Source organism: Aptenodytes patagonicus, chromosome W (genome assembly GCF_965638725.1).
Source record: "Aptenodytes patagonicus chromosome W, bAptPat1.pri.cur, whole genome shotgun sequence".
Lineage (NCBI taxonomy): Eukaryota > Metazoa > Chordata > Aves > Sphenisciformes > Spheniscidae > Aptenodytes > Aptenodytes patagonicus.
Window position 1 is genome coordinate 11027523 of NC_134981.1, and position 72089 is coordinate 11099611.

The 72089-nt window shown below is 43.5% G+C and overlaps 1 protein-coding gene across 2 annotated transcripts; it reads left to right on the forward strand.

Annotated features, from left to right (window-relative positions):
• Nucleotides 1-6571: 6571 nt before the first annotated feature.
• Nucleotides 6572-40875, forward strand: LOC143171975 (ubiquilin-1-like). 2 transcript variants are annotated; one of them, XM_076361158.1, is made up of 11 exons: nucleotides 6572-6835; nucleotides 19882-20033; nucleotides 27347-27462; nucleotides 28659-28921; nucleotides 30088-30246; nucleotides 30923-31163; nucleotides 31732-31874; nucleotides 32944-33027; nucleotides 37231-37346; nucleotides 37703-37871; nucleotides 39713-40875. In XM_076361158.1, the coding sequence occupies exons 1-11, from the start codon at nucleotides 6677-6679 to the stop codon at nucleotides 39866-39868; spliced, it is 1758 nt and encodes a 585-aa protein (XP_076217273.1). In that variant the 5' UTR covers nucleotides 6572-6676; the 3' UTR covers nucleotides 39869-40875. The 2 variants fall into 2 exon arrangements, with proteins under 2 accessions (XP_076217273.1, XP_076217274.1); XM_076361159.1 differs by having other exon boundaries at nucleotides 39716-40875.
• Nucleotides 40876-72089: the final 31214 nt, after the last annotated feature.

The following is a 72089-nucleotide window of genomic DNA, read 5'->3' on the forward strand; positions in this document are numbered from 1 at the left end:
CCTCTACTCTGCTCTGGTGAGACCCCACCTGGAGTACTGTGTCCAGCTCTGGAGCCCTCAGCATAAGAAAGACACGGACCTGTTGGAGCGGGTCCAGAAGAGGGCCACAAAAATGATCAGGGGGATGGAACAGCTCTCCTATGAAGAAAGGCTGAGAGAGTTGGGGTTGTTCAGCCTAGAGAAGAGAAGGCTCCGGGGAGACCTTATTGCAGCCTATCAGTACTTAAAGGGGGCTTATAAAAAAGATGGCAGCAGACTTTTTAGCAGGGCCTGTTGCGACAGGACAAGGGGGAATGGCTTTAAACTAAAGGGGGGTAGATTTAGACTAGATAGAAGGAAGACATTTTTTACGCTGAGGGTGGTGAAGCACTGGCACAGGTTGCCCAGAGAGGTGGTGGATGCCCCATCCCTGGAAACATTCCAGGTCAGGTTGGACAGGGCTCTGAGCAACCTGGTATAGTTGAAGATGTCCCTGCCCACGGCAGGGGGGTTGGACTAGATGACCTTTAGAGGTCCCTTCCAACCCAAACTATTCTATGATCTATGATTCTATAAAATTGCCTTTGCTTTTCAAGTTTTTAATTTAGCTCTTAAATGTAGTTTCTTCTCTGGACTAAATTTTTGAACTAAAAAAGAGCTGAATTTTTGTTGTTTAAAATATGTTTGCAAACAAGCTATGGCTAAGCCAGTCCAAATGTTCACAATGTCATTGAGCACTGCAAATTTTAACTTGTTGGAATTTTATTACTTCAGGTCAATCCCTGAGCCAAGATGAAATATTTTCATCTTGAAAGGAAAGAGGTCAAGTTCTTGCTTAAGGTTGGTTTTTTTTGAGTTGCCCCCTTATGTTTGTGGAATAGTAATGTACTATAAAATAGTAATTCTGTGGTTTTACCAAGTCTAGTCTTCTACAGATTTAAAAGTATTCTCTATTTGGGGGGAAGACAGTTCATGGCAGAACTGAGCCTTGAAAACCCTTAGTTTCTGCATATTGAGAATTTTAAGTTATCCATAGCTATTTCATAGATGTTAACTAAATAAAAAGTTTAAACATCCTTATTTTAGTGAATATTTAATACTAGTATAAGTTTCCATAGCTATGTCTGAACTCATACATGAAGTTTACAGTCCCAAAATTGTGACCCATGGCCAAGATTCAGTTTTCCGATGGATTTTGTTCACAATGGATGTCTCTAAAATCCATGCTGCCTACACGGTTAACTATGGGGAAACTAGAGCAAGGATGGGTGTTGTAGGAATTATGCGGATGCCACTTAGACCATGGTAGGAATTTTGCAGATGCCACCTCAACAGGGCTCGTCCCTAGGTTCCACTTTAATAAAAGAATCAGAGTTCCTTCTTCTACTGTGTTTAATATGCAATAGTAGTTACAGCTCAAGCTGGGTGCCTCTGAAGAGGAACCCCACCTGTCGATTATTACTGGATTTTATAGTCTCTATAGGTCGCTTGATTTCCTGATGGCACTTCTGCTCATCCAATCCTGTTTGTGGAGTCTGGGTCTTTTCTTCTGATTTGCTCTCGCAGCCTCCAGGCACCCTTTTTGTCTGTGTCTTGAAATATTTCCTTATCTTTTGTTACAGAATATCCTGTAGTTAAAATTTTACTTACACTTCCTTACCTACCGGTTACATTTCCATAGATAAAAACCAAGGTTGAAGCCTTAGGCCATATGAATTGTACTTTGTTTACTTTAGTCACTAGTGCTAAACTCTGGCACAAATTAGTCTCTCACTACATTGGGGATTACTCTTCAGAACTTTTCAAGCTGCTACTAATGGCACAGGTAACTAATGGCTGTTTTTTAATTAACATCTACTGTTCTCTCAGTGAAAACGGGTGTTATTTTAAAACAGTGAAATAGAGCAATATCACAGTGCTATTGCAGATGAAGAGCTGTAAATCTAGAAAAATCTTCACACTCAGTTTCTTTCTCTCTCTGTAGTGGAAGACAAAGCAGAAATACTCCTACAGGTTGATGAATCGTAAAGTATCAAAAATGAACTGACCTTACCGGTAAGCAAGGATTTCTTAATATAAATTTTCATGACTGCTTCAAAGATGCAATTTATAGGAGCATACATGGATGGGTTGACTAACAAGCAAAAAATGTTACATTTCATCCTTAGCCAGGCACTATGTGTCAGAGGACGTGTATTATGAAAATTTCCACCACTGTACATTTAGAGCTATTTCTGGAAAGACATACTTCAGCATGCCTGAAAGGATTTTGCCCTCAACATCACTTTAAGAATATCATCATTTGGTAACCCAAGCTTAGGAAGCTCAGAAAGATACTGCAGAAGAAGGTGCTTCTTTCCCTTTTTTTGCTTTCTAGTCTCAAGTTTGAAAATGGCTGGTTTACCAACTTAACTGAGCAGTGAATTATTTATGGACATAACTGTTAATAAGCCACTGTAGTAGAGAACATGTAACGTTTTTGTGTTTAGTTTTGGTTTGCAGTGACTATTAGTTTTAAGTCCTTAACTTGCACAAACCTAGTATTGTAGAACACTACTAATTTTTGAGGGTGATGTAATAAGATCATCTGTATTGCATAATATTATATCAGTTAAGTGCTCTATGGCAGGAATTAATGCAGAGTCCAAAACTTGGAAGAGTTTCTAACTTTGTAGCTTTCATATAACATTATAGAGGTAAACCAATGAATGTTGCTTGGGAAATGTCATTATGCAATATTTTACTTGTACTTTCAGTTCATGCACAATCATAGTGTTAATCTTTCTTGAAGCCAGCATGTATTGCCTGTTTGTCCAACACAATACTAACAGAGAACTATTTTGATTTGGTAAACTTGTGGATGTAAAGCATATTTTATAAATTAACATTCTATATGTTTTTAGGTAACTACGCTTCATGCTGCATTAGAGCAAGAAAGATCCAAAGTGAAACTATTGCAGGCAGAATTAATAAAATATCAGGTATTCTTATTTTCTGTAGATGTAAGTTTATCTGTTTTTCAAGATGGTCTCAGTTACATCAAGTAATGTGCTTTGAACTGACCTGTTAGCTCTATTTTTTTCAGGTTTAAAAAAAAAATCTGTAGTGGTTCATATTGTAGGGAAAAAACAGTAGCAAAACTAAAGCACAGTTTTGGCAAGTAGAACTTTGCCCATTTTGTGCTTTGAAACTTCTTGAAGTACGCTGATAAATAAACAGCAAAAGCAACAAATTCCTTTCATACTCTAACTGTGTGTACCTAGACTAACTTAGACTTCACGTATTTTTTTGCCGCATGTTTTTTCACGTATTCTATATCTTGTTTCTGTATATAGTCAAGTCTTTGTAGGAGATTCAGAGCAAATTCTGTTGAAATGTGAGTGATAAGATCAGTGTCTTGCTGATTGTGCATATGCTGTTTTGTTCAACTTGGCCGCGAATGCATCTCATGTTAGTGAATTTCAGTTAACTTTCATATAAATAGTATGCTGCTTAAACTTCTGAGGACTTAGAGTGTAATTATTTCATTCCATTTCAGCGAAGCCACCGAGGCGAAGGGCTCCGGAGCGGAGGATCGCGCCAGGGGACCCTTCCTAAAGCGGCAAAACCCGCGAAGGCAAAAGCGCAGGGAGTGAGAGGGTGCCCCAGCCCGCCCCCGTGCCGGAGGAGGGAGCTCCTGACGAGCGGCAGCTCTGACTCAGCGTGGGCGGGGACAGGAGGGACAGCGGCCAAACCCCCTCACATACAAGAGCAGCCCCCAGGGAGCGCGAGCGACCTGGAGCGCGGCGTGTTTGCACAGGGAAGGCGAGCGGGCCAAGGCGCAGCCCCCCTCCTGGCTCTAGAGGCCAACTCAACTAGTAGTCGTCGCCCTCCCAGAAGAGGACCTAGCTATGGTTTCCACTCGGCCGAAAGTCATCGCCAGAAGGAATGTGGTGACCCAGACAGAGCCCTCACACAAGCATACAGCTGTCCAGGTCTCTGGCTGCAGGGAGTGCCTGAGCCTGTCACTTGTACTGGGGGGCAGCAGAGGCAACACCTGTGCACAGTGTGACCAGGTGGATGATCTCAGCCTGGTGGCAGAGCTGAAGGAGGAAGTGGAAAGGTTAAGGAGTATCTGGGAGTGTGAGAGGGAGATGATAGATTGGTGGAGCCACACCCTACCATCCCTGAGGCAAAGGCAGCAGATGGAGGCTCCACAAGAAGCAGAGGATCCCCTGCCCTCTTGCCACCAGGCAGAAGGAGGGGACCCAAGCGACGGTGGGGGGAATGGAAACAGGTCCCTGCTCAGGGTGCCAGGCGATGCCCTGCCTGGCCTCCCTCACCTTCCTGGTTGCCATTACAGAACAGATATGGGGCCCTGGAACTTGAGGGCCAGGCAAATGAGGATGTAGAGGAAGGTCTATCCAGGGGGTTGCCTAGGGTGAGGCAGTCAGCCCCAAGCATTATGACTGCCTCTGCTAAGAAAAAAAGGAGGGTAATTGTCGTAGGCGATTCCCTTCTGAGGGGAACAGAGGGCCCAATATGCTGACCGGACCCATCCCACAGGGAAGTCTGCTGCCTCCCTGAGGCCCGGGTCAGAGACATTACTAGGAAACTCCCTGGTCTGGTACGGCCTTCTGACCGCTACCTGCTATTGGTTATACAGGCTGGCAGTGATGAGGTTCCAGAGAGAAGTCCAGAAGCGATCAAAAGGGACTTCAGGGCACTGGGGCGACTGGTTAAAGGATCGGGAGCACAGGCAGTGTTTTCCTCAATCCCTACAGTGGCAGGGAAAGATACTGAAAGGAACAGGAAAACACACCTGATCAACACGTGGCTCAGGGGCTGGTGCCATCGGAGGAATTTTGGCTTTTTTGATCATGGGGAGGTTTACACGGCACCGGGCCTGCTGGTGACAGATGGAGTTCAGCTGTCTCACAGGGGGAAAAGGATTCTCGCCCATGAATTGGCAGGGCTCATTGAGAGGGCTTTAAACTAGGTTCGAAGGGGGAAGGGGATAAAACCAGACTCACTAGAGATGAGCTTAGTGGTGGCATGCCAATGCTGGGGGCGAAATTGATAGCCCAGCTCAAGTGCATCTGCACCAATGCACGCAGCATGGGCAGCAAACAGGAGGAGCTGGAAGCCGTTGTGCAGCGGGATAGCTATGACTTAGTCACCATCACAGAAACACGGTGGGGTGACTCTCACGATTGGAGTGCTGCAATGGATGGCTATAAACTCTTCAGAAGGGACAGGCGAGGAAGGAGAGGCGGTGGGGTGGCTCTGTATGTTAGGGAGTGTTTCGATTGTCTAGAGCTCAACGATTGTGATGATGATGATACGGTTGAGTGTTTATGGCTAAGGATGAGGGGGAAGGCCAACGAGGCAGATATCCTGCTGGGAGTCTGTTATAGACCACGCAACCAGGATGAAGAGGCGGATAAAGCGTTCTACAAGCGGCTGGCACAAGTCTCTCAATCGCTAGCCCTTGTTCTCGTGGGGGACTTCAACTTCCCGGACGTCTGCTGGAAATACAACACGGCAGAGAGGAAGCAGTCTAGGAGGTTCCTGAAGTGTGTGGAAGACAACCTCCTGACGCAGCTGGTAAGTGAGCCTACCAGGGGAGGTGCCTCGCTCGACCTGCTGTTTACAAACAGAGAAGGACTGGTGGGAGATGTGGTGGTCGGAGGCCGTCTTGGGCTTAGCGACCATGAAATGGTGGAATTCTCGATTCTCGGTGAAGTAAGGAGGGGGGCCAGCAAAACCACAACCATGGACTTCCGGAGGGTGGACTTTGGCCTGTTCAGGACGCTGGTTGAGAGAGTCCCTTGGGAGATGGTCCTGAAGGGCAAAGGGGTCCAGGAAGGCTGGACGATCTTCAAGAAGGAAGTCTTAAAGGCACAGGAGCAGGCTGTCCCTGTATGCCGTAAGAAGAACGGGCAGGGAAGACGACCGGCCTGGCTGAACGGGGAGCTCTTGCTGGGACTCAGGAAAAAAAGGAGAGTTTACCACTTGTGGAAGAAGGGGCAGGCGACTCAAGAAGAGCACAGGGATCTTGTTAGGTCGTGCAGAGAGGAAATGAGAAAGGCAAAAGCCCAGCTAGAATACAATCTGGCTGCTGTCGTTAGAGACAACAAAAAATGTTTTTAAAAATATATTAATGACAAGAAGAGAGCCAAGGAGAATCTCCATCCTTTATTGGATGCGGGGGGGAACATTGTCACTGAGGATGAGGAAAAGGCTGAGGTACTTTGCCTCAGTCTTTAACAGGCAGACCAGTTAACCTCAGGGTACTCAGCCCCCTGAGCGGGATGTAATAGTGTAATTATATGTAGGACATCAACACTTTAATATTGTAAAACCCATAATAACATTTTTAATGTATTTACTTGGAACTTCAGAGTACTGAAGTCACCTGACTATATCCGAAAATAAATTTAAAACTTCCATATGCAGTTTAAGGAACTATTTGTCACTGTCTCTTTTTAAGATTTAAAATCTTCAAACTACCGCCCCTAGCGCGCAAGCGCGCCGCAGGCGAACCCACGCCCGGGGAGACAGCTCCCCCTTTCTAGTAACTTCCCCGGTTCGGGGCGTCATCAGTGCGCGTCGCGGGTGAGCTGGGTTTTTTCTGTCCGCCGCTTTGGGAGCGAGGTCGCGGCGCGGAGGACTCGCCTGGAACCGTGCGGTTGGAGTGAGTCAGGCTCCACCCGCTATGTCGGAGGGCGCGGAGAGCTCTGCGGGGGCCCACAGCTCCTCTGAGTCCTCCGCTCAGGGCTTCGCTGCTGCCGAGCCGCGGATCATTAAAATCACGGTGAAGACTCCCAAGGAGAAGGAAGAGTTCGCTGTGCCCGAGACCAGCAGCATCCAGCAGGTGAGGCTGTGGGGGTGGTGGGTGAGGAGCGCAGCCAGGCGGTTTCCGCCTCCCACGCTGGAGGGTGAGGGCCCTTCGCGATGACAAAGCAGCTTCTGCTTATCCGAGCTGTTCTCGGCGCTGTTGGGCGAGTATCGGGGCTGGCCCGGCCTTGTGGAGGGCCGCTGCTAACTGAGGTTATCGGGAGTGGTGAAGAAACCTTCTGCGTCGTCTCCTTCACGGCTCCTCCCTGTTGCGATGCTGAGAGCCGGCCCGGGAGGTGGACGTAGCTTGTTTCGTAATTCTGAGTTGCCCTGCCAAGCTGACTCAGTCTGGCAGTAGGAGGCTCGCTGGCTAACTAGTATAACTGTAGAAAAACATATGCAGTCACCTACGTGGCAGTGCTATAGTACCAATAATTATCTTTATCTAAAACTGGCTTTAGAAACAGCGAGTAGGCTATGGCAAAGATCTCTTAATTTTAGAAAAGCCACGTCTTTAGACCGTATAAAACTTACACTACAAATAAAACACAGCTGCTGTTGTGCTTCAGTGTACTAGTGTCTGATAACTCTGAATTGTTAGGGTCTTTGTTCTAAGTTTTTATGAAAGTTAGTATCTCATTGTGCCTTTTGGTTCAAGAGAGACAGTGGCACCTACTGAATCATTGACGCTGTTTCCTGCAGCACTTCAGTTTTTTGGAGGCCTTCTATGTGAGTATTTACCAGGACTTAATTTGTTTAGATTAGGAGGCTACAAATCATAGGAAAGGTGTGGTCAAAGCATAAGGTAGTCTATAAAGTCAGTCTGTCCTACTTGTGAAGGATGTAGATATTGCTATGCTAAAATACTTAAAAAGGTGAAGTTCCCTGAAGGAGATTCAGAGCTTACTTCACTTTCTATAAAATTTCTCTGAAATTCAATGTATACAACTTGACATCATGTTATTTTTTTGTGCAGTTGGTAACTGCAAACCTCACCAAAAAAACCCGGTTACATATGTAAGAGTGCAACTGATATATAGAAATGGAGCTTTAAATCATTAGTTGCTGATGAGTCAGAAGACACGTGTTGTTTTCAGAGGGGAAATGCAAAATGAGTTAAAAAGCTCTGAGTGATCTTCTAGCTAGGGTGCTGGCTCTATACATTTTACAGACTCTTGCGCCACCTAGTTGTAAAATTCTTTGTAGTTGCGTTTTGTTTTTTATAAAACATGCTGGTTCTAATTTAAGGATCACATTTGTCCTGAAAAGCAGTTTGATTGCAATAATATTGGGGACTTCAGGAATTATAAACAAACTCATTTAAGATGTGAATTTGTAATATATCTAACTTTACAAACATGATTTTAAATGTGAGTCCCAATGGAAATATCAGGTTTTTCTAGTAGACGGGTGTCTTAAAAACTGAAATAGTTATACAAGCTAACAAACCCATAAATTTTTAGTGAAAACAATCATAAAAACTTAGGTTATTAATAGAACATATTGCTTTAAAATGACTTCATCGTCTATAGATATCTTAAACTTTAAATATTGTCTTGGTATCCCTTTGAGGTGATATTAACAGATTAGATTTGCAGTTGAATCTTCCTGTGAAGTAAGACTGCTGCTGCCCCTGTGGGTCTGCCATTTGCTTTGATTCCTGGACAAAGTTACAGCTAGCACAAAAAAAAAAAAATGCAAGACTGTAGTGTGATTAGTATTGGCTGTTTTTCTTAAACTGTCAAAATAAGTTGTCAATAATAAGCATTATATAGTGTAATAACAATATATTAGCATAATAACAATAGATGTGATATTTCTAGAGCCAGCCCTGAAAATAGGTTAGCCTCAAATAAACAAATTGAGCATCTGTTCAAATGCATCTGGGATCAGCAAGTGGGTTGTTCTGTTGGTATAAGCAAGTCAGCAATGTCTGCCCTATTGGGGGGGGAGGCCTAAACTCGTACAACTGAATAGCTTTTAGTTTGCTGTGTGTTCCTGTAGTTAATATTATGACTTAGTGACTTGTTTTTGTTTACAGTCACTTCAGAATACAGCTAAAACAAAACCCTAAGACTTTTAGATAAATATTTTGGGTTATTGGGGCTAAATTTAGGGCTACACAAAGTGTATTTTATGTTGCTCCATTGATGTAAGTCAGGTTTGCAACTGTTCAAAGTTGAGGAAGATTTTCCTATGTTAGAAGACTTCAGTAACATAGGGTTTGTTATTGCTGATCCATATGCCTATGAACAGGCAGTATGTAGGTTAGAATGGAAAATAACCCTCAAGTACCAAACTGCTCTGAGAGGTCAGTTGATTGTAAGTGCCACCCATCTGTCTTTATTTTCCACGGAACTTATTTGATTATGCTGAGCACAGCTTGGCTCAGTATTAGGACAAGGATTATTTGCTTTCTTGACTTGGTATGATACTGAACTTGCAGGCCCATACACTGCTCTGCTCTGTACAAAGACTTCTATTCATGGTAGGTAAAGATGAATACCTATAAGCCTGCTGATTTGAAATCCCAATACACAGGAGACTTTAGCTCAGTTAGCTCTGTTTGTCTTTCATTTTTTTCCCCTTTGTTTTATTTTGTGGATTCTGTGGGCTTGACTTAACAGTGTGTTTTGGTAAAAATATACACAGAGAGAGTGAGCAGTCATGTTACAGACTGCTCATGCATTACTGTCTCTTCTTAGTGAATGACTTGAATTCTTTGAGTGATGAAGTGTTGGAACCGGTTATATTAAAAGCAATTTTACTTTCTTCATTTAGTCTACCCTGTAGGCATTCTTGGAATGCCAACGTAGCAATGTTGGCAAAGTTCAAGATGTTATTGTAATTGATTCAGAGTTACTATCCACCAGCATGCATGCAGACTTTAAGATATCAAATTATGCATTTTGTAAACACTGTAACTCTTAGAGAATAACATAAATTGCTTTATATTTTTAATTATTAGGCTAACAGAGTTTGGATATAGCAAATGTGCGCTATTAATTATAAAAGCCTGCAGTTCTTGCAGATAATTATTGTCAATCCTATGATTATCTGAAAATTTCGGGGTAATGTCTGTTTGAAAAAGTTAGTGAAATCAAGTTTAGTTCATATAACCATAGAAAACAGTTTAAATTATTTTTTCTCTATTTTTATTTAACGTCAACCTTTCTTCAGTGAGGAATAGTTTTTAGTAGTAATGATTATTATTATCAGCATGTAGTATATTTTTAAACTAATTATATACCTGAAAACTGTGCTTTCTCTACTACACAGTTATAAATAAACTCACCTACTGAACTATATGTGTAAATGTATACGTTGTGTTGGGACTCTGTTCATTGACAAGTGGAGATCTGGTTAGAGTTGTATTCTCTGTTTAAAATTTGAATAAATATTATTGTTGAAACTTTAAATCCATAAATCCAGTGTTTCAGATTTGTGCCTGGTTTTTACAATCACAAGTTGGCCATGTTTGGCATATAAAGATCATGTGTACATGTTAAGGGGAGCATTGGGTGATTTGATAGTGGAACATCTTTCCTAACTTCTGTATGCTTTTAATATTTCTTAAAATGTTTTATGAAATAAAGACAGCTTAATTTCAGTTCTTTTAACATAACCAGTTCTGTCTTCCCTGTAGTCCAGGGATTACTGAACAGTATGACCAAAAGAGGTTGGAACTAATATAGTCCAATCTGTTCTTCTTTTTCAGTATTATGATTTAGCTTTCTGTCGGCACTAAAGGAACTTGAGTGCATGAATTGTTTAGCACCAAAGTTAAAGCATTGGTTTTTTTCACTATCTTATGTCTCAGTGCACTGAAGCACATCATTGATACACCTGTGTGACTGTTTATGGAGTCATCCTTGTAATATGCTCTGATTATTCACATTTCTTTGAAATAAAGAAACCCTGTTTGAATAACTATTCAGCACTTAAGTAATTTTATTTTTCTTAGTCTGGAAACTATTAAAAGTGATCTAGAACAATGGTAATTTGCTGTTTGATAGCATAGAAACCTTTAGAAGAAAATATATTGACTTCCCTGATGGTTGACTTAGATGTATCTTGAAAATATCAGTTATCTAACCAAGGTACTTGGCAAATGTTTTCTGACTGGCAGGTATAATAAAATATGAATACCTATTTAAATAATACTCTAAAGTCTCTTCTTCGCAGATGCTTTTTATCCAGAATGAGTTTCATTTTGATGTTTCAGTATAAGGGTAGGTGTGGTGGGTTAACCTTGGCTGGTTGCCGGATGCTCAACAAGCCACTCTATAACTCCCACTCCTCAACTGGACAGGAGAGAGAAAATATAACAAAAGGCTTATGGGTTGAGATAAGGACAGGGAGATCACTCAGCAATTACCATCACAGGCAAAACAGACTCGACTTGGGGAAATTAATTTATTACCAATCAAATTGGAGTAGGATAATGAGAAATAAAATAAAAATCTAAAAACACCTTCCCCCCACCCCTCCCTTCTTCCCAGGCTCAACTTCACTCCCAAATTGTCTACCCCCCCCCCGAGCGGCCCTGGGGAATGGGGGTTGCAGTCAGTTCATCGCACGTTGTCTCTGTCGCTCCTTCCTCCTCATGCTCTTCCCATACTTCAGCGTGGAGTCCCTCCCACAGGAGACAGTCCTTCACAAACTGCTCCAGCATGGGTCCTTTCCACAGGGTGCAGTCCTTCAGGAACAGACTGATCCAGCATGAACACCCCGCAGGGCCACAAGTCTTGCCAGAAGACCTACTCTAGCATGGGCTCATCTCCACAGGGCCACAGGTCCTGCCAGGAGCCTGCTCCAGCGCGGGCTCTCCATGGGGTCACAGCCTCCTTCAGGCACGTCCACCTGCTCCGGTGTGGGGTCCTCCACAGGCTGCAGGGTGGATATCTGCTCCACCGTGGACATTCATGGGCTGTAGGGGGACAACCTGCTTCACCATGGTCTTCTCCATGGGCTGCAGGAGAATCTCTGCTCCAGCCCCTAGTGCACCTCCTCCCCCTCCTTCTTCACTGACCTTGGTGTCTGCAGAGTTGTTTCTCTCACATATTCTTGCTCCTCTCTTCCAGCTGCTGTTGCACAGTGGTTTTTACCCTTTCTTAAGTAGTTATCACAGAGGCGCTACCACTGTTGCTGATTGGCTCAGCTTTGGCCAGCAGCGGGTTTGTCTTGGAGCTGGCTGGAACTGGCTCTGTCGGACATGGGGGAAGCTTCTGGCATCTTCTCACAGCAGCCACCCCTGCAGCCCCCCCCCCCGCTACCAAAACCTTGCCACACAAACCCAATACAGTAGGTTATCAAAACACAGCTCTGCTGCAAGAATCATTATTTACACATAATCCTTTTTATATCCCTTTCCAATCTAAGTGAATTGTTTCAGATCAGACTTGCTCTGTTTCTATCTGTAGTTTGTGAAGTGCTTTTACAGAGAAAGGAAGTGTTGCTAATCCTTCCTCCTAAGTCAAAGTAGAGAGGATTGGAGTGGTTTGTTGAAGGTTGTCTGGAAGGAATAGAACTGGCTAGAACATAAGTCCTCTTTCCGCTAGATAGCACTACCTCAGTTTTCTCTTCTGGACTACTAGCTTTGTAAACTCATCAAGAATTGGAATTTGTTTCTTGAAATAACTTTTTTATAGGTTTGGTTTGATTGTGGAGATCTGAGGAAACAATTTGGTTGCGTAACTAGCATGCATAATTGGCAAGGGCTAACTTCTAGGTACAGGAAGATAGTAACTCTGATAAGTCATGAAAGACTGAAAAGGCTTCTATAGAAGCTTTCTAGCTACGCTTCATCTGCTGTAAACCATAGGCAGTGTCAGAAGTCCTATCCTGTGTTCAAAACAGTTTGGTTTGGGAAGAGTCAGCAATTTTGTTGCTTTTTTTATTGTCATCTAGATAATATTTTCAAAGCAGTCACAGTTTTAGGAGCCTGTTTTACATTGGTTTTCAGTGGGAGTTGGATGTTTAATTCCTTGAGGCCTCTTTAGGACTGTTAATGTAATTATCTTTTTTTTTTTTAAAAAAATGTGTCTTATTAAACCAAGGTTGAGAGGGATTGGGAAAGTGTATCTCATTTTTGTTTTCTTTCACAGCACTTTGTCATGTGAATGGGCATTAATGCTACTGTAGTTGCTGCTTTTGATGGCATACTTTGAGTCAGCAAAAAGCTTTTGAATCATTATATGGCGGTAACATATCAAGAGATGACAATTTGGGTTTTAAGATTTTCTACTTTACCTAGGATAACTTTTTTTGTTTGTTTGTTTTTTAATGGGACCTTCCTGGGCCAACTTATCAGATGTTAATAAGATAATGTTAACTAACTGGAAGGCATGTCCTATGAGGGAGGGGCTAAGGACTCTGGGCTTGTCTAGTTTGGAGAAAAGGAGGCTGAGGGGCAACCTCATTGCGCTCTACAGCTTCCTGAGGAGGGGAAGTGGAGGGGGAGGTGCTGATCTCTTCTCCCTGGTATCCAGTGACAGGACGCACGGGAATGGCTCAAAGCTGCGTCAGGGGAGGTTCAGACTGGACATTAGGAAACACTTCTTTACCGAGAGGGTGGTCAAACACTGGAACAGGCTTCCTAGAGAGGTGGTCGATGCCCCATGCCTGTCAGTGTTTAAGAGGCATTTGGACAATGCCCTTAATAACATGCTTTAACTCTTGGTCATCCCTGAAGTGGTCAGGCAGTTGGACTAGATGATTGTTGTAGGTCCCTTCCAATGAACTATTCTGTTCTAATGTTTAAAATATGGATCTGCTCTGCAAAGTGACTGTACAGAAGTGTCTCCTTTTTAGTCAGCTGTTCTACTTCATGTGTATACTAAGGCATTGGCTTTGTTCAGTGACAAAATGTTTACTAGAATTAGCTCAGCTACGAGTGCAAGTTGGATTCTCTTTGCTTTCCCCCTGAACTGTGCATCAACAGACTGCATCACCTATGCATGTCAAAAACCTTCAGAGACAATCAAGTTGAGCAGGTGTAATAAGTTCTAACTTGACTTGTGGAGCCTGTTCTCTTCTGTTACTGTGGAACAAAAGAGCAGAGTTCTGTTGTTAAGAGTACTGGGTTTTAAGATCATGTGAATTTGAGGATATTTGGTATGGAAGTCATTGAGAGTGTAAACAAGAAGTGGTAGAGTGCTGCTAAAAACATTCTCAGGGTAAAAAAACCTATACTGTTCCTGTCCCTAAAAAAAAAAAAAAAAAACCCAAAACAAAAAAACAACCAACCCCCCCCCCCAAAAAAAAAAAGGGGGGGGGGGAAGAGTTCTTAATAGAAAGAGGTTAACTTAAGGTGAAATGGTAATGCAGGCAAGGCACTTCAAGAGTAGCTTCAGATCTGCTCTAATTCATGTCAAATTGACAAGTTTTTATGCTTTTAGGAGGCTGTGACCTTGAATTAATTCACTGTAGTTAATGCTTTTTTTTTTTTCCCTCTCTTAGGGAAACTAGGCTTCTGTCCATCTACATGATAATCTTGTGTTTCTGTCTTAATGCCCCTGTGTTTTCTTCCCACTGATGCCCCTAATTATTATGTCTAAAATTGATATCGCTTTTTACATTATTATTGTATTCAGTTACTAGAGCAGTACAATCAACTAGTTTCTGTGAACATGTTAGGTGCTAGGTATGGAGAAACATTACTTTTCTACAACTTCAAGCCCTTTTTTATGTCTGGATAAAACTGAACACATTTGATATTGTAATGGCTAGTACTATTGCATTGAAGTCAAGCTTGAATTTTTGAACAGTAAAACAAATTGGCTAAAACTATTGTTTGTAGTATCTACATATTAATAAAAAGGGAAGAGTTAGTGCAGTAGGAGAATTAGATGGAAATGTTCATCATTCCCAGCCAGCTGGCAAGACTTTGAACTTTTCCTGCTTCTGGTTTCCCTAAGTGCCAAACTATTATAAAGCATTATCTCTAATTTACTGATAGTGTTATCTAGTTCAGTTGTACAAATTGAAGATTTAACTACTCCAAAAATTCTTCTATTACAGCTGCCTTAATATGTATGAATTCCCATTGTTGTCTCCTTTCCCTTCCTCCATTTGCTGTCAATTGCATATGTTTAATTTGAGACACTGAGATGATGCATACTGAATTGATGCTTAAAGTTCCGTTTAGGGTAAAGAAAATTGAGCTAGTTGTCTTCGCTGCTCACATTTAACAGTTTCCAGAGTTTATGCTGTTTCCATTACCATGGCACTGAATTACCTCATTCCCTGAACTCTTTGTTGCCAGTAAGAGTGGTGGAGTCCTATGAAAGCTACACAGATAAGACCTGTGGGAATAAGAATACAATTGCTAGTCATTACTCTTGTCCTTTCACTATTTGAATTTAAAGAAAATTTTTTTTTTTTTTTTTTTTTGCCATTTGCTATGGGGGAATGGTCTTGCAGTTTAGTTATGGTTAACAGTGAGAGATGAAGAATAATGAAGAGGAATCTTTGCCCGCAGAGGATGGTAAAAAGTCCTCTCTTCTACCCTCCTCAACTTTATTTTTCAGTACAACCAGTAGCGATTTGTGTCGAACTTCAGCCTAGGGCTAATCTTCTTCCAGTATTGGCAGAGATTGGGTGATGCTGAAGACTGAATTGTATTAATCTTTTGATATTTTCTTTTTTCAGAAGCAACATGAGATATTGACAATTTAAAACAAAAAAACCCACACTTGTATTGAAAATAGTTTTCAGGATTCTTTTGGACAGATACATAAATGGTTCTCTAACCTCTGTTTCAGCAAAAAGTAAAGTGTGCTGTAGATATGCTAATCTGTTATTGATGGTATCTTTGTTAACAGTAATCAGGAGACTAATTTGCAAAATATCTTAGATGGTAACCTAGGTTTTGTATGGTCTTCTGTTGTGAATGAAAAATCAAACAGAAGGGCTGGTTCTGTTCATACCTTCTCATTCAGAAGTCTTGAGGTGGTACTGAATGCAAATGATGCTGATGAAGAGACCTGATGCTTTTTTTGCAGCTCTGTTGGGCTTTTAATATAGATATGCTTCAGTTAGACAAAAGTGTGGCTCGATATTCATAATAGTCATCTTATGCTAGCTGGAAAGAGATCCCTTGCACATGTGGATCATCCATGTTAATTATTGTAGGAGTTCTTTTGTGGTCCTGGTACACAGGCTGTTGTATTCATTTCTTACTGTAGTGCTGTTTTTACAGATCATTTAATTACCATGGCTGCATGTTAGTAGAGAAAGGGAAGCGTATATGCTTTGATACCTGCATACTGGCAATATTAGATATTGCGTGGTTAAGCTCTGTAAGTGTCTTGTTTCCTTAACAGCATGGATAAATAGCTGCCTCTAAAAATGTGTAACAAGGTTTAGGATAAAGTAAACAATGTTGATTATACTACTGCATCAGCATTCTGAAGACAACTAAGTTGTGGAATTCACTGTAACAACATATTGTGGAAAATACATGGTAAATGAGTTTGGATAAATGTCACTACTCTCTGGTCTGGCACAGTATGGTAGTTCTTTATTCTTATGCATTTACTTTGTAACAAATTATGAGGATTTCTGCTGGTTTTATGTTGCAATGGAATGTGTATTTGTACTGGTTTTGGCTGGGATAGAGTTAAATTTCTTCATAGTAGCTTGTATGTGACTATGTTTTGGATTTGTGATGAAAACAGTGTTGATAACACAGGGATGTTTTAGCTGTTGCTGAGCAGTGCTTACACTGTGTCAAGGCCTTTTCTGCTTCTCATACTTCTTCACAAGAAGTTGGGAGGGGACACAGCTGGGACAGCTGACCCCAGCTGACCAAAGGGATATTCCATACCATATGACATGCTCAGCAATAAAAGCTGTGGGGAGGAAGGGGGGGATGTTCGGAGTGATGGCGTTTGTCTTCCCAAGTAACCATTACGCGTGATGAAGCCCTGCTTTCCTAGAGATGGCCGAACACCTGCCTGCCGATGGGAAGGAGTGAATGAATTCCTTATTTTGCTTTGCTTGCATGTGTGGGTTTTGCTTTGCCTATTAAACTGTCTTTATCTCAACCCACGAGTTTTCTCACTTTTACCCTTCCGATTCTCTCTCCCATCCTACTGAGGGGGAGTGAGCGAGTGGCTGTGTGGGGCTTAGCTGCTGGCTGGGATTAAACCATGACAGTATTCTTAAGAATAATTAACCAGAAAAATGCAGAGTGGGAAGCAACTGCCTACATTAGACCCTTTTCTGCAGAGGAATTGAGGTTATAGCTGTTAAATGAGTCAACACTGTTAAACTGATATTTTCCCATATGGATTTTTCTAACTTATAAATGGGAATATAGCTTGCAAGATGTGGAATTTATCCTTTTGTTCTAAGTATGGGTAAGAATTCATATAGAATATTGTGGCTGGTTTTGAGCCCTACACTTACAGAAAGATATGGTTGGATTTGAAAATCCAGAGAGTGGTAGGAATGATTAGATTAGAAAACACAACCCTCAAGGAAAGATTAGCTGTACTGCAACCCTTTATTCTGAGGAGAACAATCTGTTTGCCATGTCCATGGTGGACAGGACAACGAAGAATAGGATAGTGAAGCACTGAAATAGATTTCTTAGAAGAAAGCTATGGAGTCTCTATCACTGGGGACCTCTGAGAACAGGATGGATAAACATATCTGTATTGGGTTTGTGTGGCAAGGTTTTGGTAGCGGGAGGGGGGCTGCAGGGGTGGCTTCTGTGAGAAGATGCCAGAAGCTTCCCACAAGTCCGATAGAGCCAGTGCCAGCCGGCTCCAAGACGGACCCACCGGTGGCCAAAGCTGAGCCAATCACCAACGGTGGTAGTGCCTCTGTGATAACATATTTAAGAAAGGGTAAAAACCGCTGTGCAACAGCAGCTGGAAGAGAGAGGAGTGAGAATACGTGAAACAACTCTGCAGACACCAAGGTCAGTGAAGAAGGAGGGGGAGGAGGTGCTCCAGGTGCTGAAGCAGGGAATCCCCTGCAGCCCATGGAGAAGACCATGGTGAGGCAGATTGTCCCCCTGCAGCCCATGGAGGTTAACGGTGGAGCAGATATCCACCTGCAGGCCGTGGAGGACCCCATGTCAGGGCAGATGGATGTGCCTGAAGGAAGCTGTGACCCTGTGGAGAGCCTGTGCTGGAGCAGGTTTTCTGGCAGGACCTGTGGCCCTGCAGGGGACCCACTCTGGAGCAGTCTGTTCCTGAAGGACTGCACCCCGTGGAAAGGACCCATGCTGGAGCAGTTCGTGAAGAACTGCAGCCTGTGGGAAGGACCCACGTTGGAGCAGTTTGTGAAGGACTGTCTCCTGTGGGAGGGACCCCACGCTGGAGCAGGGGAAGAGTGTGAGGAGGAAGGAGCGACAGAGACAACGTGTGATGAACTGACTGCAACCCACATTCCCCATCCCCCTGTGCCGCTCGGGGGGAGGAGGTAGAAGAGTTGGGAGTGAAATTGAGCCCAGGAAGAAGGGAGGGGTGGGGGGAAGGTGTTTTTTAGATTTGGTTTTATTTCTCATTATCCTACTCTGATTTGATTGGCAATAAATTAAATTAGCCCATGTCGAATCTGTTTTGCCCGTGATGGTAATTGCTGATTGATCTCCCTGTCCTTATCTTGACCCATGAGCCTTTTGTCATATTTTCTCTCTTCCTGTGTCCAGCTGAGGAGGGGGAGTGAGAGAGCGGCTTTGGTGGGTACCTGGTGGCTAGCCAAGGTCAACCCACCACAATGTCTGAATAATTTAGGTAAGTAATCCGCTTCAGGCAGGAACGGATTAAATGGTTTCCTAGAATGCTTGCAAGTCTAAATATTACCAGTATAAAGGTTGACTTAAAAGATGTTTCTCGAAGAACTGGAACCAACTCTGTGTGAGCAGACTTCTAACTGACCAAATGCTACCTGCTACCCAGGCACAGATATTTCTTAGCTCTGTTGTGTCTCAGGCTCGTTTTTTGGGGATCTGTTTTATCTCTTCCTATACTATAAACCTTTTCAATTAGGGACTCGCCTTCAGAGTATAATACAGTGGGGTTTTCATTTTTTTTTAGCCCTGCCTCTTAAAATATAATTATTTAATAATAAGTCATTGCAAGATTAATATTTGGGGTTCCTGTATGAGAGTTCACTAAGATGTTTGGAATAGCATTCTTTTAAAAATCAAGTTGACCGTGCTACTTGAAAAATGTTAAATATTGTGAACTTCTGGAGGGCTTCCGAACTGCCTAAGATCCTTTCAGAAACATTTAGTCTACTGACTAGTCATGTTGAATAAATTGATTTGGTTTTCTTATATTTGCCTTTTTACATTTTGTGAACTAATTGCTTTTTCTGTGAGGGTACTTTTCTATAGAATAATGAATCTCAGTCAGAAGTCAGTCAAAGCATAACGTGGTTGTTATTGGTTAGGAAGGCAGGAAGAAATAGAATTGCTTTTCCAGGTTCAGTTCTTTTAATGAAGGTATGATTTCATGGTCAGCTGAAACATATGGCTATTCACCATGCCCTGGGCTGGAAGCACATTTCATGTAGTTGTCATGAGTTGGATGAGAGAGCAGAGCCACCTAAGAAATAATTTTTGACTGCATGGAAAGGATTGCTGGTTTTGACATGTGAAAGGTAGCAGTAATATGTCCAAGAAGAAAGGATACTGTTCCTTTCAGTGCCTGCACAAATGTGGACTAAATTAATATAACGTGTTGTTGCATCCTCAGCATGTCAGCAATGGATGGTTTCAATGGCATGTGTATTTATTGCGTCATGGGTACGTGCCTGACTGAAATGACAGTATAGTCTTTAAGTGGAAGCCAATTTTTGTTATTGCCAGCTATATAGTTAGTGATCTAGATATGAAACACTTGACTTTAATTGTACAGAAAAAGAATGACTTGATTTCCCATCTTCCTTTGGATAAAAAGAAAGTTGAGAGAACTTAGTGAAGTGTTTCTAGGTTGTATAAAGCAAAACATATTGTGCAAGTGGATTAATATAATGTGAGCAAAATAGTTCTTCCTTAAATTATTAAAAAATTAATAGTTCAGTATTCAATTACATAACTATATAATATTAACTTCTGTTTAGTTCAAGGAAGAAATCTCTAAGCATTTCAAGTCCCACACTGATCAGCTTGTCTTGATATTTGCTGGAAAAATTTTAAAAGATCAAGATACTTTGATTCAGCATGGGATTCACGATGGACTCACTGTTCACTTGGTCATCAAAACGCAAAACAGGTAACCTGACTGATTGAGCAATCTTCTTTTTACCTCTAAGTAGTAAAAATATTCTTAATTCCTAGTGTGATAGCTTTCTGTTGGGCAAACCTAGGTTTGACTAAAATGCATTCAAAAGCAGTACAAATACTCCTGCTATTGAACAAGAGAAGCAACCCAAATTCTGTAAGGTTGTGTCCCTAGATATCATACATACACCTTTTGAAAGTTAATGTTATCTTCTAAACTGAGCCATTACTATTAAATCACTTGAATCAGCTCCTTAGTTACAGTTGGTGCAGAATAACAGTTTGAAGATAATCTGAACAGTCCTTTTCACTGCTTGGTAGCACCCATGCTTATGCCCTTGCAGTAGACAGGTGTGGTGAGCATATGAGTTGGGCAAGCAGCCTTTAGTGCTTGTGCTACTTTATGATGGCATTAACTTTGTGTAACTACATTGTTACCATGCTCTTACAGTCTTAAAGAATATTGAAATTCTGATATTAGTCTTGTGATGAAATAAGACTTTAACTTAATTTGATGTTCAATGGGGCATCCTACTAAAGGTGTGGTATGGAATAAATCCTGTATTATAGATCTTGCTAGCCTTCTCTTCTTTAAGCCCTGGATATGGAATTAGTACTATTTGAGGGGGTAGGAGTACATCAGGGTTCCTAAAGCAAGGTAAGGACTGAGGAAGCAATTCATTGACAGGCATCCCAGGGATAGGATGAAAAGGTGCTAACGGTTGCAGTGATGCCCATCCATTTTCTTAATGTTAGAAACTACTGTTCTGAAGAAGTGATGAGATTATAGATGTCTGAGAATCACAGTATGGTTGAGGTTGGAAGGGACCGCTGGAGGTCCTCTGGTCCAACACCCCTGCTCAAACAGGGCCACCTAGAGCTGGCTGCCCAGGACCATGTCCAGATGGCTTTTGACTATCTCCAAGGAGGGAGACTCCACAACCTCCCTGGGCAACCTGTTCCAGCACTCGGTCACCCTCACAGTAAAAAAGTCTTTCCTTATGATCAGACAAGAACATCCTGTGTTTCAGTTTGTGTCAGTTGTCTCTGGTCCTGTCACTGGGCACCGCTGACAAGAGCCTGGCTCCATCTTCTTTGCACCCTCCCTTCAGGTATTTATATACACTGATGAGATCTCCCCTGAGCCTTCTCTTCTCCAGGCTAAACAGTCCCAGCTCTCTCAGCCTTTCCTCATAGGAGAGATGCTCCAGTCCTTTCATCATCTTTGTGGCCCTTCGTTGGACTCCCTCCAGTATGTCCATGTCTGTCTTGTACTGGGTAGCCCAGAACTAGACACAGGACTCCAGGTGTGGCCCCACCAGGAGGCTGAGTAGAGGGGAAGGATCACCTCCCTTGACCTGCTGGCAACACTCCTCCTATAATGCAGCCCAGGATACCATTAGCCGCCTTTGCTGCAAGGGCGCATTGCTGGCTCATGTTCAACCTGGTGTCCACCAGGACCCCCAGGGCCTTTTCTGCCAAGCTGCTTTCCAGCTGGGTGGCCCCCATCATATACTGGTGCATGGGGATCGTTCCTTCCCAGGTGCAGGACTTTTCACCACTTCCCCTTGTTGAAATGCATGAGGTTCTTGTCAGCCCATTTCTGCAGCCTGTCGAGGTCCCTCTGGATGGCAGCATGACCTTCTGGCATATCAGCTACTCCTCCCAGTTCTGAGTCATCAGCAAGCTTGCTGAGGGTATATTCTGCCCCATCATCCAGATCATTAATGAAGATGTTAAACAGGACTGGACCCAGTATTGACCCCGGGGTACACTGCTAGCTCCTGGCCTCCAACTAGACTTTGTTCCACTGATCACCACCCTCTGGATCTGGCCACTCAGCCAGTTTTCCATTCTCCTCATCCAGCCCCTACCTCATCAGCTTCTCTATGAGGATGCTATGGGAGACACTGTCAAAAGCCTTCCTGAAGTCTAGTTAGACAATATCCACTGCTCTCCCCTCATCTACAGGGCCAGTCATTTTGTCATAGAAGGTTATCAAGTTGGTCAAGCATGACTTCTGTGGGAAAATAATGGAAGATTGGCAAGGAGGATTGTAAACACGCTCAGGTGACTTGCAGCTGGGGTGTCGAAAAACACATATATCATACTAATTGTTGTTTAGCCTTGTGTGTTTGACAAGTAGAACATCTGTGTTTAGGTAACATAGGCCTGTGATAGACTTAGAGGCACCCTATCGCACATGCTTGAGATTCCTGCCCTGCTGTGGGAAAGATCAAAGCACAGTGGTAAACTACGTCTGCGCGAATCCCTGAAATACAGGCAAAAACAGCAGGTTCGGTGATCCTCTAGCATGGACCGAGATCTGCGGTGCCTGCATCCCCGCTTGTGTGCCTCTGCCCGGGTGCTGCTTCGGGGATCCCCCAGTTGGCGAGGTAACGAAAATAAATTTACTCTTTGCATTTCATCTGTGGTTTTGTGGTTGTTCCTGCGTCCTGCCTGTGCCGGCTCACAAAACTTTCCCTTGGTGAATCCATGCTGACTACTCCTGATGGCCGCCTTGTCCTTCATGTGCCTGGAAATGGTTTCCAGGATTAGCTGCTCCATCACCTTTGAAGGGATCGAGGTGAGGCTGGCCGGCCTGTAGTTTCCTGGATCCTCCTCCTTGCCCTTCTTGAAGAGAGGAGTGACATTTGCTTTCCTCCAGTCTTCGGACACTTCTCCCAGTCTCCATGATCGATCAAAGATTATCAAGAGTGGCCTTGCAATGACATAGAATCATAGAATCATTGAGGTTGGAAAAGACCTCTAAGATCATCGAGTCCAACCGTCAACCCAACACCACCAGGCCCACTAAACCATGGCCCTAAGCGCCTCATCTACACGTCTTTTAAATACCTCCAGGGATGGGGACTCCACCACTTCCCTGGGCAGCCTGTTCCAATGTTTCACCACTCTTTCAGTAAAGAAATTTTTCCTTACATCCAATCTAAACCTCCCCTGCCGCAACTTGAGGCCATTTCCTCTCGTCCTATCGCTTGTTACTTCGGAGAAAAGACCAACACCCACCTCGCTACAACCTCCTTTCAGGTAGTTGTAGAGAGCGATGAGGTCTCCCCTCAGCCTCCTTTTCTCCAGGCTGAACAGTCCCAGTTCCCTCAGCCGCTCCTCATAAGACTTGTTCTCCAGACCCCTCACCAGCCTCGTTGCCCTTCTCTGGACACGCTCCAGCACCTCAACGTCCTTCTTGTAGTGAGGGGCCCAAAACTGAACACAGTATTCGAGGTGCGGCCTCACCAGGGCCGAGTACAGGGGCACAATCACTTCCCTACTCCTACTGGCCACACTATTTCTGATACAGGCCAGGATGCCATTGGCCTTCTTGGCCGCCTGGGCACACTGCCGGCTCATGTTCAGCCGGCTGTCGACCAACACCCCCAGGTCCTTTTCCGCCAGGCAGCTTTCCAGCCACTCTTCCCCAAGCCTGTAGCGCTGCATGGGGTTGTTGTGGCCGAAGTGCAGGACCCGGCACTTGGCCTTGTTGAACCTCATCCAGTTGGCCTGGGCCCATCCATCCAGCCTGTCCAGGTCCCTCTGCAGAGCCTTCCTACCCTCGAGCAGATCAACACTCCCACCCAACTTGGTGTCGTCTGCAAACTTACTGAGGGTGCACTCAATCCCCTCATCCAGATCATCAATAAAGATATTAAACAAGACCGGCCCCAGTACTGAGCCCTGGGGAACACCGCTCGTGACCGGCCGCCAACTGGATGTGACTCCATTCACCACAACTCTCTGGGCCCGGCCGTCCAGCCAGTTTTTGACCCAGCGCAGAGTCCACCTGTCTAAGCCGTGAGCCGCCAGCTTCTCAAGGAGAATGCTGTGGGAGACAGTGTCAAAGGCCTTGCTGAAGTCCAGGTAGACCACATCCACAGCCTTTCCCTCATCCACTAGGCGGGTCACCTGGTCATAGAAGGAGATCAGGTTGGTCAAGCAGGACCTGCCTCTCATGAACCCGTGCTGGCTGGGCCGGATCCCCTGGTTGTCCCGCTCATGCCTTGTGAGCGCCCTCAAGATGAGCCGCTCCATAATCTTCCCCGGCACCGAGGTCAGGCTGACAGGCCTGTAGTTCCCCGGATCCTCCTTCCGGCCCTTCTTGTGGATGGGCGTCACATTGGCAAGCCTCCAGTCGTCCGGGACCTCCCCCGTTAACCAGGACTGCTGATAAATGATGGAGAGCGGCTTGGCGAGCACCTCCGCCAGCTCCCTCAGCACTCTCGGGTGGATCCCATCCGGCCCCATAGACTTGTGAGTGTCCAGGTGGCATAGCAGGTCATTGACTGCTTCCTCCTGGATTACGGGGGGTTCATCCTGCTCGCCGTCCCCGTCTTCCAGCTCGGGGGGCCGAGTACCCTGAGGATAACTGGTCTGCCTGTTAAAGACTGAGGCAAAGAAGGCATTGAGTACCTCAGCCTTTTCCTCATCCTCAGTGACAATGTTCCCCCTTGCATCCAATAAAGGATGGAGATTCTCCTTGGCTCTCTTCTTGTCATTAATATATTTGTAAAAACTTTTTTTGTTGTCTTTAACGACAGCGGCCAGATTGCGTTCTAGCTGGGCTTTTGCCTTTCTCATTTCCTCTCTGCACGACCTAACGAGATCCCTGTACTCTTCTTGAGTCGCCTGCCCCTTCTTCCACAAGCGGTAAACTCTCCTTTTTTTCCTGAGTCCCAGCAAGAGCTCCCCGTTCAGCCAGGCCGGTCGTCTTCCCCGCCCATTCTTCTTACGGCGTACAGGGACAGCCTGCTCCTGCGCCTTTAAGACTTCCTTCTTGAAGATCGTCCAGCCTTCCTGGACCCCTTTGCCCTTCAGGACCGTCTCCCACGGGACTCTCTCAACCAGCGTCCTGAACAGGCCAAAGTCCGCCCTCCGGAAGTCCATGGTTGCAGTTTTGCTGCCCCCCCTCCTTACTTCACCAAGAAGCGAGAATTCTATCATTTCATGGTCGCTAAGCCCAAGACGGCCTCCGACCACCACATCTCCCACCAGTCCTTCTCTGTTTGTAAGCAGCAGGTCGAGCGAGGCACCTCCCCTGGTAGGCTCACTCACCAGCTGTGTCAGGAAGTTGTCTTCCACACACTCCAGGAACCTCCTAGACTGCTTCCTCTCTGCCGTGTTGTATTTCCAGCAGACATCCGGGAAGTTGAAGTCCCCCACGAGAACAAGGGCTAGCGATTGAGAGACTTCTGCCAGCCGCTTATAGAACGCTTCATCCGCCCCTTCATCCTGGTTGGGTGGTCTATAACAGACTCCCAGCAGGATATCTGCCTCGTTGGCCTTCCCCCTCATCCTTACCCATAGACACTCAACCGTACCATCATCACAATCGTTGAGCTCTATACAATCAAAACACTCCCTAACATACAGGGCCACCCCACCGCCTCTCCTTCCTCGCCTGTCCCTTCTGAAGAGTCTGTAGCCATCCATTGCAGCACTCCAGTCGTGAGAGTCACCCCACCATGTTTCTGTGAGGGCGACTAAGTCATATCTATCCCGCTGCACAATGGCTTCCAGCTCCTCCTGCTTGCCGCCCATGCTGCGTGCATTGGTGTATATGCACTTGAGCTGGGCTATCGATTTCGCCCCCGGCATCGGCACGCCACCCCTCGGCTCATCTCTAGCGAGCCTGGTTTTATCCCCTTCCCCCTTCGAACCTAGTTTAAAGCCCTCTCAATGAGCCCTGCCAATTCATGAGCCATGATCCTTTTTCCCTTGTGAGACAGCTGGACTCCGTCTGTCACCAGCAGGCCCGGTGCCATGTAAACCTCCCCATGATCAAAAAAGCCAAAATTCCTCCGACGGCACCAGCCCCTGAGCCACGCGTTGATCAGGTGTGTTTTCCTGCTCCTTTCGGTATCCTTCCCTGCCACTGCAGGGATAGAGGAAAACACTACCTGTGCTCCCGATCCTTGAACCAGTCGCCCCAGTGCCCTGAAGTCCCTTTTGATCGCTGCAGGACTTCTCTCCACAACCTCATCACTGCCAGCCTGTATAACCAGCAGCGGGTAGTAATCAGAAGGCCGTACCAAACCAGGGAGCTTCCTAGTGATGTCTCTGACCCGGGCCCCAGGGAGGCAGCAGACATCTGCCAGCTCCCTCAGCACTCGTGGGTGAATTCCATCAGGGCCCACGGACTTATGTATGTACAGTTTGCTTAAGTATTCCCTGACCTGATCCTCTTCCATCAAGTGTATTTGCTAGAGACTTTCCCCCTGGTCTCTGGGACCTGGTATTCCTGAAGGTCAGTCTTGCTAGTAAAGACTGAGGCAAAGGCATTCAGTACCTCAGGCTTTTCCATGTCCTGTGTAACCAGGTCCCCTGTCTCATTGAGCAATGGGCCCACATTTTTCCTAATCTTCCTTTTGTCTCCTATGTACTTATAGAAGCCCTTCTTGTTGTCTTTGACATCCCTTGCCAAATTCAGTTCCATTTGGGCTTTGTCTTATCTAACTCTCTTTAAGAGAGAGAGACTCGGACAACGTCTTTATATTCCTCCCAGGTTACCCGTCCTTACTTCCACCGTCTGTATACTTCCAGTTTGAGTTTGGCCAGGAAGACATCTAGAGATAATGGGGGGGGGGGGGGTTGTTTTGTTTTAGAAATAATAAAAATGTAAATTAAGATTCTCAAGTATGATACTGTTCCTGTATTAAATGTCATTATTACATTATATTAAATGCCAGACCTTGTGTACTGGGTCTGGCTCGGATGGAGTTTTACTTTCTTCATAGCAGCCTGTATGGTGCAGTGTGTTGGATTTTTGACCTAACAGTGTTGATAACACACTGATGTTTTAACTATTGCTGAACAGTGCTCACACAGCTTCAAGGCCTTCTCTCTTTCTTGCTCTGTGCCTGCTTCCCCCCCCTCCAGCGGGTAGACTAGAGTTGGGAAGGGGACACAGCTGGGACAGTTGAACCAAGCTGACCAAAGATATTGCATACCATATAATGTCATGCTAAGCAATAAAACTGGGCGGGAACTTCTCCAAAGTAGCTGTTGCTCAGAGGCTGGCTGGACATTGGTCTGCTGGTGGGAGGTGGTGAGCGATTGCCTTCACATTACTTTTCTGTTTGTTTGTTTGTTTGTTTGTTTTTCTTCGCTTATTAAACTGTCTTTATCTCAACCCATGAGGTTTTTCTCACTTTTGCCCTTCCGATTCTCTCCCCCATCCTGCCTGGGGTGGGGGGAAAATGAGCTTGTGACTGGGTGGGGATTTAACTGGCCGGGGTCAACCTACCACACCTTGTTCAACTTGTAATTTTTTTAACTTGCTTTTTATAGATCACAAGACCATCCAGGTCAACAAACACACACCACTGGCAGTATTGCTACCACATCAATATCAAGCAGTAATACCTCAACACCAACTTCAACAAATAGCAACTCTTTTGGCTTGGGTAAGAATATTTCTTAGGTAACATGGTGATTATCTTAGGTATCTTGGTTTCAGGTAAGTATCCCTGGAGCTTTATTCTAATGTAAACAGAACTTAAAAAAATTTATAAAATTACTGATTAGAAAAGTCTGTGGTATTGGTTGTAATAAGTTTCTGATCAGCAAGTTATCAGAGGTAAGTTGTTTCCTTAATTTTTATGTACAGAACTTAAGGCTTGTGCTGTTTCATCTTCAGTAGTAAGGTGCCACTGATCTCGTGTTCTGGCACTACAGGTAATTAAACTCCTTCCAGTCTCTTCCTCCTCCTTAACAGTGCATTTGAATTGGCCTGAAGAGAGTATTGAAGTTGGACCTATAACATCAAGTTAAGACCTGGAACAGAAGTAACAAAGTTACTCCTATCTTACAAACCAGTATTTCTCAGGTTCTGAGTCTGATTGCATTATCGGTTTTCTCTTTCAGGAATAGAGACAGAAGTCTATTGATTTAAAAATATTATCTCTTTCCATAGTTACTGGGTTTTGTTATTCATGCTCTTTCATGGTTTGCTTTCTTTTAAAAAAAAAAAAAAAACAAAAACAAAAAACCAAACAAAAACAAACACCAAACCCCGGAAAAACTACATTAAGCAATTGCTTTTTTTTTTTAGTTGTAAACAGTTCTCCAGACTGACTGGTACCTTCTAAAAATGTGAAACTTTTGTGTTTGCTGAACTCTGCAAAGGAGGAGAATTTAAAGCATTATTAGTTCTTGTTGCATCAGCAAAAAGAAGAGCTCTACTTTTTGTTTAGAATAGGGAGTATGCATCGTATTAAGAGATTCCTTGTGGCAGTGATCTGTCTATAAATGACTATTACAAATGTATTGGAAAGTGTTGGGAATTAACCTGAGGCTCCAAAACTCAAACATCCCTTGTACCTCAGCTATAGTAAAGTAGAAGAAAAGCTGTTAGAATTGAACAAGTTATATTTCAGATACGGTTTGGATTTCTAGGTGTGTCGTTATGTAAAGAAGCAAACTCTTAGTGGATGACTCCTTAACAGCCTTGCAAAGATAGAATTTCCATTGAGTTTCATTATTTTTGAAGTGTGGGTTATGTTTATGTATTTTGTACTTAAAAAGAACCTGGATGTGTTTAGAAATCTACTAGAAGCTGAAAGTTTAATTTTTTTTTTTTTTTCTTTTTTTCCTCTTAAAGGTGGCCTTGGAGGTTTGGCAGGCCTGAGTAGCCTGGGCTTAAATGCATCAAACTTTTCAGAGTTACAAAGTCAGATGCAACGACAACTTATGTCCAACCCAGAAATGATGGTTCAGATAATGGAAAATCCATTTGTTCAGAGCATGCTTTCAAATCCTGACCTGATGAGGCAGTTAATTATGGCTAACCCTCAAATGCAGCAACTGATACAGAGAAATCCAGAAATCAGTCACATGCTGAATAATCCAGATATAATGAGACAGGTATGTAGAAAGATCTCTAAGTTCATGACCTTTGATTATACTGTAACTGTGAACAAAAGAGCAAGAATTGGACATGCTTAGATGAGTGCTGAAATATTGTTGAGGAATTTAGGCTTGTTAGACAATCTGTAAAAGGTCACTATAGGAAACTGATGTTTTTATTTCTAGCTGCTGGTGTCTGAAATAAGCTGATAATTAAAAAAAAAATGCAGCATAGTTTTGAAAGATGCTGAAGACTGTATAATCATATCTTCTGAGTTTAGAGTTGGATGCCGCTTGAAGTCTTCTGTTGTCTAGTCAACAGTGATTTTACTATAAAGTAATAATTCTCCAAAATACTGCTTATTTCCAGTTTATGTAACTGTGGGTACTTCTGATTGCTTCTAAAGTTGTGTTATGTAAGGTATGCCTTATGTGGCAGAGGGCATCAAGAAACAAATGGAGGCTTTGGAAAATTAAGGTAATTATTTTTCAAGTTCATGTTATAAGCTGCATGCTGTACTGATGTTAGAAATGGTAGAAATATATTGTGTTGAGAAGAGACAAGAACGAACAGGATGGTACGTTCAAGGGTGTGGGGGTGAAAAGCGGCACGGACTCCAGCAGACACGGCAACCAAAGACCTTTATTGCTCTTTGTTAGCATCTTTTATAGCAAGCAGAAGTGTACACGCGCTACCTGCAGCTTGCAGATAGGTTATAGCCTTGTGTTCACGCGCATCTATGCTCTAGCAGATTGGCCCGTTCTTCCTGATCATGCGAAATGCCCTCATGGCCTTTATCTTGTTTTTCTCCTTCCAGCTGCACATTCCTTTCTCCGTTATTTTCTGCTTAAGTGCCTTGTCATGCCAGGTGGTACAGTGTTTGCTCATTAAAATCAAACTCAGGAATGTCCGTTAGTGAGATTCCCATCCCCACACAAGGGTTTTTTCTTCTGTTTAGTCAATGCTTTCTGACTCAGCCAGCATACTGACAGTTGTGGCAGAACGTTAGCTAAATATCAAATTCTATTGATTCCCCTCCCACTAAGCTGACATCTTGATTTGGCTTTAATCCTAATTTCAAATGGAGTTAGACATTAGTAACTGAGATACTGTTAAATGCTGATGTTTTCGCTTTAGAATGGATTTTTTTTATTAATACAAATTAAATGTTCTACTTCATTAGACACTAGAACTTGCTAGAAACCCTGCAATGATGCAGGAAATGATGCGAAACCAAGACCGAGCCTTGAGCAACCTTGAAAGTATACCAGGTGGCTACAATGCCTTGCGACGTATGTACACAGATATTCAGGAGCCAATGTTGAATGCAGCACAGGAACAGGTAAGAAATGATTGTAGGGGCCACTGAAAGTAAATGTGTGTGTGTGGGGGGGTTGTTTTGTGGGTTTTTTTGTTTTTTTTAAATGAAAGAAGATAAATAATGTAACTTTTCAAATGTGTACTTGACAAAATTTAATTTCTTGAAGCTTGAAGTCAATGTGTGGCTTGCTCCTATGCTCTTTAAACTTGAAGGAATAAAGATTGTTTTGTGAGTTTGATAAGCTATTTTAATGTTAATAAATTTTTGTTATATATATTCTAAATTTATTTTTAATTCTTGGACTTATAAAATTCCTGAGGTCCAGGAAAAATTAAGAGTGTGTTTAGTAACTTGGAACCTAAGGTGGGAAGAAAAAAGGCTTTGAAATTTTTCTAAGTTGGAAACTACTATGCAAGATATAATCTTACTGTGATCAAAGTACTAGTGTAGTAGCAAACGCTGCATTTAAAACGAGGTGTGATTAACTTATCTTTGTTGTTGTTGGAGATTCTCTCTTTCAACGTTGGTATCTCTTTTTCAGAATATTTACAATGGCTTATTTTAGGATGGTGATTATAATTGATTAAGAGCCATCAACATTTATCTTCATGTGTAATTTTGGAAAGGTAACTTGCCATTTCTAGCAGACTTAAAAATAGTTGACTAATAGAAGATACGTTTGTTTCTCCTTCTGTAGTTTGGAGGTAACCCATTTGCTTCCTTAGTAAGCAATGCATCATCAGGAGGGGACAGTCAGCCATCTCGTACAGAAAATAGAGATCCTTTACCAAATCCCTGGGCTCCTCAGTCCAGTTCTCAGAGTTCCACAAGTACCAGCACCAGTGGTGAGAGCAGTGGCAGTAGTAATGTCGGAAATGGCACCTCTGCCAGTACGGGACAGAGCTCAACTATACCAAATTTGGGACCTGGACTAGGAGGTGTGTCTGTTATTGCAATTATATATATTTGCAAATATTCATGAGTTTGCTGAAATGATTCTGTTATTAGAAAGAGATGTTTTGATTCAAAGTTTGTATTGCTGTTTGTTTCCATAGAACATTTGACTAGTATCAAAGTCCTCTATAGAAAGACAAACATGAAAAGTAAACCAAGAGACAAACCAAACAACAATACTTGTGTACTGCCTTAAAATAACAAAAGTAGGGAATATGTAGATGAATGATAATATTTTTCTGTTTAGAGACAAACAGGAAAACAGCTAATAATGTAGATACTTAGTGGCACTGCTTGTTGGATAACGACCTCTGGCTTAACTTGTTTCTAGGGCAGATGCATCTGTGTAAGCAGAACCACGTTGAGATGTATTTAAGGGGCTAAAGCTCATTTAAAAAAAACAACAAAAAAACCCAAACCAAAAAAACCTCCAAACCAAACAAACAAAAAACCAAAACCACACAGTTGTATCCCAGTTCTAGGCAGTCTAATTAATTTGATTATAGTAAAGATTTTTACTAAAGCGACCTTTTACTTTTTTTTGTTTTTAAGTTGGTATGTTCAACACTCCAGGAATGCAGAGCTTGTTACAGCAGATAACAGAAAATCCACAACTTATGCAAAATATGTTGTCTGCACCCTATATGAGAAGCATGATGCAGTCATTGAGCCAGAATCCTGATCTTGCAGTACAGGTAAATGCTTTTGGTGTAGCAATGTGTTGTGTGCACTGAAGTGGAAAAAAGGAATTGAATTTATGATACAGTTATATTTTCACTACAGAGTAATTGTGCCAACTTCTCAACAATAACTTGTCTTTTGTGAATGGTCCAGTTTTTAAAGTATGTTAATGCGTGACTTATTGAAATTATTACCTAGTTACCTTTAGCAATCATCTGTTGCAGTAAGTTTCTTCAATTTGTAGTTGGACATCCTGTCAGGCATTCTCTTGTAACAACTTGTAAGTTTGTATATGTTTCATACAGCCTTAAACTTTTGTGGCCTAGCATAAGAACCAGTTAAACAAAACAAATGCTTTGATTATAAATTAAGGTAGATCTGCTAGTAAATAAATACCCACCCTAGCTTGGGAGGACAGAAGTGGAGGGGAAGGAGTTGGTGCCGTGTCTAGCTGTTATTCTGGTTTTCATTTCTTATCTGTGATCCTTGCTCACAATAAAAGTGCTAATACTTACTGCTGTTTTATGAATGGTATTGTAGAAGTGCTTTCCAATTTTACTTACAGCAATAATATCCAAAGTCAAATCTTGAACTGAGATAATATTATCATCTTTTGTATATTAAACACCTAATTGGAAAATATCCCAGGCTTTTTGCAGACGATGTTTACAGGGAAACCATAGCATCTGTAGTGGAGGCTGACCAGAAAAGGCTTTTCTTGTTACATAAATGAGGTTGCTTTGGCGAGGATCTGGCAAGGATTCACTTCAAAAGTTTAACATCCCCTCACCCCCCACCCCACCAAAAAAAAGCCCCACAACAAAAAACACACCCAAAAATACCAAACAAAAAAACCCCTCAAGTCCACACCACCAATGATTTCAGTCAATTCTCAGGCTGGTGGTTCATTGTTTCAGAACAAGTTTTGGCCAAAGAAGAGGGAGATAATTACTCTGAGGTTATCATAGACTGTTATCTTGTTCTCTGATTCATATGTGGTAAATAGTTGTCTTAAAATCCACTCTAGTATTTACTTTTTGATCTACTGCTTGATCTATGATGTTAAATATTTTTGTCCCATAGATGATGTTGAATAATCCTTTATTTGCTGGAAATCCTCAACTTCAGGAGCAAATGAGACAACAGCTTCCTATTTTCCTTCAACAAGTAAGATGAGATACTAAGTGTTGTTAACAAATGTCTAAAATTCAGTGAGCAATTTTTGCAATAAACTGGTGCCTTTCCTTGATTTCACGTAAAGCTAGATTCTGTTACGTGTATTCTCATTAGCTTTAGATACTGAGTTGCGTTGTCCCTTGATAATTAAATGCTTGATTTATCTCTCCATCCCTTTCAAAAGTTAAATCTGGCTTTTAGTGGATGTTTTTGTCTGTGACTAGCACAACTGCTTTGATTTGCTGTTGTGTCCTTGCTTAGAAGAAATGACTTGCTCTTACTGCGCACCAGCCAGAGAAAACCTGTTTCCTACGTTATTTCTTTTGCAAATTAAAAAGATTATTACTTTTTCTGCTACTAAGATAAGCCTTTACAGTACTTTTCTCATACCTCCTCCATCCTGCCCTGATTATTTGGAGTAAAGAGACCTTACAGCATGCCTTGAAAGAGGCAAGTCATAAGCTAATTCAAAAGAAGTGGAGTGGGTTCTGAAGATATTTGCCTGTAAAGATTGCCTTACCACTAGTTTTCCCTGTTCACACCGTTGTGGTTGCAGCCCCGGTATTTGCTTTATCTTAACTGTCACAGTGTATGCTAGGATTGTGTCCTTTAAATAGGACTAAGCAAAATTTTTAGGAATTAAAAATTTAATCCAGTGCATGAGTTCCATCATTAGGCAGTCCTTGCAAATCAAAGTAAATGAGTATTGCCAGGATCTCATTGCATGTAGGCGGTGTTATGCGTAAAAATAAATAATGGCATGAAATTCATGTTGTTAATGATTGCCCAATGCTCCAGTCTATCTCGATCCCTCTGCAAGGCCTCTTGGCCCTCAAGAGAGTCACGAGCACCTCCCAGTTTAGTATCACCAGCAAACTTGCTAATGGTGCATTCAACTCCTGCATCCAGCTCATTGATAAAAATATTGAACAGAACTGGCCCTAGAATTGAGCCCTGAGGAACACCGCTGGTGACCAGTTGCCAGCCAGATGTAGCCCCATTCGCTACAACCCTTTGAGCTCTGCACTTCAGCCAGTTCTTCACCCAGCGCAGCATGTACCTGCTCATCTCACAGTTGGACAACTTGTCCAGAAGGCTGCTGTGAGGGACAGTATCAAAAGCCTTCCTAAAATCCAGGAAAAACTACATCCACTGCCTTCCCTTCATCCACTAGGTGGGTGACCTTATCGTAGAAGGATATCAGAATAGTTAAACAGGCCTTTCCCTTTGTGAACCCGTGTTGACTGTGCCTGATGATTGCATTGTCCTTTAAATGTCTTTCAGTAGCACCCAGTATGATCTTCTCCATAATTTTCCCAGGTACTGAGGTGAGACTAACAGGTCTGTAGTTTCCTGGGTCTTCCCTCACGCCCTTCTCGTCAATTGGAATAACACTGATGAGCTTCCAGTCAGCAGGGACCTTCTCAGACTCCCAAGACCTTTGGTAGATGATCGAGAGGGGTCCTGCTGTAACATCTGCTAGCTCCTTCAGTACCCTGGGGTGAATCCTGTCCAGCCCCATGGACTTGTGAACATTCAGCTGGTACAGCTGGGCCCTTACAATGTCAGTGTCCACAAATGGAAAGTCACTGTTCCCACACTTGTGGTCCTCCAACTCAGGGGACCGGGCAGCCCAAGGTCTATCAGTATTATTAAAGACTGAGGCAAAAAAAGCATTGAATGCCTCCGCTTTTTCTTCATCCCTATTTGTCAGGTGACCATCTTCAACAAGTATCGGTCCAATGTTTTCCTTGGACCTCCTCTTGCTATTAACGTACTTTAAAAAAAAGCCCTTCTTGTTTTCTGACACAACACTGGCCAGTTTCAACTCTAGTTGAGCTTTGGCCTTTCATGTCTTCTTGCATATAGCAACCATGTCTCTGTAATCTTCCTGCAAAGTCTGACCTTGCTTCCAGAGATCATACAATTTAATTTTCCTCCTGATTTCCAAGATGAATTCCCTGTTCAGCCAAGCTGGTCTTTTGCCCAGCTCGCTTGACTTATGACACAATGGGGTTGCCTGTGCTTCTAAAAGGTGGTTCTTAAAAACTGACCAGCACTCATGGACCCCTAAGCCCTCAAAAGCAGATTCCCAGGGGACACTACTCAGTAGCTCCCTGAGTAGTTTAAAGTTTGCTCTCTTGAAATCCAGGGAAGCAAATTTGCTGTCCTTTTTTCTCATTACACTGAAAATTTTAAACTCAACCACTTCCTGATCACTGTTGCCAAGACAGCCACCTACCATCACACCTCCCATGAGTCCTTCTCATGGGAGTCCTTCACAAACAACAAGTCTAGGAGGGCATCTTTCCTAGTTGGCTCACTGAGCTCTTATGACAAGATATTATCTTCCACAAACTTCAGGAATTTCCCAGACTTGCTCATCACAGCAGTATGGTATTCCCAGTTGATGTCTGGGAAGTTCAAATCTCCCATAAGGACAAGGGCTACCGATCCAGAGATATTTCCTAATTGCCTATAGAATAACTCATCAGTGCTATCATCCTGGCTGGGCGATCGATAGTAGACACCCACTACGACATCTGCTTTGTTTTCCATCCCCATAATCTTCACCCAGATGCTCTTAATGCTTTTTGTATCTATTTCCATCAGTGTCGCCTTGGGGTTTATCTGCACAGCTACTTCTCTGCTGTCTTCTCCATGTTAGGTCAGATGATCAACAACATTAACAGATGAAGTAAACTGGAGAAATATCTGGGTGTTCTCAGAATGTTGACAGTATCACAGCCCATACTTCCTCACTCATCTGTTGTCATTATATTATGGGATTGGGTGATGGAAACTATGAAATATTCCTCTGTATAATGGAAAGCACTTGCAATAAATAGCAAGTTGCTCAGCACAACTAGAAAAACACATCTGTGAGCTACTCTTTCTACTCCTTTTACTTAAGTTTTACCCAGAATTGCTGCTACTCTACAGCTGGAATTAAAAACATTGATAGAGATCCAAGTCACTTAAGTGCTCAGAGGATCATTGGGTCAGTTTTCTGTTAAAACAACTTTAAATATCAGACAGTAAATCATGGCTTAAAGGTTATTTTCTTAAACAAAGTAATCATAGCAGCTTACTTCAGTGAATCTAAAATGCTTTCCTCCTTTAAAGATTTGGATTAACTTCACCAGCTATACATTTAGTTATTCTCCTCTGACTTTCAGCTATCACAAAGATACAAATCCAGGGGACAAGTGGAGAGTGTTTAAAAACTTGCTGTGCTCAAGTCTCGTTACACACCCATATTTCAGGACAGAATCAACATTTTATCTTTGCGCCCTGTTCTGCTCTTCTGTTTTGCACTGGAGGAAGCTTAACCTTAGTTTGTGCAGTTCTTTGAATCAAAAAATGTTTTTGCAGCAGAAGGAATTTGGTCTAGTTACCAAGTGAAGGCTGCTGAGATTAATCAGCCTGTCTGCTATTTGAAGCAGGTCTGGCTACCAAGACTTCTAACTGAAACAAATAACTTGTCACTTACATGTGGCATCTATAAGCAGAGGTGAGCATAAGCTATTAGTTTTGGGTTTGTATCTAAAATAGTCCAGTTTTTAGATGTTTAATTTCAGAAATCAAAAGTATGTCTTTTATCTGTGGATGCAAAAGCCAGTTTTTAGTGGAATTTGCAGTAGAGTGAGGGTCCTTGAATATTAGATGTTTGCTAATATGTTTTGCAGAGTATTTGTATGTCTGTAGGTGTTGATGGCACTACAGATATGAACACATGCACAAATTATCATGATCGAATAGCTGTGGTCTGAATTTAGCTAGAAAGAGATGTTTTATAACTTTCTGTATTGGATACCTACTAGTCAGGTTTCACTGTATTCAGCCATGTTGCTTACCAGTAGTATGATATAGGAAACTAATTTAGAATTACGTTGAACTAATACACTCCTATGGCTTTGGAAGATGATAAAGTCTACTAGAAGAAGTAATGAGAAATACTTTTCCTTATGTTCTCCTTATTTAAAAGGAGTCTAGAGCGCTCGTTGATCACCTCCTGTGAAAGTTCTCTCCAAAAAAAAAAAAAATCTGAAGGATTTAATGTAAATATTCAAATACAAAGTTGAGAAACAGCAAGTTCTGAAAGGATATCATATTCTATAAAACATCTAGTGATAAAGATCAACTTTGAATGTCTGTATGTTATTCAATTATGAGTTTCTCTCCTGTTTTTAGATGCAGAATCCTGACACGTTATCAGCTATGTCAAACCCTAGAGCAATGCAGGCTTTGCTACAGATTCAACAGGGCTTGCAGACACTAGCAACGGAAGCACCGGGACTTATACCAGGGTAAGAATTGGTCATACAAATTTATACAAGAACTTTTCTCTTGTGTGGTGGGGTTTTTTTCCAGCTTTTTGTCTTTCTTTTTAACACGTAGAGGTTTATCCAGTTTTTACAGACTGTTCCTCTTGCATTTTTTTTTTTTAGTTTCACTAAACTTGTTTTAGAATCGGTCACACTTTTGTCTGCAACGCACTTTTAAGCAATGATGGCAATGGTCTTTGTTTTGGTGCTTTACTTAAGTTGTCATCCTTTTTTTATTTGACAGAATTTTTACTTAGTAATTACATATAATGGGAAGAGACATTACAACTAAGCCATTTTCTATGTTAGTGATGTATTTCTCTTTGTCATTTGTGCAGATTCAATCCTAGTTTAGGTGGATTGGGAAGCACTGGAGCTCCTACAGGGTCCACTGTACCTAGTTCTGTTCCCAGTGAAAATACAAGTCCAACATCAGCGGCTGCTGAACCTGGTCACCAGCAGTTTGTCCAACAAATGTTGCAGGCACTTTCCGGTGCAAATGCTCAGGTAAAGTAGATCACTGTATTCTAGTGGGGGTGGTTGTTGGTTTTGGGTGGTTAGTGGGTTGTTTGTTTTTTAAATATCTGCCCCCCCCCCCAGCATAAACCAACAGAATGCTTCTGGTCAAAGGAGAGCAGAGGAAGCTGAAAAGTGATGTTCTAGCTGTGCAAATAAATGCTGGAAAAACATCACATTTGAGTAAAAGTATCCTGAACGGTTGATTGTTGTACACCTGTCTTCATACCCTTGAGTTTCTGAAATGCCTGGAAAGAAGCAGGTTAAGGTGTTAAAGGGAAGACTGGTTCCCTGGCAAGTGAAATGTGGGCTCAGACAAGAAAAGAACTTAAGTGTACTGAATATCATTATCTCTGTACTTTGTATTTGTGTTTCTGGTTGTTACTCTGTAGCTGTGACAGCCTCTGTTCCACATTTCGCAATAGTCATGCTCAGGTTATTTGGGGCCTGAATTTGTAACATGCTTCCCTGACATCCTGCAGGTCCAGGCTGCACAGTGTACATTGCGTTAACATACCAAGTGGGACTCAGGCTTTCTGGAGAGCTCCAGAAGCCAAGCAAAGGTGGCAGCTTTGCAGGTAAATGTAGGGTGGTGAGCAAGACTGGCTTTAAAGGGGGCACACCCAGAACAGTAGAGAGGTATCTCAAGAGTGCTGTGTGAAACAGCACCATTACACTGTGGTACGTATTCAGTGTAATGGCAGACTGCTGGTAAAAGGGACAGTCCTGCTCTTACCTCCTCTGTTGCCACAGAATAAGGCAGTTCAGCTTGCTGATCTGACAGAAAAATGTTATTTTACGTAACCATGAGAAAGCGGTGGTAGGCATAGCTGTAGGAAACCATGTTCCCGTAGATACTTTTATCCTGTCAGATCTTACGCTACCAATTCAGTATTCTGTTTGGTTTTGCTTAGGGGAAGCAGATGGGGGGGGGGGGGGGACACGGGCGGGCTGGGGAGAGGAATGTTTAAATTTCAGCCAGTATATTTGCATTTTATTGGTTTGGAAGTATATGCAGTTTTTAAATACTGGTAAGAATTTCTCAATGGATGAAACTTTAAGTAAAACAAAAGGAAAACTAGCAGTAGCTGCAAAAATCTTGTGCTGATATGTAAACTCTCACTCATTTTGAAAAGTGGTTTCTCAGTATTACTGTGACCCTATATACCTAAAGCCTATTATTTTCATATAATTGTTCTGTTTCAAAAATGCCTCTGAGTTGAAGATCATACAACTGAAATTATTGAGAATTTTGCCATTAGTTTATGGGCAGTTTATTTGAGCAAGATCAACTCAAAGTACAGCTGTCACTTTGCCTTAGGCTGAAGTCTTTCTAACTAGAGTTTTGGTAAATTTAGTCAACAAATACTTGGAGCATTAAACAGATAACTTTTTATGTCAAGGAAAAAAAAAAAAAGCCTACCACATTCACTGTTGCCAACAGTGAAATTCTCAAAATCCTGCTGTCCCACGTTACTAGATTAGACTCTTCTCCCCCCCTCTCCCTTTCCCTTTCCCCTGCATGCACATCTTTTAAGAAACTGTTCTTGGGACACATCAGATTTAACTGTTCCTTTTTTATCAAACAAGCAGCTCTTCTTATAGTTCAAAAATGTCGCGTAAGTGAAGATACTCTTAAAATTTGAGGCTAATCTGACTTGATCAATAATTCAGTTGTGAATGAAATTTGTCATAGTCTATTTTGGGGAACTTGAAAAAGATGCATTCAAAAATTAGTAAAGACAAGAAGTGGTTCAGAACCAACTGTTTAAATCCTGTACTTTGTCAAATGTGTATTATGCTTTTTTATAGCTTGAGATTTTTCTTCTTAGCAGTTACAAAATCCAGAAGTTAGATTTCAGCAACAACTGGAGCAACTGAGTGCAATGGGCTTTTTGAACCATGAAGCAAACTTACAAGCTCTAATAGCAACAGGAGGAGATATCAGTGCAGCTATTGAAAGGCTGCTTGCCTCTCAGCCTTCATAGCAGTGTTTCTTTAACTTGAAAAAACGTAATTTATTTTTGATAACAGCTCTTAAATCTTTAAAATAGTTGCTTTATTTCATTCTGACTCTTGGGATTGTCTTGTTATAACTAAAATCAGTCATTCATTTTAAGGTCAAGTGCAGTAGTTTTCTTCAAACGGAGAATTGATGCATTTTTGCTCAGTTGTTGCATGCATCACTTTTGTTCTTCATTATTTCTTAATTTTTTTGAAACAATATCAGCTTTCACAGTTGGTTGAGCAGGCTTTGTCTGACTTACAACTGTCCAATTTATTTACTACTAAACCATTAGCCTTCAGTAGTAATTTATGTAGGATACAAATTAAAAAGAAATTGAAGGCTATAATTTGTGGGTACCAGTGCTGCTTATGGTGATTTCGGCATGTATTTTTTTTTGCTGGCAAAATGCTGTGAGATTTATACCACTTGAGTAATCCACCATTTTTGCTTTTACTTGTATGAAGTATAAATACAACATATACAATGGAGACAGCTCCTTTCTAGAAATTTACACATTACAATAGAATGAAATTATAAGTAAACAAAAAAGGCCAGGGAAAAAAAATAAGTAGTAAGACATAGTTTTTAGTGTAGAATCTTCCAGCATCTTTGGTAAACATCTCAGAAAAAATGCTTAGGCAAATTCATTTAAAATACACTAAAATTGCTGTTCTAGTTATATCTTCACATCTAGCCATAAAGAAACTTGCACTGTAACATTGTCTCATTGCAACATTGTTACAGATTAACTGTAAATTACCTTTGTGCAAATCAAAGGAGCACTGCCTTGTGCTCTGAAACTGTTTCTAAGGCATTTTGGCTTGTTTCACTGAGATTCTAACATGCATTATGATTTGTAATTCAGCCATTGTCATGTGATATTCTAATTACTTTTAACCACCATGTAAAAAAATACTGTATATCTCTTGAGGTTTTTATTGGTAGTTACCTCTTGTGCACAGGTAATAAATGAATTAAAGTATTTAAGCATTTTGTTTCAGTGTGTTTGCAATTGGTGATTATCCAGCATTCAAGATGACTGACCTTTCAGTGTTAGCTCTGGGACTATTTACAGACTTTGGGCAAAGACTAGCAAACAATACTTGGAGTATAAAGTGGAGGACAGAGAGGAAGGGTCTATGATACTGAAGACTATTTAGATAAAGTGAAAGTAGTGAAATATTCTGCTGTGTGTTATTGAATAGCATTTGCTTTTTATTGGTCTTTGGTGTCAGTGTAATTGTGAACATTCTGATTTAATTCCTGTATTGCATTAAACACTTCATCTGAACAATCTTTTCTTTTGGTACAAATATAAAGCCAGTTTGCTCTAAAAGCCATTGCTTGCAAATGGTTTAAACTTACCGTCCTTGACTCAAAATTGTTCATAAGTTAAATGAAACCAATTTATAATGGGATATAAAGGAGGGTGTTGAGCACACTTTCTTTTACATACAATGAAATTAATAAAACTCTTGGCAAAGCCAATCATGCAGATTTTACAGGGAGTAACTGTGTTGTATTCTTCTCTCAGAAGTTTTTGCTGTCCAGTAATCTTGTCTTTTACTTCAGTAGTAAGTAAAGATCAAATAGTGCTGATGCACAGTACTGGGTAAAAGTCAAGAAAATCTCTTGGTTGGCAGGCCTCTCTGCCTCTGGATCAAAGTCTCATAGATACAGCAACATAGAGTGTTAAACAAACAAATCAATTAAAATAGAATCTCCTGGTGATTTGAGTTTTATATGATCAAAGCCTTTTAAAATACTTAAAGTTTAGGTAGGAAATTATTATTACTTTTGTTTTCTAGCCAATGATAGTAAACCTGCAGGGGACTAGACCTTCATAGTGCCTTCTGTTTGGGTAGGTAGCTTTACTACACTGAGTATGAGGCTGTGATAGGGAAGTGATAGCAAGTAGTTTTTGTAGAATAATCACTACTTTTTCACAATTACTTTCACAACTACTCTTAGGATCTTCGAAGTAATTAATTTGACTTGACCTTATAGTATGCCTTATAGGAACTTTGCTTTAAAAAAGTGAGATCTCCAGTCATTCAGGAGGTATATCCTTTTAAGAATACAATCCATAACTTGCAAAAAGGCCACTGTCAAATGGAAAGGGCAAAGCTGAAGTAGGGAAGAGAGTGATTTTTGCCAAGCTTTACTAAGATACTAAAGCACTGAATCTGACCTCTATGAACATTCTTTTGAGACAAGATCCAGTTCACCTATGTAAATAAAACAGAGATGTGATATTTGAAGTCAAATTCTATTAGAATTTAAGAAAAAGTAGAATTTAACCAAAACTGTACAATGAACTGTTGAGCTAAGTTTACTACTTGAGGTACAATTAATAGTTAATTTAACTATGTAACTATTGTCAACTAGTAATAACAATTAGTAACTGAGTAGCAGTAAAACACTGAGACGTCTTCAGTGTAGGAGGAATTTTGGTTATGTTGGAGATGGCCTTAATTGTTAAAAGTGGCAGTAGGTGGAACAAGGTTTGTAGTAGGGGTAAAAATTTATTGTCTTTAATAATAAAAGATACATCACACTTGTTTGGTTTAATGGCATAATAGAATCTTTGTTTGCTCTCTCTCTCTCTCGCACTCTCCCCCTCCCCCCCCCCCCCCCCAGCCTTTTAGGCACTCACTTTTGAAAATGTCCAATTTCTTTTTGGTTATAAGGGTTTGAAATTTAATATTACTGCTTGGTAATATGTCACGCAGCTGCTTTCTTATCACTGTGTAGTTTCCTGAATTATTTAGTTTTATTGTGTCTGGAAAAAAGTAAGTGTAAATCTGCATTTAATAGTGGGTATATTAGAAAAGCTCTTTGCTTGTAAAATGTTATATTGGGAAAATATGACTTCATTAAAAGCAAAGGTACCACAAGAGGGTGCCATTTCTTTAATTTTCATAGTGACTAAATTTGCATGGCAAGGTTAGAAATAATCCATGTGCAACTGTATATGGGGATGATTCTATTCAGGTCTGACTTGTAGAATCTTACAGAAACTATCTGCAGAGTTTTCATGAAGTTAAGCTAAAGAGGCATCTCTTGTGTAACAAGGACTTTAAAAAAAAAAAAAACAACAAACCCCCCCCCCCCACAAACAAAAAACCAAACAAACAACAACAAACCCCCCCAAAACATTTTGGCAGTTGAAAAGAGGATTTTAACCTTAAATTCTGAGAGTTATGTAACTGACTATATTCAGAATTTTCTGATCACAAAAAAGTTGAAATATGTATTCGAAGTTGTTTGATCTGAGGTTTTAAAGCAGCTGTATGAAAACCTATCCATAAGCGTATATTGGACTGGGTACAGGCTGAGGTGGAAGAGTAAAGCAAGCCAGAAAAGGGAAGTAAAGGAAAAGGTCCAACTCTGAGAAGAATGAGAATGAGTTTGGTTTGTGTTGTGGGCTTTTTTGTGTGTTTTTGTTTTAAAGAAGGAAATATCCATCAGTCTTGTACTGGCTGATTTGCTGCTGTCCACTGCATTTCATCAATGGGTACGCTTTACATGTGAAAGATGCTGATTCAAAGCCAATATGATGCCCCTTACACTTTATCTCCAAGCTTTCCAGAGAGCTGTATTTTGTATATTGTCTCACCACCACCACTCCCCCCCCCCCCTTTTTCCAGCTTGGTGTTCAGTGCATATAACAAAAGTTCATGAAGTCTTAGCACCCTGGTGAGGTTGGCAAGGATACAAATACAGAAGCTACAACTTGTTCAGAATCTGTCAGTGAGCCAGCAGTAGTGTCAGGAACAGAACTTCATCATTCAAGTTCCTGCTTTTTATACTTGTAGAAAAAGAAATACACTGCTTTTTACAAAGCTGTAAAATATTTAATATTTAATCACTGTGCCCCTCTCCATGTTTGACAGGATGAAAATTAAAACTAAGAATTTCAATTCCTGTGTGACCCTTGATGGGATATTCAAAAGCAGGCTGGGCTCAGATAGCTTCCCTTTGACCCATACTAATTTTAACCTCATAGGGAGAAGTGTTTAAACAAGATGAAATTTTCAAGAACTATCACCATTATGTGTCCTTTACAGTCATGATAGAAATATTAAGAATAGTTGTTGTGGTTTAACCCGGCAGGCAGCTAAACACCACACAGCCATTTGCTCGCTCACTCCCCCCACACACAGTGGGATGGGGGAGAGAATCGGGGAGGGGGGGAAGTAAAATTCGTGGGTTGAGATAAAGACAGTTTAATAGGACAGAAAAGGAAGGGAAAATAATAATAATGACAATGATAAAAGAATATACAAAATAAGTGATGCACAATGCAATTGCTCACCGCCCAGCCAGTTCCTGAGCAGCGGTCACACCTCCCCCAGCTAACTCCCCCCAGTTTATACACTGAGCATGATGTCATATGGTATGGAATAGCCCTTTGGCCAGTTTGGGTCTGTCTTCCCCCTTCTCTATCTGACTTTCAAATCCTCAACACTTCTGAATAGGAATCAAATTCCCCCAAGGGCTGAGTCCCAGCAGTTCAGCATATTCCTGCCACGTGAAACTCACAAAATCTATTCTTCTGTCTCCCACCCTACTGAAACATCAAGAGGAAAGCTAATATTGGAGATAATCTAAAAAGATGTGGCCAAGGATGGATAACACAAACTCAGCATTTTGAGCATGCTAGAGCTCTTTGGAACTTGCTTCTGATTCCTCTTTACAGAGAGGCTTGTTAGGTGTTTAGTATAACATACTAAATTAAAGCAGAGTGAAAAATAAAATACTTGAGTTTAAAGCTACATATTTTGCTATTACTTTCAAGTTTCAAAAAACTTTCTTTGAATTATCTTTGCTTGTGTCTGAACAGTTGAAGTAGGACTATCTGAGCTTAGGAAATATGTAATAAATAAAATTCAAGGTTGAATGATGAGTTGGTCAGCTTTAATTTAAATTTTAGATTTAAATTTTTAAAAAAACATTTCTAAAGAGATTCAATCATGATTACCAAATGCCTAATCATTTTGGACTGTACCTTACTGAAACTAATATTTTAGAAAACATTATATTGTAGTTATTATCAGTATATTCTGTGGTTATGCTGTCTGGAAGTAGCTAATATTAGGTTTATTACTGAACTGGATCCTTGAAATAATCTTTATACAGACAGTAGAAAACCAACTATCATTTGCAGCATTTTTCCCTACACTATTATTCAGGGGTTAGCTTACCCTTAGCAATTATTATGATACCTTAGATTAGTGAAAACATAATGGCTTTACTAGCTGCAGAGTATTGTACTACTACATACATTTCTATTTTTGGAATGCAATGGTGAAAATACTTAAGGTTTTTTTGTCTTTAGCCAGAACTCATTAAAGATAGAGGTTCTCTTACCTCTTCAATATATCATGCAATGCACAAAGCCGGGGAATCCTGTCCTAGAAACAAAACAAGTTAGTTCAAAAATGTTTATGAAATGTATTTGGAAAAATAACTTCTAACATTTAAAGCATTTGACTGGAAATGAAAATTAGTATTATAATGCACACCAAGTTCAGTTTTGTGTCTCTTTCTTCCTAACGTAGATTTGCTACCGCTGCCTGAAGGCTAACAAGAAGTGCTAGACACTTTATCAATAGTGAAATAGTACTTTTTATATTGCAAATACCTAGAAGTATCTGATAGAAGCCACAATTTTGCAACACCTTTGCTCAGTAGTTTGGCAAGTGCAACCTAAGTGATTGATCAGATTTTCAGTATAATCTAATTTTAAGCTTAAAGCTCCCAGCAACTTGTGTCATACTGTCCTGGTTTCGGCAGGGATAGAGTTAATTTCCTTCCTAGTAGCTGGTACAGTGCTGTGTTTTGGATTTAGGATGAGAACAAAGTTGATAACACACTGATGTTTTAGTTGTTGCTAGGTAATGCTTACACTAGCCAAGGACTTTTCAGCTTCCCATGCTCTACCGACTGAGAAGGCTGGAGGTGCACAAGAAGCTGGGAGGGGGCACAGCCAAACTGGCCAAAGAAACATTCATACCATGTGACGTCACGCTCAGTACATAAACTGGGGAAAGCTGGCCGGGGGGGCCGCTGCTCGGGGACTGGCTGGGCATCGGTCGGCGGGTGGTGAGCAATTGTACTGTGCATCGCTTGCTTTGTGTATTATTATTATTATCATATTATTATTACATTATTATTTTATTTCAATTATTAAACTGTTTTTATCTCAACCCACGAGTTTTTCTCAGTTGCGCTCTTCCAATTCTCTCCCCCATCCCACTGGGGGCAGGGGGGAATGAGCGAGTGGCTGCGTGGTGCTCAGTTGCCGACTGAGGTTAAACCACGACACATACCTACCAAGCATTAAACTATTGCTCCTATTTCATCTTTCAACACAGTTACTGCTGGGTGAGTGCAACAAATGACAATGTGGACAAATAAATGCATTTGCTATTGTCATTATAGAACAACTTCCCCCTGGCATTCAAAGCCCTCACAATTTTGCATCACTGATGTCTCAGAAGAGATATTTCCCTCTTGCTTAGTATCATATGTCAATGGTTTATTCATTCAATTGTGCAATGCTGCCATACATGAGGTACTGGCTTATATGAACTTCCAACCATCAATGAAAGATTAGTCTTTAATAAGAATTGTACTGAGTCTGGCTGGGATGAAGTTATCACAGAGTCACAGAATGGTTGAGGTTGGAAGGGACCGCTGGAGGTCCTCTGGTCCAACACCCCTGCTCAAACAGGGCCACCTAGAGCTGGCTGCCCAGGACCATGTCCAGATGGCTTTTGACTATCTCCAAGGAGGGAGACTCCACAACCTCCCTGGGCAACCTGTTCCAGCACTCGGTCACCCTCACAGTAAAAAAGTCTTTCCTTATGATCAGACAAGAACATCCTGTGTTTCAGTTTGTGTCAGTTGTCTCTGGTCCTGTCACTGGGCACCGCTGACAAGAGCCTGGCTCCATCTTCTTTGCACCCTCCCTTCAGGTATTTATATACACTGATGAGATCTCCCCTGAGCCTTCTCTTCTCCAGGCTAAACAGTCCCAGCTCTCTCAGCCTTTCCTCATAGGAGAGATGCTCCAGTCCTTTCATCATCTTTGTGGCCCTTCGTTGGACTCCCTCCAGTATGTCCATGTCTGTCTTGTACTGGGTAGCCCAGAACTAGACACAGGACTCCAGGTGTGGCCCCACCAGGAGGCTGAGCAGAGGGGAAGGATCACCTCCCTTGACCTGCTGGCAACACTCCTCCTATAATGCAGCCCAGGATACCATTAGCCGCCTTTGCTGCAAGGGCGCATTGCTGGCTCATGTTCAACCTGGTGTCCACCAGCTCATTTCTCCAGTCTGTCGAGGTCCCTCTGGATGGCAGCATGACCCTCTGGCGTATCCCACTCCTCCCAGTTTTGTGTCTGTCCTGGTTTCGGCAGGGATAGAGTTAATTTCCTTCCTAGTAGCTGGTACAGTGCTGTGTTTTGGATTTAGGAGGAGAATAAAGTTGCTAACACACTGATGTTTTAGTTGTTGCTAGATAATGCTTACACTAGTCAAGGACTTTTCAGCTTCCCATGCTCTACCGACTGAGAAGGCTGGAGGTGCACAAGAAGCTGGGAGGGGGCACAGCCAAACTGGCCAAAGGGACATTCCATACCATGTGACGTCATGCTCAGTACGTAAACTGGGGAAAGCTGGCCGGGGGGGACCGCTGCTTGGGGACTGGCTGGGCATCGGTTGGCAGGTGGTGAGCAATTGTACTGTGCATCACTTGCTTTGTGTGTTATTATTCTATTTCAATTATTAAACTGTTTTTATCTCAACCCACGAGTTTTTTTCACTTCTACTCTTCCAATTCTCTCCCCCATCCCACCGTGGGGGCGGGGGAGGAGTGAGCGAGCGGCTGCGTGGTGCTCAGTTGCTGACTGAGGTTAAACCACAACAGTGTCATCAGCAGATTAGCTAATCAAGATCCCAGAATTTATCAATACCTAAAAAATTACAGGCCTCTCGCACCACAGTATGAATCCTGGGCTGCATAAAAAAAAGCGTGGCCAGCAGGTCCAGGGAGGTGATTCTCCCCCTCTACTCCACTCTTGGGAGACCCCACCTGGAGTACTGCATCCAGCTCTGGGGTCCCCAGTACAAGAAAGACTTGGACCTGTTAGAGCAGGTCCAGAGGAGGGCCACAAAAATGATCAGGGGGATGGAACACCTCTCCTATGAGGAAAGGCTGAGACAGCTGGGGTTGTTCAGCCTGGAGAAGAGAAGGCTCCGGGGAGACCTTATTGCGGCCTTTCAATATATAAAGGGGGCTTATAAGAAAGACGGAGAGAGACTTTTTAGCAAGGCCTGTAGTGACAGGACAAGGGGCAATGGTTTTAAACTGAAAGAGGGTAAGTTTAGATTGGACATAAGGAAGAAATTTTTTATGATGAGGGTGGTGAGACACTGGAACAGGTTGCCCAAAGAAGCTGTGCGTGCCCCATCATTGGAGGTGTTCAAGGTCAGGTTGGATGGGGCTTTGAGCAACCTGGTCTAGTGAAAGATGTCCCTGCCCATGGCAGGGGAGTTGGACTAGATGATCTTTAAAGGTCCCTTCCGACCCAAACCATTCTATGATTCTATGTATATAATGATGCTCTAACCATAACTACAAAGTAAGCTTAATAAGAAACAGCAACAGTTCATGCGTAATGGTTGTTCTTTCAGTCAATTTAAACTACACAGCATTGGTGATAGCCACCCAAACCCAATTTAGTGAGGACACAGACTAAACTGTTAAATTATAATTGTTCTGCTATGTGTAAATACTAGCTATTTGTGAACTATAGGTTGCCAGAAGCAGTAAGAAAAAAAATCCTATCAAAAAAGTGGTGATCAGCACCACACATCTGGAATATAATACAACCATATCTTTGCTGCCAAATGTGACCCAACTGTGGTTCTGCAAGAGGGCACAAAGAGTCTATTATATAAATATCACTTAATAATCTCTTTTCTGTCTGAGAGATGAGGTGTTCTCTTTCCTTCCTTGGATACAACTTCGTGTAGTGATCCTGATGGGAAGACCATTGTACATCGAGAAGTTTGTGATCCGCAATACAGTTAACCTGAGAAGGCCCAGGCCTGTGCTGAGCCGCACTGTGGTGCAAGTACAGCATGGACTTCAGGCCTGTGTTGTGCTGCACATATCCCTTTGCCGCATGATAAACTCAGCCACCTCATTTTAACAGAGGATCCTGCAGGCAGCTCCCACTTGGTATGGGCAATTGCGCCACCTGTGTGGCCTTGCCTTTATCTAAAAGTGCAGCAACAAGTTCTCGTGGGAACATCCTTCCTGTTTGAAATTATGAATATGGTTTATTTTCTTGTAAGAACAATCCTATAATAGCTCGAAGGACCAAAAAGGGGCTACCTCTCCATGGACAGAATCTGCACAACATGCTGTGGGAAAATTCATCCAGTTTCTGTCTGATGCAGCACGAACACAGGATTCCCAGCATCTGAAGGGATGTAAGATATATTCGCTACCTATATTCCTCTTTTTATTCTGTCTTATTAAACCAACTATTTTATTAAGCCAGTTGTTGTTAGACATTTCTTATTGAGCTCCAGAAAGAACCCTGCATCGTCTCTCCTTCTCACTGTTTTCAAACCAGAAATTAAATTAGAAGTACTCAAAAACATTGTGGTTTGACATTATGCTGATGTCAGGAGCATGTGATCTGTGACTTTTTTCAAGAGCTTATGGCCAGTGTAAAAATCAGGTGGATGGAGCCATATCGCAGTGATTCCCTAGAACTTTACTGTGCCAGTATGGGAGATAATCTGCATGGCAGTATTATAGGTACCACTGATACTGTATTGGGTCTGGCTGGGATGGAGTTAACTTTCCCCATAGCAGCCCTCATAGTGCTGTGCTTTGTATTTGTAGCTAGAAGGGTGTTGATAACACACCAATGTTTTGGCTACTGCTGAGCAGTGCTCCCACAGCATCAAGGCCCTCTCTCCAACCGTCACCCACCCAAAGGCCAGTAGGCTGGGGGTGGGCAAGAGGTTGGGAGGGGACAGAGCCAGGACAGCTGACCCAAACTGACCAAAGGGATATTCCATACCATATGACATCGTGCTCAGCAATAAAAGATAAGACAAAGGGGGGGGGGGGCATTCATTATTACAGCGTTTGTCTTCCAAAGCAACCTCTACATGTACTGAGGCCCTACTTCCCAGGAAGTGGCTGGACATTGCCTGCTGATGGGAAGTAGAGGATAAATCTGTTTGTTTGTTTTCCTTTGCTTTTACTCGCAACCTTTGCTTTTCTTTATTAAACTGCCTTTATCTTGACCCACAAGCTTTTCTTTGTATTTTCTCTCCCCTCCCTGTCCCACTGAGGAGGGGAGTGATAGAGTGGCTTGGTGGGCACCTGGCAGTCAGCCAAGGTTAACCCAACACAGATGCACAAGATAAAGTGACAGATGCCACGCCCCCAGCTTCTGGTGGAAATTCCACCTCTTCCCAGAAGCCTCAGGGGCCATTTGCCCCAGAAGTCCTCTCTTCCGGTCACATCCTCTGTTGTGATTGGCTGGTGGGAACAGCATCCCCCACTTCTGGTTTAGCCGAAGTACATCAGACCAGGAAGGTCCTTCCCCTACATACACAGTATGGTGCCATTTTGTTTTGGCCACCATTTTATGACAGGACTTGGGCCATTTTATGGCAGGGAGTTGCCATTTTGTTAAATGTCATACTGCTCTGTGATTTGCTGACAGCCATTTCTTGACTCTGTCCTACCCACATGTTCTCAGGCAGCCCTGTGATTGGCTGCCTGTTTCCTTTGGACCAGGAAGTGCTCAGATATAAACTATATACATTTAAATACAATATATACATATATAGAAATATATATATAAAGGAGTGTAAAAATATGTATAAATATATATTTTATTTATACATTGGTACACTATTTTATATATATACTTCTATATGTTTGTATAGATTTATATGTATATACATTTATAAAGCTATAGAAATTAAATATATATACACCCCGGTAAAAGCATACATATAAAATGGATTAAACATTCTTTAATAAGAGCTAGTGGGATGAATAATTAAAGTTTAAATGTGAATAGAAAGGAATTAAACAAAAGTAAAAGGCAGGTTAGGAGACCCCTACTTTACCAGGCTGCAGAACAAGCCCTGACATGTCTGGGGTGGGGGGGAAACTTCAAGACAGGGGTCTTGAAGGGGTGGGGTGACAAAAGAGTGGGGGAGCATGGACAAGTTGGACTAGGGACTACAAAAGGCTATAGACCCCTCCTAGGCAGCCCCCTAAGAAGCCACCTGCACAAATTCTGTCACGTGCAAAAAAGAGGTCAATCCTTTGAGATGGACTGAGGCCCCTGCATCCAGCCCCAGCCCAACAGGATGACCATGAAGGGTTACTGGGGCAGTCTTTGGGCTTTGCACAGTGCTGCAAGACACAGGCAACGCTGGCTGCGAAAATTAAAAACCAGAACAAAATGCCAGCTTGAGAAGAACATGTGAGTGGGGACAACAAGGAAAAGACCCTAAGGGATTCCCAAAAAGGACCACACAAACCAGAACCGGACAATGGGCCCATGAACTACAAACTGGATTTTGAGGTAAGAGTCACACAGAGAGGGCGGGTGGTGGGGGGCAGCTCCCTTTGCCCATCGCTGTGGGGGATCTTACAGCTACCTGCAAGACCATTCTGGGGTGCAGACTGGTACTCTATGTGTTTCCTTATCCTTAGGGCAATGCTGCAAAGTTTTAAACCCTCACTGGAGGGTTTAACTAGCTCTACCTCTACACAGACCTTGTAGAGCATCAGCTTTTCAGGTAATTTGGGGTTCCTTTATTGCGCTGTGTTCTGACCAGTGGTAATAACCACAACAGCGACATATGATAAGCTGCATTATGTGCTGGTAAACTCCCAGCACATCAACACAATCTGCACTGAGATAACGACTCAGCAGAACAAGCATGTCTCGTTTCACTTTGGGAAGGTGACCACGAAGCTGCATCTTTGGTCCCAGAAGCTTCTGATATTTTAAGAAACCATGCCAACATAGTAGTAGTAAAAAATTATGGAGATCTGCCCTTGTACATGAATTATTACAGAGCCCAGGCCAGCAATAGTCTTCCTGATTTTCAAGGTGTTCCTGTGATGTATGGTGCAAGCATTGGAGGTATATTACATAGCCTGTTTAGAAAGGCCATCCCGCTTTTCAAAAGGGGCTTGGAAATTGTTAAGGCACACGTTAAAAGCACTGCTCAAGATATTGCAAAAACCATGTTTGGACATGTTTCCAAGGTTGTCATGGACAAGTTGGAAAGATCGTCAAATCAGGAGGACTCGGGACCTGTATATATTCAAAGAAAAAGCCTTAAAAGAAAGAGAGCCATATCACACCCCTCCCAGCCCTTTAAAAGAAAAAGAAAGGGGTGCACCAGACAACAGTCTGACCAGGACAAGAAGAAAAAGAACAACGAGCCAGGTCGAACAGTGCAAAAGAAAAGGAAAACCCAGAGAAAGAGGTCCCATTCTACCACTAGAAAATGAAATATATGTTAAAAGGGATGGCTTTTGTTCATGGCTGCTCAGAACAGTGTACCAAATTTGAGGTGGATTTGTTTTAAGTATCCCTGACACAGACCAGACCTGAGAAAAACCTGTTTACTGAGGTGCCTCCACTTCCTGCTATTGCAGAGTCTGCACCTCTGGACTTTTTCATAGCTGGGAATGGGGAAGAATATACAGATCTGAACCACAGCCTGCTGTACCTTTGCTGCAAGACTGTAAAAGCTGATGAGTCCAACCTCGGAGTCTTTGAGGCCGTGGGCCTTGTGAATTATCCACTGGCCTTTATTTTCAGCCAGCTGAATGTTACGCTGGGGCACCGACTGATAAGCCAGAGCAACATCTAACCCTACCATACCTTCAAAGAGTTGCTTCTCAATTACAGCCGTGACACACTGTCCACGCACTTCTCCACTAGGCTGTTCTACAAAGACACAGCTGGGCAGCAGGAAGCGGTCACGCTGGATGGCATGAGTAGAGTAGAACAGAATAGTTCATTGGAAGGGACCTACAACAATCATCTAGTCCAACTGCCTGACCACTTCAGGGATGACCAAATTTAAAACATATTAAGGGCATTGTCAAAATGCCTCTAAAATACTGACAGGCTTGGGGCATTGACCACCTCTCTAGGAAGCCTGTTCCAATGTCTGTCCACCATCTCGGTAAAGAAGTGTTTCCTAATGTCGAGTCTGAACTTCCCCTGATGCAGCTTTGAGCCATTCCCATGCGTCCTGTCACTGGATACCAGGGAGAAGAGATCAGCACCTCCCCCTCCACTTCCCCTCCTCAGGAAGCTGTAGACAGCAATGAGGTCGCTCCTCCTTTTCTCCAAACTAGACAAACCCAGAGTCCTTAGCTGCTCCTCATAGGACATGCCTTCCAGCCCTTCCACCACCTTTGTTGCCCACTTCTGGACGCATTCAAGGACCTTAATATCCTTCTTAAATTGTGGGGCCCAGAACTATACACAGTACTGAAGGCAAGGCCACACCAACGCTAAATACAGAAGGATAATCACCTCTTTCAACTGGCTGGTTATGCTGTGTTTAATGCACCCCAGGATGCGGTTTGCCCTCTTGGCTTCCAGGGCACACTGCTGACTCATGTTGAGCCTGCTGTCAACCAGCACCCCCAAATCCCTTTCTACAGGGCCATATCTCTCATATCTCATTTCTCCAACCATATCTCTCCCAATCTATTCTTGTGTCCGGTATTACTCCATCCCAGGTGCAGAATCTGGCATTTGTTCTTGTTAAATTTCATGCCATTAATGATTGCCCATGCTCCAGTCTATCTAGATCCCTCTGCAAGGCCTCTTGGCCCTTCGAGAGACTCACCAGCACCTCCCAGTTTAGTATCACCAGCAAACTTGCTAATGGTGCATTCAACTCCTGCATCCAGCTCATTGATAAAAATATTGAACAGAACTGGCCCTAGAATTGAGCCCTGAGGAACACCACTGGTGACTGGTCGCCAGCCATATGTAGCCCCATTCACTACAACCCTTTGAGCCCTGCACTTCAGCCAGTTCTTCACCCAGCGCAGCATGTACCTGCTCATCTCACAGTTGGACAACTTGCCCAGAAGGCTGCTGTCAAAAGCCTATCTTAAAAAAGCCTTCCTAAAATCCAGGAAAAACTACATCCACCGCCTTCCCTTCATCCACTAGGTGGGTGACCTTATCGTAGAAGGATATCAAACTAGTTAGACAGGCCTTTCCCTTTGTGAACCCATGTTGACTGTGCCTGATGATTGCATTGTCCTTTAAATGTCTTTCAGTAGCACCCAGTATGATCTTCTCCATAATTTTCCAGGTACTGAGGTGAGACTAACAGGTCTGTAGTTTCCTGGGTCTTCCCTCACGCCCTTCTTGTCAATTGGAATAACACTGATGAGCTTCCAGTCAGCAGGGACCTTCCCAGACTCCCAAGACCTTTGGTAGATGATCGAGAGGGGTCCTGCTGTCACATCCACTAGCTCCTTCAGTACTCTGGAATGAATCCCATCAGGCCCCATGGACTTGTGAACATTCAGCTAATCCAACTTGTCTGAGGCAAAAAAAGCATTGAATGCCTCTGCTTTTTCTTCATCCCTATTTGTCAGGTGACCATCTTCAACAAGTATCGGTCCAATGTTTTCCTTGGACCTCCTCTTGCTATTAACATATTTTAAAAAGCCCTTCTTGTTTTCTGACAAAACACTGGCCAGTTTCAACTCTAGTTGAGCTTTGGCCTTTCATGTCTTCTTCCTGCATATAGGAACCACATCTCTGTAATCCTCCTGTGAAGCCTGACCTTGCTTCCAGAGATCATACAATTTCGTTTTCCTCTTGAGCTCCACGAGGAGTTCCCTGTTCAACCAAGCTGGTCTTCTGCCCCACTTGCTTGACTTATGACACAGTGGGATTGCCTGTGCTTTTGTCCTGGTTTCGGCAGGGATAGAGTTAATTTCCTTCTTAATAGCTAGTATAGTGCTGTGTTTTGGATTTAGGATGAGAATAATGTTGATAACACACTGATGTTTTAGTTGTTGCTAGGTAATGCTTACAGTAGTCAAGGACTTTTCAGCTTCCCATGCTCTACTGACTGAGAAGGCTGGAGGTGCACAAGAAGCTGGGAGGGGGCACAGCCAGGACAGCTGACCCAAACTGGCCAAAGGGACATTCCATACCATGTGACATCATGCTCAGTACATAAACTGGGGGAAAGCTGGCCGGGGGGGCCGCTGCTCGGGGACTGGCTGGGCATCGGTCGGCGGGTGGTGAGCAATTGCAATGTGCATCACTTGCTTTGTGTATTATTATTATTAGGATTGTATTCTATTTCAATTATTAAACTGTTTTTATCTCAACCCATGAGTTTTCTCACTTCTGCTCTTCCAATTCTCTCCCCCATACCACCGGGGAGGGGGGAAGTGAGCGAGCGGCTGTGTGGTGCTCAGTTGCCCACTGAGGTTAAACCACAACAGTCCTTTTTGGCGCCCAACGTGGGGTTCGAAGGGTTCGAGATAATAACAGATTAACCGGAGTGTACTAAGGAATTTATATCTGTTAACAGTTGCGGGTCACAATGTTGGTTCATCTGTTCTCGATATTGGTTTGTCTAATCTGCATCAGGCTCTTTTTTTCCTGTAAGTGTTAAAGATTGGTGTTGGGTTTTGCAGTCGGCTGTGGTCTGCAGTGATTAGTGATGTTTTGCCTGGGAGGTTTGTTATTAAAACACTGGCCTTGAGCTTAATCTGGTATTTCAGCTTTGTACTGAAGCCATTACTGTACTTCGGGTACCACTTTGTGGAGACAATTAGCAATTACAGTCCTTCCTCTGAGAGGTTTTTTATGGAGGAAATAGAGAATGGCAGCGTCGCTACCTTCTTCTATGATGTTTCCTCCTTCATTACAGTAACTTTTCAGTATCTTGAACATCCTTGGGTAGTTAAGATACTTCTATTGGTATCTCTTGGGAATATTGTTTTGGTTTTGTCTAAGGTTAATAAGCAATTTAAGAATATCATCCAGAGATCTGCCCCGAGGCTGAATAGTTATGAGTGGCAGGGTGTGTGGGATAAGATGGGCAAGTACCCAGGCCAATGGGCACCCCCAGTGTTTTGGAACTTCACCCCTGAGCAAGTGCAGAATCCTGAAAAATTAGTAGAATATTTGGACAAAGTATGCTGTCACCCTGGCAACTCCAGAGAGATGCAGGTCACTGCAACGTGCTGGGGCCTGGCCCATGCCTACCGAGCCCTGTTCAACACTATTCAGTACCCTCAAGGGGAAGAGAAGGTCTCTGGATCTGAAGACAAAATGACAGGCCCTGTGGCCACTCCGACCCCGGCGAAAGGCCCTGCGGCCACTCAGACCCTGGCAACAGGCCCTGCAGCTGAACCAAAGAACCAACCTGTGCCAGTATCAGTCACCCCTGTACACAAGAAGGAATCTTGGAAGCGGAAATCGGCTCATTTAGTAAGGGAGGAAGAATCTTCTTCTAAAAGGGAACCGGAGGAAGAAGTGGACGAGGCAGACTACCCTGGAGAAGGGCCATCACGAGAACAGGAGGAGGAGGGTCGGCAACTGCTCGGGGAGGAAGAAGAGGAAGAACTCATGAAAGAGGCAGTAACCACCCGATCTCTATCCCTGAGTGAGCTGCGAGATATACGAAAAGATCTCAGTCGTTGTCCAGGCAAGCACACTGTCACCTGGCTGCTCCGATGCTGGGATAACGGGGCCAGTAGCCTGGAATTAGAGGGTAGGGAAGCCAAGCAGCTGGGATCCCTTTCCAGGGAAGGGGGCATTGACAAAGCGATTGGAAAAGGGACACGAGTCCTCAGCCTTTGGAGGCGACTCCTGTCAAGCATGAAGGAAAGGCATCCCTTCAAGGAAGATGTTATATGTCACCCAGGCAAGTAGACCACCATCGAGAGGGGTATCCAGTACCTGAGGGAATTAGCTGTGCTGGAGGTGATTTATGGTGACCTGAACAATGAACAACTATCCAAAGATCCAGATGAAGTCAAGTGCACACAATCCACGTGGCAGAAGTTTGTAAGGAGCACACCACCATCATATGCCAACTCATTGGCAGTGATGACCTGGAAAGATGGAGAGGGACAAACAGTGGATGAACTGGCTGGCCAACTCCGGCAATATGAGGAAAGTCTCTCTTCCTCCCTCGTCTCGGCTGTGGAGAAACTGTCCCGGGAGATCCAGCAACTCAGAGAGGATAGGTCCTACTCCCCACCTGTACGGACCAGTATCTCAGCCATTAGGAGTCAGCGTTCTTTTGCTCAAGAGAGAGACTATAAAGGGTACACACCACGGGGCACCCTATGGTTTTACCTGCGTGACCACGGAGAGGACATGAGGAAGTGGGACGGGAAACCTACCTCAGCCCTAGGGGCACGGGTACGTGAATTGCAAGGAAAAACAATCACAAAAGGGGGTTCTTCCAGGAAAATTGCTGCTCCAGTTTCCAGCGGGCAGTTCCCCAGACAGAGTACAAGGGCTGATCTTACTTCTGATCTTAATGAAGAGACTTCTGACTCATATTTGCAGGAAATGAGAAACGAATACTATGACAAGGACTAGAGGGGCCCTGCCTCCAGCCAGGGGGAGGAAAGGGACAACCGGGTTTACTGGACTGTGTGGATTCGGTGGCCTGGCACATCAGACCCACAGAAGTATAAGGCTCTAATAGACACCGGTGCACAGTGTACCCTAATGCCATCAAGCTATAAGGGGGCAGAACCCATCTGTATTTCTGGGGTGACGGGGGGATCCCAACAGCTAACTGTATTGGAAGCCGAAGTAAGTCTAACCGGGAATGAGTGGCAGAAGCACCCCATTGTGACTGGCCCAGAGGCTCCGTGCATCCTTGGCATAGACTACCTCAGGAGAGGGTATTTCAAGGACCCAAAAGGGTACCGGTGGGCTTTTGGTATAGCTGCCTATTGTGGTTTAACCTCAATCGGCAACTGAGTACCACACAGCCGCTCGCTCACTCCTCCCCGCCCCCGGTGGGATGGGGGAGAGAATTGGAAGAGCACAAGTGAGAGAAACTCGTGGGTTGAGATAAAAACAGTTTAATCATTGAAATAAAATAATATTAACAATAACAATAATAATACTACTACATAAAGCAAGTGATGCACAGTGCAATTACTCACCACCCACCAACTGATGCCCAGCCAGTCCCCGAGCAGCAGCCCCCCCGGCCAGCTTTCCCCAGTTTATGTACTGAGCATGACGTCACATGGTATGAATGTTTCTTTGGCCAGTTTGGCTGTGCCCCCATCCCAGCTTCTTGTGCACCTGCAGCCTTCTCAGTCGGTAGAGCATGGGAAGCTGAAAAGTCCTTGACTAGTGTAAGCACTACTGAGCAATAACTAAAACATCGGTGTGTTATCAACTTTGTTCTCATCCTAAATCCAAAACACTGTACCAGCTACTAGGAAGGAAATTAACTCTGTCCCTGCTGAAACCAGAACACTGCCTTGGAGACGGAAGAAATTAAACAGCTGTCTACCTTGCCTAGTCTCTCGGAGGACCCTTCTGTTGTGGGGTTGCTGAAAGTCAAAGACCAACAGGTGCCAATTGCTACCACAAGGGTGCACCGGCGGCAATATCGCACCAACCAAGACTCCCTGATTCCCATCCATAAGCTGATTCGTCAGCTGGAAAGCCAAGGTGTGATCAGCAAGACTCGCTCACCCTTTAACAGTCCCATATGGCCAGTGTGAAAGTCACATGGAGAGTGGAGACTAACAGTAGACTATCGTGGCCTGAACGAAGTCACGCCACCGCTGAGTGCTGCCGTGCCAGACATGCTAGAACTTCAATACGAACTGGAGTCAAAGGCAGCCAAGTGGTATGCCACAATTGATATTGCTAATGCGTTTTGCCCAATCCCTTTGGCAGCAGAGTGCAGGCCCCAGTTTGCTTTCACTTGGAGGGGCGTCCAGTGCACCTGGAACCGACTGCCCCAAGGGTGGAAACACAGCCCCACCATTTGCCATGGACTGATCCAGACTGCACTGGAACAGGGTGGAGCTCCAGAACACCTGCAATACATTGATGACATCGTCGTGTGGGGCAACACAGCAGGAGAAGTTTTTGAGAAAGGGAAGGAAATAGTCCAAATCCTTCTGAAGGCCGGTTTTGCCATAAAACAAAGAAAAGTCAAGGGACCTGCACAGGAGATCCAGTTTTTAGGAATAAAATGGCAAGATGGACATCGTCAGATGTGGGGATAGGCAGCCTGACGACAAGCATTGCGGAGTTTGACCTTGACGGACGAGCCTTGTGTCCGTGAGAAGAGAACAACAAGTAAGAAGAAACTGCTGTGTTTATAGAAGACTAGCCTATGTGCTTGTGTCTAGATGCGCGTGATCAAAAGGCTGTACCCTATCAGTAAGCTGCTGACAGCGCATGAACACTTGAGTTTTGTATAAGAGGAGAGCTTAATGTATAATAAAGGTCTTTGGTTGCCTCCGGCCAGAGTCTGTGCCTTAATCCCCACAGTCAGATCCCAATGGATGTGATCAACAAAATAACAGCCATGTCTCCACCAACTAGCAAAAAGGAAACACAAGCTTTCTTAGGCGTCGTGGGTTTTTGGAGAATGCATATTCCAAAGTACAGTCTGATTGTAAACCCTCTCTATCAAGTGACCCGGAAGAAGAACGATTTCAAACGGGGCCCTGAGCAACGACAAGCTTTTGAACTAATTAAAGAGGAGATAGTTCATGCAGTAGCCCTGGGGCCAGTCCGGGCAGGACAAAATGTAAAAAATGTGCTCTACACTGCAGCCGGGGAGAATGGCCCTACCTGGAGCCTCTGGCAGAAAGCACCAGGGGAGACTCAAGGTCGACCCCTAGGGTTTTGGAGTCGGGGATACAGAGGATCCGAGGCCCGCTATACTCCAGCTGAAAAAGAGATACTGGCATCATATGAAGGGGTTTGAGCTGCTTCGAAAGTGATGGGCACTGAAGCACAGCTCCTCCTGGCACCCCGACTGCCGGTGCTGGGCTGGATGTTCAGAGGGAGGATCCCCTGTACACATGATGCAACTGATGCTACATGGAGTAAGTGGGTCGCACTGATCACACAACGGGCTCGAATAGGAAACCCCAGTCGCCCAGGAATCTTGGAAGTGATCATGGATTGGCCAGAAGGCAAAGATTTTGGAATATCGCCAGAGGAGGAGGTGACGCGTGCTGAGGAGGCCCCACTGTATAATAAACTACCAGAAAATGAGAAGCAATATGCCCTGTTCACTGATGGGTCCTGTTGTATTGTGGGAAAGCATCGGAGGTGGAAAGCTGCTGTATGGAGTCCTATGCGACAAGTTGTAGAAACTGCTGAAGGAGAAGGTGAATCGAGCCAATTTGCAGAAGTAAAGGCCATCCAGCTGGCTTTAGACATTGCTGACCGAGAAAAGTGGCCAGTGCTCTATCTCTAGACTGATTCATGGATGGTGGCAAATGCCCTGTGGGGGTGGTTGCAGCAATGGAAGCAGAGCAACTGGCAGCGCAGAGGCAAACCCATCTGGGCTGCCACACTGTGGCAAGATATTGCTGTCCGGGTGGAGAACCTGGTTGTAAAAGTCCGTCACGTAGATGCTCACGTACCCAAGAGTCGGGCCACTGAAGAACATCAAAACAACCAGCAGGTGGATCAGGCTGCTAAGGTTGAAGGGGCTCAGGTGGATCTGGACTGGCAACAGAAGGGTGAATTATTTATAGCTCAGTGGGTCCATGACACCTCAGGTCACCAAGGAAGAGATGCAACATACAGATGGGCTCGTGATTGAGGGGTGGACTTGACCATGGACCCTATTGCGCAGGTTATCCATGAATGTGAAACATGCGCTGCAATCAAGCAAGCCAAGCAGTTAAAGCCCCTCTGGTATGGAGGACGATGGCTGAAATATAAATATGGGGAGGCCTGGCAGATTGATTATATCACACTCCCACAAACCCGCCAAGGCAAGCACCACGTGCTTACAATGGTGGAGGCAACCACCGGATGGCTGGAAACATATCCCGTGCCCCATGCCACCGCCCGGAACACTATCCTGGGCCTTGAAAAGCAAGTCCTATGGCGACATGGCACCCCAGAAAGAATTGAGTCAGACAACGGGACTCATTTCTGAAACAACCTCATAGACACCTGGGCCAAAGAGCACGGCATTGAGTGGGTATATCACATCCCCTGTCATGCACCAGCTTCTGGGAAAACTGAATGATACAATGGACTGTTAAAGACTACGCTGAAAGCAATGGGTGGCGGGACGTTCAAACATTAGGATACGCATTTAGCAAAGGCCACCTGGTTAGTCAACACTAGGGGATCTGCCAATCGAGCTGGCCCTGCCCAGTCAATACTTTTACGTACTGTAGATGGGAATAAAGTCCCTGTGGTGCACATAAAAAAATATGCTGGGGAAGACAGTCTGGGTTATTCCTGCCTCAGGCAAAAGCAAACCCATCCGTGGGATTGCTTTTGCTCAAGGACCTGGGTGCACTTGGTGGATAATGCGGAAGGATGGGGAAGTCCGATGTGTACCTCAAGGGGATTTGATTTTGGGTGAGAATAGCCAATGATCTGAATTATATGATGTTAATTGCTATATAATATTATATGCCATACTAATGATATTACAATAAGGATCACCCAGATTAATGGATAATGAACTTCAATGAAACCAAGCAAAGCACAGTGATGATGGTACCAGAACTGACTTCAACATGAAACAATCCAACACCACATACCATCTCCATCTTTCCTGCCCTGGAAGATTATTATGACAGATGGAGCCCAAAGTCACGGACTAAATAAACTCAACGAACATTTTAGAGGGATGGCCCATAGACTAAGGGAATGATATCTGTGTGCATATATATATATCTCAAAACAGGAAAAGGGGTGGTGATTAATGGGAATGTATTGGAAAGTGGGGGACCTGGGCATGACGTAGATGGTATAGAATAAGGGGTGGATATTGTCCTGGTTTCGGCAGGGATAGAGTTAATTTCCTTCCTAGTAGCTGGTACAATGCTGTGTTTTGGATTTAGGATGAGAATAATGTTGATAATACACTGATGTTTTAGTTGTTGCTAGGTAATGCTTACACTAGTCAAGGACTTTTCAGCTTCCCATGCTCTACCGACTGAGAAGGCTGGAGGTGCACAAGAAGCTGGGAGGGGGCACAGCCAGGACAGCTGACCCAAACTGGCCAAAGGGATATTCCATACCATGTGACATCATGCTCAGTACATAAACTGGGGGAAAGCTGGCCGGGGGGGCCGCTGCTCGGGGACTGGCTGGGCATCAGTCAGAGATGGTGAGCAATTGCATTGTGCATCACTTACTTTGTATATTATTATTTTATTTTATTTCTATTAAACTGTTTTTATCTCAACCCATGAGTTTTCTCACTTTCACTCTTCCAATTCTCTCCCCCATCCCACCGGGGAGGGTGCGAGTGAGTAAGCGGCTGCGTGGTGCTCAGTTGCCGACTGAGGTTAAACCACAACAGCTTTTAGAAGGTGGTTCTTAAAAACTGACCAGCACTCATGGACCCCTAAGCCCTCAAAAGCAGATTCCCAGGGGACACTACTCAGTAGCTCCCTGAGTAGCCTAAATTTGCTCTCTTGAAATCCAGGGAAGCAAATTTGCTGTCCTTTTTTCTCATTACACTGAAAATTTTAAACTCAACCATTTCCTGATCACTGTGACCAAGACAGCCACCTACCATCACACCTCCCATGAGTCCTTCTCTATTCACAAACAACAAGTCTAGGAGGGCATCTTTCCTAGTTGGCTCACCGAGTACTTGTGACAAGAAATTATCTTCCACAAACTTCAGGAATTTCCCAGACTTGCTCGTCACAGCAGTATGGTATTCCCAGTTGATGTCTGGGAAGTTGAAATCTCCCATAAGGACAAGGGCTACCAATCCAGATTGCCTATAGAATAACTCATCAGTGGTTTCATCCTGGCTGGGCGATTGATAGGAGACACCCACTACGACATCTGCTTTGTTTTCCATCCCCCTAATCCTCACCCAGAGGCTCTCAAACACATCATCCCTGACTGCAAGGGCTGTACAGTCAAACCTCTCCCTTACATACAGAGTTCAACTCCTCCACCTCACCTGCCCTGCCTATCCCTCCTGAACAGCCTATAGCCCTCCATCCCAGCACTCCAATCGTGGGACTCATTCCACCAAGTCTCACTAATACCAATGACATCATAGCTCTGGGAACTGACCAATTCTTCCAGTTCATCCTGTTTGTTTCTCATACTGCATGCATCGGTGTACAAGCATTTCAGATGTGCTCCGAAGCCTTCTGTGCTCCCTGGAGCAGCATAAATATTCCCATTAGCATTGCCACCCTCAGGCGATTCCATGCCAACCCTTGGCTTACCTTCAGTGTTCCAGATGGTATTCCCTTCCCCCATCGATTCTAGTTTAAAGCCCTCTCAATCAGTCCCACCAGCTTATGAGCAAAGATGCTTTTCCCCCCATTGGGACAGGTGGATCCCATCAGCCCCCAGCATACCTTGTATCTCCAAGACTCTTCCATGGTTATAAAAAACAATGTTCTGGGTAATAGTCTGAAGGCTATACTGAGCTCATCAGTCATTTGGTATCATCCCTGATTCAGGCCCCAGGGAGGCAGCAAATTTCTCTGGAAAGAGGGTCCTGTTTGCAAATGGGTGCCTCTGTTCCCCTCAGGAGGGAGCCACCTACGACCATAACTCACCGCTGTTTCTTCTCTTTTGATGCGAGGGGTTGGTCGATCTGACCTTGGCGAGAGTGCTTACATAAGTTCCTCCTCTTCTATCTCATTATGCACTTTGTCTACCATACCCAGAGCCTTATACCTATTCTGTAGAGGTAGCTGAGAGGATAAGGAGGGGTTCCTCTTACAGCTCCACGCAGTAACCTGCTTCCACCCCTCCCTATCCCTTGTAACGCTGCCTTCCTCCTGGCACAGGACAGATACTGGACCTACCTCCATAGTGGCCATGCTGAGTTGGCTTGTGTGTACCAGAGATGGCAGAACACAGCTCCATTGGTCAATCTCCTCAGACTCAGATGCTCCTCATTCTGCCCACCTACTCCTGAAGCTCAGCCACCAGGCAGAGGAGTTCATCTACCTGGTCACACCTCCCACAGGCATACCTCCATCTCCAGGAGTATCCCCACACACATCCTGCAGCCTGTGTGCTTACATGCTCTGGCAGGAGCGCTGTCTGTGTGACTGCATTCATTCTACCAGGTGCTAGAAGCTCAGAGTAAGCAGAGGACATAGCTTTTTACTGGGTAGTCACCATGCTGTCACATGTTTGCCCACTGGGAAATATATATGCACATCTGTTGCAATTAGCTGGGCTGATTGTTTTAGCCTGTTTAAATCACTCATGCTGCCAGCTGCAGGCTCCGTCTCTTGCTGGCTTGTTCAATCAGCTGGTCCAGGCTCAGCTGCTTGGCGGATGCCCCTTGTTCAGCTGTAGTCTCTCCCTGTCCTCCAGTATCTCTCGTGTGTCCCTCACTGCTGCTTGCTGCCACTGCTGCTGGTGCTCCTCACACTGTTCTGGCATCTGGTAATCAGGGGTTCAGGAAACGCTTGTCTCTGACTGCCTGGAACAGGAGGATCAAGCTATCTGTTCTTTCAAGAGAAGCTTTTGTTGAATGGTGTGCATATAAAAGTTAATTTGATGCACAGCAAAACCAGCTTTTGTTTGATGAGCTCTCCGGCAGCAGAAGCCTGCAAGGTGGTCATTACTTATGCCTCACTGTTTGTGAGGAAAGTGTGGGTGATGCCTGTAGTGCATTTGGGGCATGCTGAGGTATTACTTACAGCCAGCGCTAAATACCTGGTGGACCGGATGTCATGGAAGTGTTCAGCATACCGGCTGGCAGTCGTGTCAGCAACCAGGAAAATTTTTCTGGGACAGCTACCCAAATTTGTTGTTATTGGGTTCCTGATAACAACGCTTTTAGTGGCAATTATACTAAGAACCCTTTCAACTTTAAACATTATGATAGAAATTTTGTGGCCCTCCGTGTGGATGGTGAACAAATGCCAGCGAAACTGCTGCAGCCTGATTTTGAGAGTGGTTGCTGTGTGAGACAATACATGCAGCTCATTCAGACAATCGACAGATATGAAAGACCATTCCCTGCTGGATGACAGAGAAGAGTTTGTCCATGGCTATACTCTGTACGCCTTTGACCTGAATGTGCTGATTGCTATTCCCTGATTAAAACTGGAAGCCTGAGAGCAGAAGTATGCTTTGCAGAGGCCTTGACCACCACCGGTAATATGATTATGTATGGTGTATTTGACAACGTGATAGAAATAAAACAGAAGAGACACGTGCTCTTTGACTACATGTGAGGATGGACACTGAACAGCTCTCTTGTTTTTTTTCAGCAGACCCCTATGCCAGGGAAACATTTCTAGACAGATACCCTAGCGACTGGCTCCCCAGGGCCCATGTTTTTCCAACACCTGCGAGCATGGTTGTGAATACGCATCCACATAACCAGCCTGGAGAGCACTGGCTAGCAATTTTCCTAGTTAATCAGAAACACGCAGAGATTTTGACTCGTATGGCTATCCTCGGCAAACAGCACTCTCTTTCCTGAAAGCATCATGTCCTTTTTAAAACACAACACTATGGATATTGCTTTCCAGAGGAAGCAACTGAAGCATCCCCTCTCCATGGTCTGTGGATACCACTGTCTTTTTCGTACATTACTGTAACAAGGGTCTACCTCTTGAACAGCTTTTAAAACTGTATTCTAACGATCTAGTACAAAATGACCAGATGGTGGTGTTTTTTGTAAAATATGAATATGTAGCTTTCCCCATGACCAGAGCTACTCAAAATATGTTTCAGAAGACCCAGGCCTGCATGAGTAATGCTTGTAATGCTTTTCATTTCTTTAAATAAAACTTGAAACCCAACCACAAGGCTGCGTGTTTGTTCTTTAACCTAACACCATCCCACCATGTTTTTTAAATGGACACTGCAGACAGCAAATTTTAAAGATTTTATGAATATTTTATTTTCAACAGTAAACTGTACAGGGTGAGACACCGGGCTTTGGGTATCATTCTCTTCTTAGGTGGTGTGTGGTGTGGTTCTCAGTCTTCCTCAGTCACTTTTAGTGGTTTCAAGAGACCCCGGTTTGCTGTATGACCCATGACAGAAGATGGGACATTCACCGCAGCCATGGCTTTCGTAAAAACGTTCCAGCCTTTAGGTGTTTTCAGGCTAGAAGGGGCACAAGTCTGAAGGACGCATTGGACTAAATCAAGCAGGCTGGACCCCTTGATGACATCTCCTTTGTATAAAAAACTTCCCTGCTTGTTCCAAGAAGAAATATGCTGGTGTTGCCTTAGTTTACCCAGGAGGACTTGTATAACATACAAGTCTGATGTGGGGATTTAAGCGGCATGGACTCTGGCAGACAGTAGCCAAAGACCTTTATTGCTCTTTGATCGCATCTTTCATGGCAAGAAGAAGTGTACACGCGCTACCTGCAGCTTGCAGAGAGGTTATAGTCATGTGTTCACACACATCTATGCTCTAGCAGACTGACCCATTTTTCCTCCTCCTTCCTTTCTTGCAAAATGCCTTCATGGCCTTTATCTTGTTTTCTCCTTCCAGCTGCAGTACATTCCTTTTCCTCCTTTCAGCTGCAGCATATTGCTTCCTCCGTTATCTTCTGTTTACGTGCCTTCTCGTGCCAGGTGGTACAGTGTTTGCTCATTAGAATCAAACTCAGGAGATTCCCATCCCCACAGTCTGATACCATAGATGCACATTATCCAGCACTTCCCGAACAACAGGGTCAGGGTCCTCAGGAGTCTCCAGGGGCTTTTCCACTTCTGTCTTGTTTTCTTCCAGAAAAACAAGAGTTATTTTCCCCCTTTCCTGATTGCTCTGCTTCACATGTGCCAAGTACTTTTGAAGAGTGGCTATATACACCTCAGCTTTCCCGTAGGCTGTCAAGCCTAGTTTCTGGAGAATGACCCTCATTTCAGCATCCAAATAGCGGACTGCATCAGTCCTCGTGTCTTCCCCGGGTAATGGTGGCACCCTTAGCTGCTCCAGCTGATTTGCAGCAGATAAATTTTTTCAGCATATTCCATGACTGCTTTACCAAAAGCCCCATGATGAATGGAAAAGCAAAAATTAGAAGAGGACTGATAAACCCACTGGGTTGCTTCACTAGTAGCTTCTTTCTTTTCAAGGACAGACTTTTACTACTCAGACTTTGAATGAATTTGTGGTCCTTTTTCCAGCACATTTATCTGGTAGCATGTTAATGGAAAGTTCCCCTTCAAGATATTCAGGGCAATTTCAGAAATGGCCTTTATCAGGTCATCAGAAGTAGTGCAGAGTATTGCTTTACTCTGCCGGCAGAAAGACTGGATCAACAGCTCTAGGAGGGACAGGTTACTCTTCAGTCTCTTCAGGCATTGTGCTCCCAAGACCCAGAGTATAGAGCTTAGTCTCTAGCTTTGTCAATGATTAATATAATTCCTTTCATAAAATGATAGAGATCTATCTTAAAACCAGTTAAATTTTTGCCCCTACCACTCCCATTATGGCTGTTCAGATTCTACTGCTCTCATTGGCTTAAACATGAAACTGCCTCACTGGCTTAAACTTTTCTTTTTCTTTCTAGTTTATACTCTGACACATGTATAAGCAGTAACCATATCCTCTTATCCTTTGCTTTGTTGCACTAGATGGGCTGTGCACTTAATAACATCTCAAAAACAGGCTCTCCATTCTCTTGATCACTCCAATGCTCCTCCTGATTGAGTTAATCTTTCTTGAATGCAGATACCTAGATTAGAATAGACCTCAAGTCTCATCAGGGTCCTGTATAATGGTATTAATACTGTCCTGAAAATACATCATCTGCTACTTCTTAGGGTTGTATTTACTTTTTTCATTGCCACATCATGCATTTCTGTTTTGTAACACATTTAGTAACCCATAGGAGGGAATTGCAGAAAATGTCTCTCCCTTTTTCCGTGATAGGACTTGCAAGAACTCACTGGAGCTCAAGAAGTCTCTTCTACATGTCTCTCTTTTAGCACGCCTTCCAGTAAGGTGACTACTATGATGTGACCCTCCTCCCTGTGACCCCACTGCATCTTATACTTGCCACAGGAGAAAAAATATATTGTGCCAGATCCAACAGCCCAAGGGAGATGAGGCTGCTGCAGCTCCATGCCCCCAGATCCAACCAGTAGTGAGGCTGAAGATGTATTCCCAGTAGGCACACACACACAAAGCACACATGCTAATGATACTAAACTGGGAGGTGCTGTTGACTCTCTCGAGGGCCAAGAGGCCTTGCAGAGGGATCTAGATAGATTGGAGCATTGGGCAATCATCAATGGCATGAAATTTAACAAGAACAAATGCTGGGTTCTGCACCTGGGATGGATTAACGCTGGACACAAGTATAAATTGGGAGAGGAGTGGATGGAGAGCAGTGTCTTCAGACATTGTGCTCCCAAGTCTGCATCAATAGCAACACAGGGTGTCAGTCTGGCCCTTCTCTATTTATTGACCAACACTGGTCCCCTCCCCCCCCGCCCCTCAATATGTAAATGGCTGGCTGCTCTGGCGGGAAATGACCAGTCCTTAGCCTAAAAGCCTCACAGGTAGTAGCGTTTAAATCGACAACCAGGTACCCCTATGGTGCCTTTGTAGCATCTTCAAATGCTTTTAAAATGAACGGGGCCTTGCCAGGATACATCTGCCTGGCTAGGGATGCAACCTGGAGCTTATCTTGGGGGTTCTTAAATAGCACCATATATTTTGTGTTGGGAGTGATGGTGCGGCTCTTTTTACCCTGGCAAGAAACATTCTGGACAATCTACAGGATGCTAAGATTCCTGTGATGCACATACTTAGTAAAAGCTTTCTCAATTTCATCACTCTCACAAACAGAGTTCATCAAATCATCCAACACAACCATATTTACTTTATTAGGGGGAAATAAACGGTTATCACTAAGACTTTCACATAAGTCCTCCACAAATTTGATAAAAGGATATTTACAGAGCGGTTCCTGGTACAATGGCTGCCAACAACTGTAACACCACACAATATTCTCAGGCATAACAGACAGCAAGCAGTTGGCATTCTCCAAAAGACTTTTTACAAAATAACTTTTCCCACAGTTGCTAGGGCCTGCCAGAATAGCAGAAAAGGGGTGCTTCCAGCACATACCTGTGATCAAAAAACGTAGGGGAGGCTTTTAAAATTTGTAGTTAGCACCCTTTTGTCATAGACCACCACCTGTGTCTCCCAGAGGGGCCTGTTTCTGTTCTGCACTTCTGCTTGTTCCTAACAATAGACCGCTGCACTATCACAGTCTTTTTAGGGTCGTCACTGTCTGGATTTACGCCATAATCCAACATGAGATCCTTTAGAGCCTCAAAATTGATCTGTTTTCTCTGTCTGTTGCATTTAGAACGATGCCTTTGACATTTAAACAACACTTTCCTCCAGACTGCAAAGTAGCTGTAGGATTTGGGGCACTCTAGGTGCATGTATGCTGTGGTGAAGCACGCTATAAAAATGTTAGTGTTGCGCTCCAGGGTCACACGTCCTTTGGCGTGCTTCCATGAGACAGTGGCCGCATCCTCATCAATAAAATCCAGGAGGACACATCGTAAACTGCAGAAAAGAGGTAACCATACAACTCATCTGGTTCTCTTACTGTGGTGGCGTTGGGTAGGTTGGATCGCTGTCTGCATTTTCCCCCCCAGAAAATTTAAACACAGTTTTGCAATTTGGTGTTTGACAAGGTTTTTCTTAATATGTTCAGGCTGCAAAATGTCATCTTCTTTCTGCCTGTAAACTTCAACATATTTAGCTTTTTGGTCATCATCTGTGCACCAGGCTGGGTAGCCTGAAGCTTCCTGCTTCTGGCGGAGGTGGAGCTTTATATAATCTGAGAAAAGACTGCTAGTCCTCTGTTCAAAATGCCAAACCGCATAGATTTCACAAACCCTGTAGCCCTTCTCCAGAACCTTGTTCAGTTCCGTGGAACACCAGGTACCCACAAGGGCTCTTTCTTCATCACTGTGGGTGCAGAGGGCCTGGCAGGTTTCAGCACAAGTGTGGCACAAGGGAAACAATAGCTTGCCATTTACCCTTACAGGAAGCACAGGGAAAGAGCCCATGAGGCGGGTACACCTTTCCTTTGACCATCCCAAAGTAGGCCGTCAGGGTGACAACAGTCTCAAAAATAACTTCAGGGTGCCCAAGAGGATATTGTTTTGTTTTGTTTTGTTGATGAAGGGATAGAGGCTAGTAAAATCATAGTAATATATCTTTTCATCAGGGGCTGCTTTGTAATACAGACAAATGGCATTTTTCCTGCCGCCAAAAAGTGCATCTCTGGGGATCAGTGGCGTGGGCAGTTTGATCTTGGCTAAGAACTCTGCAAGCTCCCCATCTGATTTTGTCATAGCGACCCACTCATGCTCCCATAGAGAGCTGATGTTAAAACCTGCTCTCTTTCGGTGGTCCATCTTTTGTTGTGCTGTGTAATACAAATATCCAAAGGAGGCCCCCGCCAAAGGATTCCAGTCATTTTCATGGTAGCATTCGATACAGCCATGGGAAAAGCATCCATTAAATTCGAAAGCTGTCAGCACCCCATCAATGACCGCATAGCCATCCAAGAAGTAGGATCCTACTTGATTTTCACCACCTTGTAATGCATGACGGGTTTGAATATTTTCCTTTTTGGGCACATAAATAAGCTATTGAATAGAGGCAGTTGAATAGTTCTTTCTCCTCTGATGAGAGCCATCTGGAGGGAGGATTGCTACCGTGTTAGGTTTAAGGAACATAAAGCGGTACGTGGCCATGCAAGCAGAGGCCAGCGTAGTGTATTGAAAGGAATCTATACAGCAATAAGCCTTCACCTTTTCATCGCCCTCTTTCTCATAGAATGTGCGACGTGTTATCACCATAATCTCATTCCTGTATAATCAGCAGGCCTCCCTCAAAATTTTTACATCTTGCTGGCAATAGTAACTCAGTTCTTTTTGCAAGTCAAAAATCTTCTCCTGCTTAGTTGTGTGCCATGCCAAGAATTGCTTTTTCTACTCAAGCATCATGCTGTCCACCCCATAATATTCCGGTGGTGGAAGAGGGCCCACATAACTTTGAGTTTCAGCAGTGTTGAAAAAAAGGAGGGAAATAACCTTTGCAACCCTTGATACTCAAAGCTTGAGGAAGGCTGCTTAGGTTCATGGGTAAAATTTTAGAGTCTATGAAACTCAAGCTGGGTACTTCTTTACCACCTTGGGGGATTAAATGCACATCCATTTTTTCCTTCAGAAGCTGACTAACAACAAAGTAGCCATCATAGCCTTTGGCATTATGCACTAGGACTGTGTAGCCCTGAAACTTTGTGTCCATAAACAACTGAATAAAGTCCACAAGACATGTGGCCCCTTTCAACTCCCATTCCCTTTCAGTTTTCCTTTCTGCCCCTTCTTCTTCATCCCAAGGGGCATCTGGAGCTAACTCCATAGCAAAAAGAAATGTAGTTCAAGATGTGTGTTCTCGTTTCCTGCATACATTCCATGTCATATAAAACATAACCCTGCCCTGCTTCTGCATTTTTCATTGTGGGCACGAAACACTGGCGCTGGTTAAATTACAGATCTGTTCATAGCACGTTTCAGGCTTCCAGCCTTTACATTTGTGCTGGTTTTCTACATAGGCCTTCTTACACTTCTCTCAGAAAATCATAGCCAAGCAATCAATTTGTTTTTTAATAGTCAGGGCCTTGTGCCTCTGTAAGTATTCCCCAGACCTGAACAACAGCCTGCAGCTGGGGCACCTTATCCTTTCCTCCATGTTAAATGCAGTCAAAAGACAAGCAGAGCCAGCTGTATTGGGTTTATGTAGCAAGGTTTTGGTAGCGGGGGGGGGGGGGGGGGCAGGCTGCAGGGGTAGCTTCTGTGAGAAGATGCCAGAAGCTGCCCCCATGTCAGATGGAGCCAGTTCCAACCTGCTCCAGGACAGACCCGCC

What these genes read in the sequence shown, in the direction of transcription:
- LOC143171975 (XM_076361158.1), top strand. Translation starts at nt 6,677, where the DNA reads ATGTCGGAGGGCGCGGAGAGCTCTGCGGGGGCCCACAGCTCCTCTGAG. An exon ending in ATCCAGATATAATGAGACAG is followed by an intron (nt 28,922 to 30,087) that starts GTATGTAGAAAG and finishes CTACTTCATTAG; the next exon opens with ACACTAGAACTTGCTAGAAA. An exon ending in TGAATGCAGCACAGGAACAG is followed by an intron (nt 30,247 to 30,922) that starts GTAAGAAATGAT and finishes CTCCTTCTGTAG; the next exon opens with TTTGGAGGTAACCCATTTGC.